The sequence below is a fragment of the Scleropages formosus genome, chromosome 7 (genome assembly GCF_900964775.1).
Source record: "Scleropages formosus chromosome 7, fSclFor1.1, whole genome shotgun sequence".
Lineage (NCBI taxonomy): Eukaryota > Metazoa > Chordata > Actinopteri > Osteoglossiformes > Osteoglossidae > Scleropages > Scleropages formosus.
In genome coordinates this window covers 25,776,985-25,848,527 of record NC_041812.1, presented here as the reverse complement: position 1 = coordinate 25,848,527, position 71,543 = coordinate 25,776,985, and the positions used below count along the sequence as shown (strand labels likewise).

Here is a 71,543-nt window from a genome sequence, read left to right as displayed (position 1 = left end):
ACAAAAAACAGATGTACAATAATCCACCCAAGTGACTCAACATCAATAACACAAGAAAAAGTAACACAGTACAACAAATTCCTAGTGTAACATACTGTAATTAAAACAACAAATATGATGCCACACCACAAGGTATGATGGGAAGGGTCCCAGCACCCTGCTGCTACATTACCACCATCTATCACGTGTATTATGGTATGGATACAGAAAGTCCTCAGGAGACTATGGTAGGTGCATAGGATGGTTTGAGGACTTTAAAAGCAGGGCTGTTTGGTGGAGCAGGGAGTAGTGTTGTTTGGCTGGACGAGACCACATTTTGGTCTGTGTAAGTGCACATCCTCCAACCTGACCTGCGCTTGGAACTTCCTTCGACATGCATATGGGCAGGTGCTCCAAAAAGGGGGTGATTCGTTCATCTCCACATTCTGCGCTGGTCACCTCGAGAGTACTATGACCAGTGAACGATTCTCACGAGTCGCACCAAGCTCCCGTTGTCCCATTAACATAGCGCAAATCCCCCAGTCCGAGGCGCGGCAATGGGGACTTTGCAAAAGCATCTGTGGTATTCAGAAAACAAACTTTGCCAGACATTCCCCATGTATTTCTGATCCTTGGCCAAGTGAAAAGAAGCCCAGGCCCCCTGTGGAAAAGCGGAGATCTTCGATCTTTCCTTTCATCTCCGTGGAAGAGCGAGAGAGTGAATTGTGTCCTGCAATGGCCGTGAACTTGCGCAGCTTAAAACTGTGAGGTCCACTTTTTTTTAATAAGGTGTCCTTTGAATGATTCTTTTCTCACTTTTTGATCTGAGTCCTCTTAAGTTTAAATGAAGTACCTCAGCCTTTTGAAAATCCGGGCTTTAAAGTCACTATTCATCTTTGAGATGTAAAGCCTCTCGGAAGATAAATAATTTCAACATGTCCAGTGTGAAAGTCTTAATTTGGACACCCAGTCTGTTGGGTGTCAGCATACACTACTTGGTAAGTTAATAACATGCAAATGGTTTTCAATGATTTCGGGTAATGAGTCTACATTAATGCCCAATTTTCATATTTCCAACAAGCATCTTTGTTCCTTGTGGAATAAGATTAATGAGATCGTCTAGTAGTGCTGGGTTTGAAAGCAAAACCTGATTATATTTAATTATGGCCAATCATGTTTTCAGCAAAGATCATTTGCTGAAATGTTTATATAGTTGACCCCTGCATGCTGTGTTTGGTTGTTCCACATTGTTTCCTTAAACTCAGAGTGGTTGCCAATGTGGCGACCAAAATAAGAATGTAGACTGTTCCTCAAAAACAGCAGGGTAAACGCTCCACTTCCAACGGGCACAAATGCATAATTTAATCAAAGTAGCAAAGTAACTTTCGTGCTTCACTCTGTTTTCAGTGGTTTTGCGCAATCGCTGAATACTGTTCTTCTCGACCGCTAAATACAAGGGCCTCTGTGTTTGTTTACAGGGTGTTCCTGTGGTTTGCTTGTGTCCACACACTTGGGATCTAATGGGATTATAGCTGTCACAACCTAAAGAATCAACACTGACCACTCCATGTAATTGTGCGCTCCACATAAGCCACTTTGGAATGTGCTTTCGGACTTTGATGGATCGCTTTTCACGTCTTCTCATTAGGATCCTTAAGAGTCACTGACCTTCTAAGATAAAGTTTTTAAAGTTTACTCTTTAAGGCCTTGTCCAAACATGATTCTAAGTGTACAGTGCTGAACAGCTGCAGTAGCTGTTGTTGATTAATGTCGTATCTCCTGCGAGTTCTCAGATGCAAGCGCAAAGGTCAATGGTCACCAGAAAGGGAACGAAGAGGGTTCGGAGACCGGACTGATCTAGGAATGACACTTAGGAGGTAAGCGTGGGTTCGAGGTCTGTGGGGTTTTGCTTGAGTTCAAAGCATGATTCAAAATGTTGTGGACGTGGTTTGAAGTGCATGGGTCAAGATCTGGAGGGTCGTGGCTTTCACGTGAAGGACGTAATCTGAAGAGTCATGGTGCGAAGAGCAAGAGTCGAGATCCAAAAGAACAAGCGGCAAAGTGAGCATGAAGACAGATGAGGTTTCTCAAAGAGATCCCGCAATCTCTTTGCGGAAAGGTCTCTCTCTTTTAAACGGTGTTTCTAATGAGGTGTATGTGTATGGCATGTATTTAGGACTGGCTATGATGACCATTCCCTGTGGCGTTTTCCCTGAGGGTGTGACAAGTAATACATTTTTTACTATCTTTTGGCAGTCGTGTCTGGACTGAAAACATGGTACACCTTCTCTATAGAACTAAGAAAAATTGTTTAGGCATGATGGACTTCGTAGATGATATGTGTCAATGGGACTCTGCGAAACGCGAGTCATCTATTAACAGTGATGAATACAGTGCACTTTACAGTGTCTTCATCACTTCATGGGAGAAAAATAGGCTCACTGTAGCAGTCGTGAGTTTTTCTGGCTCACTCAAAGAGTGGGGGAGCATGGAAAGGGGTGAGTACTACAGCTTTTAGCTGAGTGGTGCAAAATGGGCTTTGCACATCCTAAGGTCCATCACTCTGCCTCGGTTCTGGCAAACCCTTCTTTTGGAACTGGAAACTGTTGCTCCTTTCATCTGCTAAAGTACTTGGCACTCGGGAGGAAATATGGATGGAGAAGAATTGGGAGAGGGAAGGGATTAACAAAGGGGGTCCAACAACGACAGAATTCCTGCCCGCTCTTGGTCCAGGACACAGTTCCTCTGCCTCCGTCCTTTCACCCTTGGTTTGGTTCGCGACAAATTCATTGCAATGCCTTGGTACAGCTTCATTTACGCCAAGAATGTATGCCAACAGGCTTCGATGTATTTAAAATTTGGAAGATGTTCAAAGGAAACTATAATTCCTCTGAAATGGGCCTTTTGAAGACTTTATATTGTTCCTTCTCTTCCAGCTAATCTTAGTGCCCCACAGCACGCCAAAGCAATTTTTCTAATGCCAATTAAGCTCAACATTTGCATAAAACAACTGCTTAAGTAGTTTCTCTATAAATTAAAAAAAAAATATTTTGAAGGGAAATTCATTTGCATGTATGGACACACTTTTTCTGTTTTTTTATTTATATGTGCACTGTATCAGCCTTTGTTTTTCTTCATCGTAGGTGAAGCGCAAATTCTTTGCGTAATAACAGACAGATTTTTAAAAAAATAAAATAAGTCTCTAAGGAGCAAAGTCATCTTTCTGCTTTTTGTTCAACAAAGATTATGTTATTAATACAGAACATGCTGGGAACTGTGTTCAATTCTCCACAGAAATGTTGTAATTGCCTTACAGTTTTCTTAGGAATTAATTAATTACAATTAGAAGAGCACTCCAAAGCTCAGTGAAATCATGCCAAATGGTTTCATTATCCACGAATGTGACCCCCAGGAGAAAGTGAAATCCTTTGCAGACTTCTTGCACTTTTGCATGGAAGCTGTACACACTGGCTGGCTCCATAGCAGTGCTGGGAACACTGGTCTTGCCCATGGGAGGCCATGTGGAGGAGGACCTGTCGTGGGTAAGGCACTGCACCTTCCCGGGCTCTGGGCTGGCAGCAATCCTCAGTAACTGGAGAAGTTACCCCCGAAAAATGTTACTGCTACTTAACCAACAACTCATCCTTTTCTTCCAAAATATGGGACATTTTCAGAAATGAATGAAATGTACTATTTCTGTTTAACTGGGAGCGCAGTGGTGTGGCGACGTGGCGGGTTTGGCTGGGTCCTGCTCTGAGTCTGGGGTTTGAGTCCTGCTTGGGGTGCCTTGTGATGGACTGGTGTTCCGTCCAGGGTGTGCCTTGTGCCTTGTGTTGCCGGGTTAGGCTCCGACTTGCCGCAACCCCACTTGGGAGCAATGGCTTCAGTGTGTATTTCTATTTACTTTTATAGCTTTATGTACTGCACGTTGCTGATACTTTTGTTCAAAGCAACACAGATGAACCTGAATATTTTGATGGAGCAATTCAAATTAAGTACTGCTCTCAAGAGCGCTACAGTAGTGACCCGAGCCATCGAAATTATGGCACTTGGTATATATAGGCTGTGTCCTTAACTGTCATCATACCTGCAGTCTGTTTCAGCCCTAACTGAAATAATAATAAAAAAAAAAAAACTACTTGATTATAGATATGGGTAAAAATGTTATAGCACAGGTTAGTGTGTGAGTCACAGAGAGAGTGTGTTCCACTGATATATGGATGAGTGACCCAGTGTACGTAGTGTATCTAGCAGTGTAAGTCACCGCGGTGAATAAAGTGTGTGGGCTGATAACCCTACATGGAGATCATTGGAAGTCGCTTTGGAGAAAAGTGCCTCCTAATTAGATAAATGTAAATGTAGTCAAAGAATGCTAAATATCATAGGTAATTAACTGATGAGGAAAAATGGACGATCGTGACGCTTCTGTAAGTGCTTTATGTAAATACGCACTTACGTGCGCGCAGTGATGTGCAGTAAGCCTAGCTGGACCGAAGGAACGGCTCGACGAGGACCTCATTAGGTGCTGAGATGCCTGTCTCCGCTCTCTGTCAGGCCGCTGACAGCCTCCTCGCCGAGCGCCACCGGAGGAACTGCCTGAGGAGCGGGACGAGAAAAAACACTTAAGGAGGCTGTCGCGCTGTCTGAATGAAAGCTCTAAGAAATATGGGAACAAACAATATCGTTTGTGAGAGTCATAATTTCTTCAAAGGGAAGATAAGGAACTTGTCTGTCCTGAAGTCTAAGAAAAGGGAGGTACGATACAAAGCCATTAGCAGCCAGTCATGCTCACTCAGACTTAGCAAGCATCCTCAGTTTGCCGGGCTGTCTGCAGTCCTGCCAGGCCAGGAACGCTTCATCTTACGTCTGGAACCTCAGCACAGAGCTCTGGTCAGCTCTGGTCAGCTCCGGTGACAAAATCAGGTTGAATGCTGGCATGAAGGATCTGTGAAAAGGAGCTTTGTACCAAAGCAAAGCACCTTGACAGTCTGAGAGAACAGGCGTATTGCGAGGTGGAACAAACGTGGCAGGGTAATCCGGAGGCCAGATTCGCATTCCGAGGCACGCGATGTCTAGCAAGATGAGAAAATCTAATCACGTTCTCAGCTTTCTTTCCTCTTCTGGTTGAAATTTGGTAACGCAGGTGAAGTTTCCTGCCACTCTTTGGAAAGGCAAAAAGGTTTCGTCATAGTTGTTCTGGAAGTAAACGTGACAGGATTGCTGCTGATGCTTTTTGTTTTTTTTTTTTTTTGTCTGCTTTAATTGAAGACTTTATTTGCGCAGTGCTCTCGTTCGTCTTTCAATAACATCTCTGTTTGCTTCCCTCCTAACTCCGGAACAGCTTAACGAACATTTGTAATCGTTTTGTTACAGCGTTATTGTTACGTTCATCACGTTTATTCAAAAATAACAACAAAATAAAGCCCAAATAATTGTTGAACTGAAAGGCTGACGTGAATAAACTAAATAAACAACACAAGCAGTTAACAAAATAAAAGCAAGAAATTGGCAAAATGATGAGGCAGGAATGAACAATACATTTTAGACACATTTAGCTGACACTTTTCTCCAGAGCAACTTACAATTATTTACCAATTTATACAGCTAGGTAATTTTACTGGAGCAATTTAGGGTAAGTACCTTGCTCAAGGGTACTATAGCCAGAGGTGAGATTCAAACCTGCAACCTTTGGGTCTAAAAGCAGTAGTTCTAGCCAATACACCACCAGCTGTCCTGCCACAGTTGATGAGATGAAGGAGACTTTAGACTTCCTTGTGTAGATGTCAACAGGGTCAGTTTACTTCCAGCTTAAAGCCCTTACCCACAAGTATATGTATCTGTAATAAGCGAGTTCATAAGTTCTTGAAAGAACTGTCACTGGATGCCTTAATACAAAGGAACTGTGACAAATGGCTGCTGATGCCCCACATACCGAAAGAGAGATCATTTAGCTTCGCATGTCTGTGACATCTGGGAACAAAGCTTTTTCTACCTACATGAGCTCTGTCTTGGCTCCCATTGTGAGCTCACGACTCAGCCAATAAGGAACGTGGAGATCCGCACAGATCCGAGCAGTGCGCCCTTGGCCGTCGATGGCCGAGCCTGACGTCACGTAGGATGTTTGTGAGGCCAGCGTGAAGTCACCGGGGGCTTAGCATCTGCTCCAAGTTAGGAGCTCACACAGTTCCACGGGGGGAAGAGGAAATGCTGTGAAGCAAAGGCCAGGGAGAAATCTTGGAATAAGTTGACGTCTATGTGCTCATGTGAGTTAAAGCATATGACCAGACGAGGAAAAATAAATGTGAGATGGAATGAAAATTTGGGGAGAAAAATCCCTCGCATTTCTCATGCAAAGATGATACTGAACCCGAGACACTTGCAAGGAGCCTGGAGTAAACCACACAGTGCTGAGGATCAAACCCATTCGGTGGCACAAGGTTGATCTGTGCTTTGCAGTTCGTTCTCTTCATTTGTGCTTGTTTTTTTTTTTAACTTTTTTTAATGAAAACACCATTGTGTGTATTATCTGTTTAAATGGAGCACAACAGATGCAACCATGTGCCATTCAGTTACAAAAGGCAGCTGGCTCTGTGTAAAAGTGATGTGTATGATGTAGGCAAGTGACTCATTCGGTCTTGTTTCTATGCCCAGGTTAAGTGGTTTTCAGCAAGCATTTTTTTCCCAAAAAAAAACAAAACTGTATTGGGAACCAGTGTGGGGTCACTGCTGTCAGATGCTGCAAGTATATGTTCTGACTGCCCTAACATCTAAGATCCTGAACTGTCCTTCTGAAATTCTGGCCTATTATTTTGTTGTTTTTAACTGACGTGGATCTGGTGAGCACAACCAAACCTACCTGCAGGTATATAAAGGCTTGTTGCCCTCATCAGTGACCTATTACTGATGAAGTTAATAGGTGTTGGGATGACTCTTGCACACACAGGTAGTTAACATACCGTGTTTCATAAGCAACAGGAAGGGCTGTCAGTTTCTATGTGCAAGGAGCTGCCTGTTCGCCAGATGGCCAAAGACACCCAGTAGGGGGAAAGCAAGCAGAGAGCCCGCACTCTCCTCCTCAGACCCCTACACCGTAGCCCCCTCCCCTCTTTGACACAGATGGCACGGCCAGCACGCCAGCTGTAAACCGAAACAATGGCAAGCTTTACAGTTTGGCCCAGTGTTCCGATGCTTCCAAAACTGAATTAATTTTGCTTTTCAAATCCTGTTTTCGAGAAACAGATGAAACATAACTTGTTCTGCAGAGGAAAGGTCTTAAAAAAAAAAAAGAGGGCAAAAAAATTGAAGTCCATTTGTGATTTTAATGTTAATCATTCGAGAGAATACTTTGTCTGGGGTGATGTGCAATTCAGGAGTTGTTGCAGTGGGGGTTTTGTCTCTACGTGAAGAAGATAGTGTAATTTTCTGTTGAAATAACTTACCAAGAGTTGCTTTCTGAGACAGGGCTCAAGGGTACAACTTACAGGCAAAGTTCTGAGAAGGATAATTCTATAAAGTTCACACACCTGCACACCTATTCTTATGCTAGCCCTGTACTCCTCAATTTTGACTGTGGAGTTGAGTTACCCCATTCTCTTCTCCCTCTGCCTGTAGCTGTTAATGTAGCAGGTCTGAGGGGAGCTTCATGTGGAATTATTTAATTCTAATCAAGTTCATTTCCCTCATACGGGTTTATTTTCCTAGGAACGAGCAATAACGATTGGCACACTGTTAAGACTTTATTGGCCCACCAAGACACCCACACCACGTGCTCCAAAGCCTGTCATGGGATCCCAGTTCTGTGATTTATTCTACAGGCCGTGCCTTTTCCTGTGGATCATTTTGTGAAGAACTTTAGTGGGGAAAAAAAAAAAAACGATGCTTACGGTGCAGCCAGTGCCAGTGAAGGAAACAAAGAGTCTACGAATCGTGATGCTTCTAGGTCTTAAATAAAAAAAAGAGAAATAAATGTGTTCTTAGAACTTCCAAACCACAATGCTGGTTTTGAAGCTATGAAGCTATTAGACAAGGCAGTCATTTGTAGGGCTAACACTGAGGCTATAGCATCTGGAATCCCTCAAGGCCATACTACATAATGAGGTGAAGCAGGGAAGTATGAAATAGTTTTAAATGCTTGCCATACTACCCTGAACCAATTGTGTGATGTAGTGTCCTTTTGACACTGGAGGTCTGCTGGAATGTCTTCTTTGTTATTGTGTTCCATTGTCCTTTTTTTTCTGAATGGAAAGGTTGGAACCTGGCAGTTTCTGTTGGTGTGTACTATGGGATTTCTGGATCCCAGTGTCAACCTTATCTCATATCGACTGACTATCATCTGAGCCCCACAGTGCACATGAGGACCACCTGCTTGCAGGTGTATGGATGAGTATAGAAACCCAAGGAGATGAGCAGCAGGGGTGCAGACCTTTGGAGGGAGTAGTTGTGCATTGATTTCACCCTTTATGTGATACACAGCAAAACCAGTGGCGTTAAAAGAGCTTCATAATTCATGCACTTCCATGCAGAGTATGCTTAATCCGCTCTTCTCAGGGTTAGTATAAAACTGCCAGCTGTGATTTACATCCATAGTTGATGTGGACTGATGAATGAATCAACTGGTAGTGATGAGACTGAAGTTAAGACTGACAGTGGAATAAAGGTAGAACAGCAATAATAATGCTGAAGCACAGTTTTTTTTTTAAATGCACAAAATGTTCACAATCTAAGGTACTGGGGTTAATGCATTTAGGTTGAAGTGACAGATATGCTGATACTCCTAAGCTTTTCGAAAGAAACTAGAAAAAAATGCTCCTCCTGTAAAAGCACAGCGTCAACATATTTGTTAGAATTCCGTGTTTTTTGCTCGAAGCTAGTTAACTGAAAATCAGTTTGTTTCTTGTTATTTTTTCTAAAACGTCTGGAGCGCCGAGCCGAAAAAGCCAAAACTATTCAGCAAATCAGGCTGACGCCTTGGCCTGTAGGCGCGGGAGCTTAACTAAATAAATAGCACTCATGGTGAGTCCCACCCCCTCCTGTTGCCCCATGCTGGGGCAGGGGCCAGGCTGGTCACCAGCAGATCACCAGGTAAACACTGCAGAGCCCAGCTTGCCCTTTCCACTCAAATCCACCCTTGTCATCCTAGCCAGTGAGATGGTTACCACCACCCTTGGTATCCCTTTTTCATTTCGCCAGGAGTGACTGTAGGGCCAATGGTTTCCTATGCAATGCCTCCTCTAGCTGGGCTGAAATGGGCTGTTTATAACCTCAGCACCTTGATACAGGCTATAAAGCGGGTGTGAAGTGCCTGAACTCCAGGGAGGCAGCGGGGGGCTTGGAGGCTCGCCGAGCTGGGCATGCTGGGGCCCTGGAGGGGGGTGCTGGGAGTGTGTGAGGAAGAGCTGACTGCTCTGATGGTGCAGGCAGGGAGTACGAGGTGCACCCAAGGGATGAGCTTCCTCTCTTTGAAGCTGTTGTCCTGGTGGCTCCTCTCATCTTGAGAAAGGATTACTCTTGCTCCCCTCTTTCCTCCCTCTTCCTCTCTATTTCTCTCGTTCGGACGTCTCTCCCCTCGCACGATACTGCGCTCGCTCTACCGCGCTTCATTCCACACTCTTCCTCCCCCTCCGCAGTGCCCCCTCTTGCCTCCACCCTCACCCCGATCTCATGCTTACCCTTTTGTTATTTTCCCATCCCTTTTTGTGCCATACTGCCATCCCGCCTCCCTGTTTGCTCCCTCCTTCATTCCTTGCTCATGACATGCCAGGTAATTAATGAGAATCATAAACCTATCTTTCCATTAGCCACCCATTAGTGAGCCTGGTAAGCCTGTCATTGCAAACAAAAACACACAGCTCCTTTATTTGATCCTCACATCAAAGGGGGAACCCTACTGTTTTTGGTTGAATGCACTAATTGTGAGTTCATCCTGGAGACGGGCTGCATCCTGGGCTCCTTGGAGAAGTGGCCACGGCTGGTTACAGATAGCAGGGCGGAGGTTTGAAAGCAGGGGTGACCGAGTTGTGTTTGGACAACATGCGCTGGCGTTTTAAGAAAGAGGAAAGAGAATGCTTTGAATTCTTCGGAGCACATTGTTTAATCCGGTTTCATTAAGTTGGATAAAGTTAGCTAGCCACATCGGTGAGCTTAAGGCTCTATCAAGACTATTTTTACTTGCTGCTTCCATCAGATAAAAAGGAATGCTAAAGTGGGACAGCACTGTTTTACTCCTTTACACCACAAGCCAATAAAATAAAGTACAGTATCAGCAGCTAATTAAGACAAGTCTTTAAAATAGAGCACCACCAGGTCTATGCTTTCATTTCTAAGGTATTGCATATATTACAATTTGCATAATCATTTCATGTTGCCTGCTCTTTTGATGTCCTGCTCATTGATATGTTAAAAGAGGTGGAAACTTAATTTTAAATGTATTTTAAATGCTTTATCATCAGGATTTCTGAACTTTCGTGAAGCAAGGTGAGTTTCAAAGTTCTTTCTAAAGACTCAACGAGGACACTTTGGAAACTCCGTTTGGATGGCGTGCTGTATCATTATTTTCGGAATTTGGTAAGGTTGTATTCACACATCGGTTTGTTGCTTAACTGATGTTTTTATCCGATGGAATTTACAGTATTGTGACCGAAGCACTTGAGGATACGTACGTTACTCATGGTTTTTACAGCAGTGAAAAAGGATGGATGAGGATGGAGCTTTGCAGCATTACAAGCCCATGTCTTTAACAGCTGATGCTGTCATTTTGACACTGTTCAGACCCACCGAATTACTCCACACTTTGTTGTGTTGTACGCTTATCTTTAAATGGGTTGAACTGATTTTTTTTTTTTTGCCATCAAGGTTGACAAACAATACCACACAATAGCAAAGTAAACACGCAGTTTTAGGATTTTCAGCAAATTTATTAAAACTAAACAGATTTATTAGAACTGTAATCTTCCATTTGCATGGTATTCAGACCCTTTATTCAGTACTTTCCAAACACCACCTTGAACAGCAATCACAGCTGTAATTTTTCTTGTGTATCTTTTTACCAGCTTTGCACACGAGGGCAGATTCGCTAATTCTTTATCATAGATCATCTCAAGCTCTGTCAAGTTAGATGGGGGTGTCGGTGAGCTGCAGTCTTCAGGTCTCTCCATAGACCTTCTAAGGGGAGGTCAGAGACTTGTTCCAAAGCCATTCCAGTGTTGTCTTGATTGAGCGCTTCAGATTGTTATCTCACTGAAAGCTGAATCTTCAACCTGGTCCAAGATTATGTGTGCTCTGGAGGAGGTTTTCTTTAGGGATCTCTTTGTATCTGGCTCTGTTAATCTTTTCCTCAATCCATAACAGTTTCCTAGTCCCTTCTTTTGTGAAATACTCCAACAGCATGATGCTGCCACCACCATGCTTGACTGCTCAAATGGTGTTAACCAGGTGATGAGCAGTGCCTGATTTTTGTCAGATATGGGGCTTGAGATTGAGGCCAATTTTTGTATCATCAAACCAGATAATCTATTTTTGTCATGTTCTCAGTGTCATGTAAGTGGCATTTGGCAAACTCCAAACTTCTGTCAAGCCACACTATAAAAATCAATAGAGACCCGATTCACAGAGCGCTGAGGAGAAAGTTGTCCTTCTGTCAGGTTCTCCAAAGTGTAAACAGCAACACTGAATCTCTGTTAGTGCTATTGGATTTTTTACATTTACATTTACATTTATTCATTTAGCAGACACTTTTCTCCAAATCGACGTATATCTCATTTTGTCACCTCACTTATAAAAGCCCTTGTTGTGAAGTACGGATGGAAATCCAGCTCTAGGAAGAGACTTGCTGCTTACAAACTTCTTCCATTTCACAATGATGGAGACTGCTATGCACCTTGGAACCTTCAGTGTACTGATATTTTTTATATCCTTCTCCAGATCTACGCATTGACACAACTCCATCTTGGAAGTCTACAGAGAGTTTCTTAAACTTCATTGCTTGGGTTTTTAGTGTGCCCTGCATGGTTAACTTTGGGACCTTATGAGGACAGGGTGTATGCCTTTCTAAGTCATGTTCTGTCAAGTGAATTTGCTGATGGGCTACCTTCAAATTTTCAAGAAAATTCAAAGTTCTAAAGAAACAGGATGTATCTGAGCACAATTTGAAGTGTTATATATAATAAAGGATTTCAGTTTTTATTTTTAATAAATTTGCAAAAAAATTAAAAATGTGTTTTCATTTTGTCATTATGGGGTTCTGTGTGTCAGCTGACGGAAAAAATCTATCTATTTTAAAATAAGTACATGGCTCAACAAATTGTGGAAAAAGTGGAGGGGTCTGAATGCTTTCTGAAGGCACTTTAAGTATTTCATTGGAGAAAGGATTATGTTTATTGGTATTTTTATGCCTGTAAAAAAGCTGAATGTGAAAAAACAATATGCAACACATCAGTTTAGTGATGTGATGTGATCTGATGCTTTTTATCTTTTAAGAAATATTCAGTGCTGCACATGTTTATGTGTTATGTGTTCCACATTTTATAGTTGTCTTGTGAAATGTGTCAAACATGTCTGATTCAAAAGTTTTTGCACTTCTTTTTTAATAAACGTGAATAAATATTTCCGTACTAAGCAAAAAATTAAACTGACCCTTAAAAGGATTTATTCTGATGATTATACTGTATATTTTGATGGTAATGTTTAGTAGAAACAATAAGGTTAAATATATTATGCTTATGATCTGACACATTCTAAGCAATTACAGATAGAAACTAAATTAGTGGCCAAGGAACATGCACACTGCATCCCTATCAGATTAATATCCACCCTCATTTTTTTGCTGTAAAACCCGCTGTTTCATTGTTTTAATTTGTACAGTACATATTGTATAGTCTTGGCAGCTTACGTAGCGTACAGTTTGGAACTTCTCATATGAGGATCTCTTCTGGTCCAGGTCCTACAGTTGCAGAACTTGTATGTCTATGACAATGATGCAAATCCAGTTCCTGAAACCAGTATAGCACCCAGTGGTTTTTGCTGGTCGTCTTTGTTCTCTGTGACTACATTTCGGCCGCAGCCCTACTAACAGTGTACCAAGGGCATAAAGATGGTGAAACCATCACAGCCTCTGAAAGGTTTTTCTGAATGGTGCAGTTGTGGGTTTCCAGCTGGACTGTTGATTAAAACTGAGGAAAGACTTGTTGCCTCTTTGTAGTGTGGACACCGGGCCAGGTGCTCCAGCTCGTCGATCGATAAGCTGACCGTCATGCCCTCTGAACCTGTCCTGCGGTCATTGTGTTGTTCTCGAGGTAAGGAATCACAGTGGCCAGCTTGGCAGCTCATAAAGTACCCTTTTTCATTAGTGCTCTTCTGAACTTAGGACCCTGTCTACTCTGTCATATCAGTGTCAAACAGCAGGTGCACTTCTTTGTATCTCAGCTACCCATGATTAACCCCTTCAGGTCGCACTTGCCTGCACTGGCAATATTCCACTCTGCAGTGTTTGGTGATTCCTCTGGAATTCACAGTTAAAATCAATGCAAGCAATATTAAATATTTGTAATACAAAGGCTGATATTGATTAAGAAGTTAATTCGCTAAACAAATCTTGGCCAGTAGACTGAGCAATATCTCATACCAACAGATATGTCTACACCGATGAGTAAGTAAGGCTGGAGAAAATGTTTTAATGTGAGATTTGTGTTTTTCCTTACATCACCTTACCTGCATCCTCTTGCAGCCATCTGCCCCTTATTGCTCATTGCTCTGTATCATTAAGCAATCTAGCACTGTGTCATGCAATATTGCTGCATGCTTCAAGGCCTCCACTTATGAGAATTTGCTTCCCTCATTCAGGCTCACACGCCTGGCTGCTGGTGCATACACACAAAAGTGTCTTATTGACCTAAGAGGAAAAAGGATGTGTGCTGTAGCCTGGAAGCTTGGCAGCTGCACTTTTCCAAGCCCACCTTTCACACAACCTGAACCGTGTCTGCAATCTGACACGAGTGGGTTTTTATGCCTGGCAGCGCCCATGCTTTTCCATACCAGCACCAGTGATTGTATCTGCCTGTGTGATGCTTCACAGTACCTGTTAATGGGGCATCACACACTCCCATGGAGCACCTTCACAATGGAAACCTGTAGGTTGGGAAACTAGCAACTGCCTCACCAGCAGAAAAAAGCCTTCTCGAAGGATCAGGGCCACTTCTGGAACTGACCCCTCAAAGCAAAGCTTACACTTTGAAGAGGCCTTTGTTCTATCAGCATTAACTATTATCAATTTCAGTCATGGCTGTGCATTAATACAATCTTCCCTCAATTTTTCACAGATGACACTTATAGTTATTTGCTGTCCTGTGAGTTTAATATTCTTATCATCTACTGAAATTACTCTTGTGCTATTGTTTGAAGGACTGGACTTGGAGCCTTGCTCAGAAGTCCTCGCCTAAGACTTGAACCAACTCCATGTCCATATCCATGCTCCCTGCTGTCCTATTGTTGACAACTTTTAACCCAATGGCCACATTCCCAGACTTCTAAGAAGGACACTAAAGATAGATCACGCAGTATGCTGATAAATTAAACGTTACTCCCTCAAAAGAAACAGTGTGAAGGGTTAGGTTTTATTCCAAGACTTGCAAAATACTTTATTTTAAATTCACATTACATATTGTGGACTGAAATCAGTTAAATATACGCATTTTAAAAATAGCCTGCTCTCTTCATACTGATCTGTTTTTTTTTTTTTGTGTCAAACTGTTACATAAGCATAAACATGCCCGCTCTGTAAGCTGATCAGAGGCTACATCACATCAAAAACCAAAAAGGCATCTTACAGGAAGCTCTCCAACACCAAGCAGTCCTGTAAAAAGTTTCACAGGTCAGTGCTGTTTGACCGACTCACTGGCAACTAATGAGGGTCACTAAGTACAGGAACTTTTTATTTGTCGAGCGTAGACATTCCAGGGCACAATAGAATAGTGCCTTCATTGTTCTTCCCGCGCTCCGCCGCTTTCCGGAGGCTGGGAAGCTGCGACGGGCTCCTGCCTTCCTGCGTTTTATACGGTGGGGCTGCGCGAGGGGGGCGGAGGCTGTCGCGAGCGGGACGTGGGAACCGCCCCCCGGGCCCTGGGAGGTAGACGCTCCGGAGGAGGAACCGGTCCCCACTGCTGGTCCTGCAGGACTTTGTGGACGAGCGCGGCGCCGCGCGCGCACTTCTCTCTAACACATCGGCGCGAGCGCGGCTGCGCGCGGACTTCTGGATTATTCGCCTTTTCCAATGGTTTTCAATCCCAAACCGATGCGGAGAGATGGGTAAACTTCACTCCAAACATGGTACGGCTCCTCCGCACCTCAATTGCTCAGTTGTGAAATACATGATGATTGGGGTACTAAATCCGTTTTCTCTGGTTTCTCTCTTCTTTTTTTCCTGAAAAGCTGCTGTTTGTAAGCCGAGGGAGAGCCCCGAAGGTAAGACTAGAGCAGTGATCGCAAGAAAAGTTTTTTTTTTTTTTTTTTTTTTTTTTTTTTTTTTTGCAATGAAAAGAAATTGCGCTCAAAGTTACTCCGTCCAGCCTGATGTGTTTGAGGGAAGATTTAGCCTAAACGCCACGAACATACGGTTGATGTGTCCTGTCTAATGGTGTATTGCCGTTTCAGGCGACAGCTTTGTAGTGAACGCCTGCTTGGCGAGGAGGGGACTCGACGACTGGATCTTTAAACACAAATACGAGCTGAGCGACTCCAAGGTCCAACAGGAGGGCCCGCAGAAAGCCACCTGCGCCCCCCTGTCTACACGAGTAAGAGCGCGCTCGCCTCACGCCCCTCGTTGTGTTTATGTCTTTCTTCTTGTGTTTGTGGTCTTCTGCGCTCATTCATTACAACAGCTTTGTGTTCATCAGTTGTTCCGAAACCGAACCCGTAACGGCACCTTTTCGCGGTCATGACGGATCATCATGTGGGCAAACGCGACTTTTTTTATCCCCTCCCTCGCCGTAGTATAACTATTCGTAGTTCATATACACTAAACAGCAGTGTTCTACTTCGACTCTTGGCCGTAACATTCTTTCTTTTACACTTTTAAAGTATAACAGCTGTGTTTCCCCCCATCTTTTTTAACCCCCCCTCCCTCGCGCGCCAACAACCCCCCCGAGCGCGTGCACCGCGCCTCGCGCCGGCGAAATTGACAACCTGACGTGAAACGTCTTTTCATTTACATAATTTACTCCAGAGAGAAGAAAAAAACTGCATTTTTATCGCCTGCTTGAAAGTGTTCCTTTGCGCGGAAACTAACACGTAACGCCGCTAGAGCTTCTCTAGTAGAGGTAAAATAACGAAAGCAAAAAAATACCTGACGCTTTGGGAACTTTGTCAGAGTGCGATTATCCTGAACCGGACAGTGTATGATAGAAACTTCTTGAATCGTCTCGAATGAAGACGTTATTTGAAGGTCTTTAATTCTCATTTTGCTCAAATATTATGCTCAGAGTTGAGCTTTACAACGGCGCATCACGAAGCATAGAGTTGGGGTCTAACGGAAGGTGCAGCGAGATATTTACACATGATTTTGGTACTTTTTTCCTTTTCTTTTTCATACTCACTTGGCTGCTTTTCGGAAACTGTGTTGGTCACATTTGGGAGAAGTTAAGGAGCATTTTCCTATACATGATGAGCTGCTGCATATCCCCGCTTTCTCTTAATCACTTGGTACATTTTTTAATAAATGTATTGAGCATATAATAAAGCATAAAAGAATTTCCCCAGAGTGTTTTGTTTCCCGAAAAGGAGTGAAACACACTGTTGAAAAGACCTATAAGTGTAATGTTTCCAGACTACTAGTGCTCAACATTTATTTAAAGGTACTTCTGCAAAAAAAAATAGTAGATGCTGCATTAAGTGATGAGAAATAGTGATTTTTTTTCTTTTCTTACCGCAGTCCAATTGCTCGCACTTCAAATCCATCATCATTTCCAAAAACATGCTGTAATGATTCTGCAGAATGATTCTTAAGCAAATAGTTGCAGCCCAAGAATTCAAGTAAGAAGCACTGGCTTTTGAATGCGTTGGTAGACGGATCATCTCGGGTGTTTCGGAGCAACGTGTCACGTTTGACCCGTGTTTGCCGAAGGGAGACTTCTGAATTCATAATCATATCCATTAACTTTTTGTTTTAGGAATGTATAACTCTTGTTGTTGCACAGGAAACATTCTAAATGTGCACCTTTTCAAGTGAATGCAAATTAATACGGTCATGTCTGATTTTAAACTTTCGTGCATTGATCGTATGACTGTGCAAATTGCTTTGTGATGTTAGGATGTTTAGCTGGACTGGTGGTTTATTCTGCCTTCTGCCTCCCTGTGTTGTGATTACTTGCAGCAGCACTTCAGCGGGGTTCATGTAGCCCGTGCACGTGAGGATATGGGCCCCAGGACACTTCTGATCCGGCTGTCTGATAATTAATGCCTGTAACACCACTTTGGTTAGTTTATGACACAAGTCACTGCTTCTGGTTGCCTCTAAAGAAGACTTGTTAAATAAACACTTATAGGACACCGGCTGTGTCTCTGTGCTAAATCTGGCACAGTCTTGCATTAACTGATAGCAGTGAAAGTCAAAATATTGGGAATCATTTTTGATAGACTTATGACAGCGTTGGCTTATATTGAGTCTTACTGGGGTGTATTGTACACATGCATGTTGTATGTTTAAATTTTCCATTGAAATAGCTTGACAACACTATCACGTGGTTCTGCAATTCTGATGTCTTCATGGTCAGCATGGTTGCCTCATACTGTCTTGGCTGTGAAATAAAATGTAGGTTTGCTCACCATTCAGTCTGTGTGAAATTTGCATGTTCATCGCATTCTTATGCCAGGTTACTCTGGGTGCTTCTCTTTCCTCACACAGTCCAAGGACATACTTCAGGTGAATTAGCAACTGTAAATTACTTTTAATGTGTGTATGCATTTGCACCACTTTGATTGTTGGGAGTTCAGTACTTTGTAAATAACATTATAGGTCACCTTAGATAAACATGCCATGTATGCGTATTGGTAAATTACAAACGCATGCCAGTTACATAAATACAACTTAGTAAAATCATTTGTATATCGCTTTGGAGAAAAGCATCTGCTAAATAAATGTAAATATACTATGTGTTGTAAATTTTTCAAGTTGACCTGCTTGAAAAGATGCTGGGAAGTTTCCTTTGGATTGCTGTGGAACATATGGTCTTGTCTGGTGCCTTGCGTCTTTGCTTTCTGTCTTTAAATGTGTTTCGGTACACAGCTTGTTGGAGCCCAGAGCAATTTGGAAGAATCTAACAGAGGAAAAGTCTTAGCTGTGTTTGAGCTTCCTGGAGTGTGATATTTTTTTTCCCTATTATAGACTAAACACTGTGGCAAGAAATATGGATTGAAAAATGACAGAAAACAAACCATAACATGTTAGCGATCAAATGAAATTACATACTAAAACAAATTGCTTAAGTGTGTTTTAGCATTGCTGGAACAGATGGTGATGTGTGTTCATTTGGAATTTTTCTTCTCACGGTTAAGAAGTGAATGCTTTTCCCCAATGTGATATTGTCAAGCATTTTTATTTCAGTTATAAGAGAGTAAGCAGTGAGTTGCACAGGTGAATTTTGTGGTGCTGTATTACATATATTCAAAATAATGTCTCAATGTTAAATTTTTCTGCACAAAGTTTTATTGTTCTGCGGAAGCTCGAATTAGGTTATACTCCATGTAAACCCACCCACACAACTGATGACCGCTGCCTTTGCCTCTGCACTTAATCAGTGGTTTCACTGTTAAGGTAGAGGTTTTCTAATGGTTTACAATACAATATGTCTGCCCAGTGCACACCGCAGACTGTGTCCAGACATTATTAGGGTAGGTGGACCTGTGGCTGGCTTGCTGTGTGAGCTTCCTTTCAGGTGATCCTGGATATATTTGGTATGCCTTGCACACACCCCCAGCCTCTGTCCCCGTTTCCTGGGCAAGCAAGTAAAGTTTTTGCATCACATGGAGGTTACTGGTGTGGAGGTGGGCCATAGGAGGTGTGGAGAACATGTGGTGGGACTGAATTCCCCAGCACCTTCCACCTGTTTGCAATTCATGTCTGTCCTTTCGTATCCAGCGGAGCAGGACCTTTCATCTTGTCCTTTTTGTGTTCCTCTCCTCTTTTTGTACCGTATAGCCTTTTTCCTTTTTGAGTTCTTGTTCTTTATTGTGGAATCTTTCCTCTTTATGTTATGCATAAGTGGGTTAAAGAATTTACGCTGTTACATTCCATTGGAAAGATTTTTGGACTGGCAAATCTGTAAAGTTTTTTTTTTTTTTTTTTTTTTTTTTTCTTTTCTCCTCCCCCCCTCCCCCAGCATCAGTACCTTGCGGTTCCACACATATATCCTACCCACGCCTTTCTGCTTTAGCTTGCCCTCCATCTGTTTCTTACATTTACTATACAGCTGAGCAAGTTGTTGCGATTGAAATAAGACTAAGTTTGAAGGGGGTCACACAGCTGGATGGCGTGAAATCCAATACCTCTCGTGCTTGAACTGAGGAAGCCAGGCTGGATGCTCCGCAGCCTTCTGGTGGGTTGACCCTGTTGCCCTCCCTCCCCACACACTGGGACGGAGCCAGTTGAGCTGCTCCATGAAATGCTGAGAAGGTTCAAAGGCGCTAAACTGAAACCGGGTGAGAAGGAAGGGACTTCCATCACCAGGCCTGGTGTAATGCAGACGCAGCAGCGATCTATTCCACCGTCTCCCATTCCCCTTACAGGGTGGTGGGCTACCACTCCCTCATGCATGCCACGTCAGGCTGAAATGCTGATCTTAAGTTTTTTTGAACCAAGTGAAGCTCTAGAAAGATTTCAAGTGTGCCTTGGTACATCACATGAAAAACACAGCAGGGCTTCATTTCTTCTTCATTTTTTTTTTTTTTTCTTCCTCCATTTTTTTCTTACCCCCACAAAGCACTGGCTGTTTTCAATACACCAAATGTAGCTTTGATGTTGGCACCTCACCCATATTTTAGCTCTTTTTGTGTGTTTTTTGGTAAACTCTGAGGCACATCTCCTTCTTGAAAGAGAATTTCCTATTTTCCGCCCTCCTTCATGTTGTGCTTCGTAGTGCCGCTCTCTTGTCATGCTGTGCTCCCTTCCCTGCACAGAAAGCTCCTGTTGCTCCTTGAAGAGCTTAGGAGAAGTTTGTAGTTGTCTGAGAAATTGGGTTGCCTTCAGGGAGAGTATCTTCCGGTCAAAAGAGGGCTTTTTTTTCCTCCCTCCCTTGCTCCATAGGAGAAGTGAAGCATCTCTAGAGTAAGTGTACTTTGGGACTGAGGCTGGGTGGGAGCTGCTGTAACATGTGTGACAGTGAGTGTTTTGTGACCTGATCGCCAACTTGGGAGGGTGACACAGGGGAAGAATTTCCTTCTCAGACTTCAAAAGTAAAGTGTGTGTTAAACCTCTTTGCTTTGTGCAGCACAAAGCCTGGAACGCCCATCCTTTGCGTTGTTTAATAATCCAGTGATTTAAAGAAGAATACATTGTGCCAAGCAGTACAGGCACTTGCTGTTCTGCTAAGCTATCAGCGATACAGCATTGTCAGGGAGCTGCTGAGTGTGCTGTAGTATGCCTGTGTATGTGTGTGTGTTTGTAAAAGTAGTGATGAGGCGTGAGAGGCATGGGAGCTGGTAGGCGAGCAGCATGGCGCCATGCGCCTTGCTGGGGCTGTGCGGATGTGCTCTGGAGATCAAAGCCTTCTCAGAGAATGTGCACAGAATCCCCAAGGATTAGCAGCTGAGATTTCTGCTTCATTTTCCAAAATATCTGCCCTCTGCTGAGCAATCAATAACCGAGAACACCTCTACATCTCAGTGTCCAGCTTTTTTTTTGAAGGCTATTCTTGAGTTTGTCTGTTTTTATTTTAATTTTTTTTTTTTTTAAAAAGCACACTAAATATGTTAACTAGAAGTACTGCAGGAAAATTATAACATGGAAGCAGTTCCGTTAGAGCTGGATTCTGTGTTTTAGTACCGGGGTTGACATTTCGGTTAAATGCCTCGCTTCTGAGTATAGGCATTTTTTTAAACCTGGAAATGATGCTCATTGTGAGACATGAGCTTACTGTAAGCTTAGGTGAAAATGCAGTCTTTCCTCAGGAAGCCTTTCCTCTTTGAGCTCTGTACATGTGTGTGAATGTCTAGGCTTTTTCAGACCCTCCGGTTTCTCTATTGCTCTACTGACAATGGAGAGAAGAGTAACAGGCCATCTCTACCAGAGTGTTCTCTGTTTGGCTATGACTTCCCCTGGACACTTGTAATTTTCCTGTTTTCAGGGTCAAGTTTGCTTTACCACCACACACACACACACATTTTCAGAACCGCTTGTCCCTTACGGGGTCACGGGGAACCGGAGCCTACCCGGCAACACAGGGCGTAAGGCCAGAGGGGGAAGGGGACACACCCAGGACGGGACGCCAGCCCGTCACAAGGCACCCCAAGCGGGACTCGAACCCCAGACCCAGCATGCTAAGAAAAATTTCTGGTTAAAATACTGACATATGCAATTTAAGCTGCCCACGATACAGGTGGTGGTGTCTTTACTCCAGTTTCTTCTTAGAGGTTGTTTCAACTCGGGTATCAATGAGTTACCCAAGTTGCCCATATTGGAGGAGTGCTGTACAATGTGGACATTTCTGTTTCAGCTTTTATAGCTGTAAAGCGGCAGCAAAAGGTGATGTGCTGTTGTTGCATTGAGACTGATGTTGGAAAGTGATTGCAAACAATTGGTTGGGACACTTGTGCTTCCCTTTGACTTTTGGTTTCTCACTTCCCTGTGGAACCCATTTAGAGTGCAGGACAGTGATTTGAGAAGGGAATATTTTGGGTCAGGAAAACCCAAACATGGGGGCCATGCTGATGAAAGGAAGTTTCTTGTCTTCTCCTATGTTTACGGTCCACAGCCTCAGGCGTCAAGAGGGAATTTTGTGATAGGTGATATGGGTGAGGGGGTGCGGTGGCGCAGTGGGTTGGACCACAGTCCTGCTGTCCGGTGGGTCTGGGGTTCAAGTCCCGCTTGGGGTGCCTTGCGACGGACTGGCGTCCCGTCCTGGGTGTGTCCCCTCCCCCTCCGGCCTTACGCCCCTGTGTTCCCGGGTAGGCTCCGGTTCCCCGTGACCCCGTATGGGACAAGCGGTTCTGAAAATGTGTGTGTGTGTGTGTGTGTGATATGGGTGAGTATTGGGAGGTCCACTGAACACCAAGCCCATTAGTGTCGTCTTGCCTCTTATGTATAGTGACTTCAGTGCAGCGGACAGATTTTTATATCTGCTTCAGAGCTGTACTGTGTGTGATGGCTATCTGTCATTTATGTAAAAGTTAATTCTCTTTTGAAAAAAGTTTGTTTGGGACAAATTCTACTTTAAAATAGTCATTGTTTTTAATATAACATTTCTGGTGTTATGGGTTCAATTTATCTGATCATCACAGTACGTGCCAGATGTAGGTATCTATATAGAACTCGTGAGGTGGTTGAGGAGGGCTTGAACAAAGGCTTTGTGGCAATGAGCAAGACTCACAGAGGAAGGCCTGACATTGAACAAGGACCAAAAGGAAGGACATTGGAGGAATGTGGGTGTTTTCCCATTTGTATTTTGTACTCTGAGATGGGTAGATCACATTATCAGTGCAAATATGGCAGTTTACAGATCATAGGAAGTCCTTCTACTGTTTAAATGTACATTTTGTGGGGTGACTTCCAGTATTGTAAGCAGAGTTTTAAGGGTTACGTACTACATTAACATAACTACATTGTGCTTTAATATGGAAATGCTATTGAAGATTAAGTTGTGATCAAAAGCCACACTTTATTACTTAAAATGCTTACGGCACCTAGTTTGACTATCCTCCACCATGGGCATGTTAAAGATGATGAATGAAATCATTTCCCCCCCCCCCCCCCCCCCCACTTGTGTTCTCTCTCAACAGCAGTAATCTGTTTCATATATCATTTCACAATTAGTTTTTATTTTCTGTTTCTCACCAGTAATAATGGTTAAGTTTTGGAAAAGCTAAGCTTTTCTTTTGTTACTGATTTAGTTTCATCCTTTGATCTATTTGGCTTGTTTGTCTTTATGGCAGCATTATAGGGTCATTGCCAAAAGCAATGGTTTTGGTCACAATTACATTTTCCAACATTTCAAATTCTGTTGAAAACCAGTTCACCAATTTTTTGGCTCTTGTTTGACAAGGCATTAGGTATGTTCCCTCTTGTTACTCCACTTATCTGTTCATAACCCTGATTTATGTAGGCTCTCCAAAACCTTCCCTCTGGACAAACACATATTTGACTATTTTTTGCCAGGTGTCTTCTGTCAAGGACTGTAGACTGATGCACTGCAAGTACGTATGCACCTTTTGGGAAATGGTACTGAATAGTGTCTTAAGTATTTTGTTTGTTTTATTAGTTTTTTTTACTGAATAAAGTTCTTGGTTACCACTTATTTGCAATAAATCTGATACTGAATCAAATGTAATCATACTTTTAATTTAGCATACACGTTTGTTTGTTCAAGACACTTTATAAAGTGTAGGTTACAGTGAGGATATTACAGCTGTGTATGCTTTTTTTTAATGTCATCATAGTAAGTCACACGTATGGCAAGCAGTAATCCCTAGAGTTAATTATTCTTTAGTGGCTTAGCAGACGAGAAACAGCATTTAGAGTACTTATTTTTCTTAGTCACGTCTACACTTGTAACTAGCTAGCAGCACACAGAAGAGAGAGGTATGGGACTTTGTGGATGCTGATGGGAATAAATAGTGGCTTTGAAGTCCATTACAGTCACTGCTAACATTGGTTGGCTGTAAACAGACCCGAGGGAGAGTGGTGCAAAAAATAGACATGACTTCACAGCTTCATAGGGGATGGGCATGAAAGAAAGACATCCCTATACGCCTGCTGTTCCTTCACGCAGGCTTTTTCTCCATATCTTATGTCACTGATCATTTTACTTTTTTATTTAAAAAAAAAAGTAGTATTGGGGTACCCCTAACCCCCAGCGGATGGTAGAACTGGGAGCATTTGAAGTACATGGTTAAAGTCCACATCCTATTACAAGACTGCTTTCTGTGGCTTTCCGACTCGGGGGTGGGAAGATTTTAATTTTTATTTTTTCAGGGAAGTGAAGGCTGGAGGCATACGCTAGAGGAGGCTGCAAGTCCTCAAAGGTGGACGTGTTTTTAATTTTTGCGCCGTTGCAGAAAATTGTGCCTCTGGCTGCGAAGGAATTCTGCGGGCTTTAGAAAAGCCTGTAGAGTTGACCTTGGCTGCACACAAAGCAGACTGCTCGGCAGATTTGCTGGGGTTTGCCCAATGAACAGCTGAGCCTTCCTTGGTAAAGATGCCCGCTCAGAAATTGCAGCTCTCTTTTTCTGGTAGTTCAACCAGTGTGACACATCCAGATCTGTGCAGCGATGTCCCGCCAGCCACTGCAGCAGGTCTCGCAAGGCTGAATTAGTGAATCCTGTGAAGGGTGTTCGGAGGAACTCCAGAATTAGCTGTCATTATTAGAATTAGCTTTTTTTTTTTCCTTTCCAAGTGAGCACTGTGTTGTGATAAGGGGAAATAAGACTTCATTTGGTGGCTCAAGTACAAATCAATAGTATTGTAGAGAGAAAGAGTGTGGAAAAGCTAAATTTAGTATGCCTAGAGTGTGCCACCTAAAGAAGCAGTAATGATAATTTCAGAGCGGGTGGTGTAATTTGATGCTTGCTTTGAGCCAGCTCATGATACAGTCCTTATGGAGGTTGTTAACACCAGGGTGCAGCCTTAACGTTAGAAACAGGATGGCTGGAAGTTAAAATCCAGCTGTGATGACCTAGCCTTTGGAACTGAACAAGGCATCGAGGTGGAGCTGGAAGGTTGTCCAGGGCACAGAGGAAGGTGCTGCGAGAGTGGGGTAGGTATAAGGAAATGTATGATGGGGAATCTAGGACAGGGTGATACAGGTAGTTCATGGACCGTTCCCTTCATTGGGTGGAGGGGCAGCTGTGGACCAAGGCGCTTTATGCTCAATGAACCTGTGCCGACCTTAGGCTCTTCTCTCCATCCCAGGGCACTCAAGCTAATTAGGCGGAGATCCCAGACATCAGCCTGCTTCGGCACGCCCTGGGGAGTGCGGGTAGGCAGTTTGAAAGCTGTCTTTTTAGTCATAATTGGGAGTTTGTCATAAAAGATGCTGTAAAAGGGCTCTGTTGAGCTGGGGGGCTGGAAATTAAGTATGAAAGTCTCTCATTACATCTCTAGCTAATGAACCCTCAGAGAAGAGGCATGCCACAGTGGATGGTCCCCCTCCTCCTCTATACAAGCCATTTTATTTGTAATGAACTTCACTCACATTTAAAAGGGGCAGTAACTCTGTGATGCATTACTTTTGGCAGACGGCACGACCTATAAATCTGGTTTAACTGACATCCAGCTCCAGTGCTCTCCAATCTCCATGTCCTGTGGGAGAACAAGCTCCAAAACTAGATTTATTGACTGCCTGGGCCTGTGCCAGAGATGTTCATGGGGATTTCATATTAATGTTTAACCTTTCACCAGCCGAAGCTGCTTGACAGACCACCATGGTGCTCCTCAGGGTGTTTACAGTGCAGCAGAACATGGAAAGTTCTTATCAGCCTTTTGGAAGACTATGTATTTCAAATTTTGATTGCCCTGGTGCTTACATGCATTGAGGGTTAATAAATTAATAAATGCTTTAATCAATGGAAAGATAATAAGGTTTAAGAGATGTAATGTTTTTCTCAAATCGTCACCTAACGTATGTTTCCATCTTGTGCTTCAGAGATTAGGTTGAATCAACAGTTCCCTGTTTTGTAACAGACACACACATTTAGCTGATGCTTTTCTCCAAAGCAACTTGCAGCGTTGAGGTATTTACAGTTATTTACCGATTTATACAGCTGGGTAATTTTACTGGAGCATCATTGGGTAGACACCTTGCTCAAGGGTACTACAGCCAGAGGTGGGGATCGAACCTGTGGGTCCAAAGGGAGCAGCTTTAACCAGTATACTACCAGCTGTCCCCCTGTTACTTTAGTCATATTATTCTTGTTCATCTTTCAAAGTGAATGATGCATAGTTTTTCAGTAAGTAATTCAAGCCAAAAATTTGCAGTTTTTGCTTTGGATCACTTACTGATCGAGAACTCCAGGATTACAAGCGCCGATTGAAACAATTCGCACATGCTAACTTGTCCGAAAAAAACGCGATCCCGTATGACAGTTCTCTCTTTTTAGCCTCATGATTCAAGGGTGTTTTATTTGTTTGTTTGTTTAAATCAATGAGTTTCTATTAAATTTGGACTGTATATTTATCAGTAAAATTGCAGAAATTGTGGATGTTAATTGCAGAGGTGATGTTATCCAAAATAGCTGTTTTCCCTTTTCAGATTCAATGTGTTGTATTGTGGAAAAGGATAGAGTGATTCTGTGCCATCTGGTGTGTCTGCCAGCTTTCTAGTGCACAAATTTAATATGGAAGAAAACATCATTACCTCAGCAAACCACTTAAAATGACATGGGTACTTCTTACTTAGCTTAATTCAAGATGTTTTGAGATGTCCTGAGTCAAGTTACTGCAGTAATTAGTGATGATGGATACCAAGTGTAACAGAAAATCTTGTATAACTTAATTGATAAAATCGATGGGGTTCAGTTCTTACGGTTGACACAACTCCGCTGCATAAAGACGACTTTGATACAGGCCGTGATTTTGTTACTAGTTTACTGACTAGGATGAAGTATAATTTTTTTGGGTCATACGTATTTCGTTTTCTGAGGTTCAGGTGCGCTTGGTTACATTCTTTTAAGCTGCGCAGGGTGAGAAGCCAGTGTTTTAGCCGTGCATTGGCTGCTCGACCTGGGAGCAGGGTTTGTTCTCGTTGGTCTCCTCTGATCTCGGTGCTTCCTGCTGGGCTTGCGGATATCTCCCGATCTTATGATTACTCTCTGTGCGCATTAAGAGGACAGTGCTGAAGGACAGGGGTCAATGGCTGGCATGGATTCAGGCTCAGTTAGCCTCTGGAGCTTGTGTGTAGACATTCTGCTAGCTCATTATTAGCTGGAACATGTCAGCAATGGGCACAGTAGTCAGGAGGTTCTGATGTAGTCCTCTAGTATTATTACACTATCTTACATTACCTTGCAGATGTGTATATATACTTTTTTTTTTTGTTCAATTCAATGCTCAATGTAGCTGTACCAGTGCTCACCGTAGTCAAACACAATGTCCTTATGAAGAACCATCTCTGCTCTTGAGGGTTGTCAGTATTGGTATAATGTTTTATCTGCCTCTTTTGTTGAATTTAGGACCTCAAGGGTAAGGGGACTTGGTGTTGAATTGACCTGAGCATAATCCTGACACTGAGCTCCCGCCGAGTGAGCGAAAATTACCTATATGTTTTCGCTCTACTCAGAAGATGTCATTGAAAATGTTCAGCTGTTGAAATCCAGGTGGGAAGGGTCACAGTCTCCTCTCGAGCTCTGGCCTGCTGTGAACAAAAGTGCCAGAATTCCTCAGCAGCAATAGTGAGAAGCTAATGTGCAGACCTCACCCCACTCTACCCCTTTTTTTCCAGAAACGTGTTTGTGTTTATTTTGGCAGACGTTTTAAAGGAGCTGTTTGCTTCGGTAATCCTCCTGTGAAGATGATCCAGGTGGTGGAAAGAGCAAGGAATTCAAGAGATGTGCTTGTGTCGAGTCTATTGTAATTGATTATTCATTTATTTAACTGTGTTTTTTACGTACTCGCTGTGCGCGCGTTTCTCCATGGCCTTTCAGTGAATTTTCCTTAAATGTTAGATTTGCAACTGTTTTCAGGTATTCGAGAAAAGTACAAGCTCACCCCTTATTTTATTTTAGCCGTTCTTTTTGATGGAGTGCCAGTAATGTCCTGGCTGAAATGTGGAGGCTTTTCTCCAGTGAGCCCTGGCGCGAGATCAGTGGGGGCTGTCGTCGGCCTGGCGGGAAGGCACAGTGCAGGCTTTGAGCCTGACGGAACACACGAGGATAGGCAGAGCCCCCCGCACATGCAAGTGCACACACGCACACCACCACTCGACTGCTGTGGGACAGACATTCTCCGGTGTCATCAGGCCTTGCCTCCAGCACTGCCTCAGCCATAGTTCCACTCACATATCAACATGGCTGGCTGATAGCTGATCGACTGCCTAGATGACTCCCCTCTAGTGGCTTTCCAACTTTGGCTCAGTTCTTGGAACACCATAGCAGACAGCCTGAACTGGGGCTCCATTCGCTGGCTCGTATTCTCCCTGACCCAGTCGTAAATGCAGCCCGACTTGAACTGAAAATCAACTCTCTGTCCCGCTTGAAATCACTGCAAGCTGCTTTTGTAAGTAAGGGAGTAAATTTTTCATATACAGGTGGTCCCCGATTTTACGATTTTTTTCAACTTGTGTTTTTTTTTTTACTTTTTGACTTTACGATGGTGAACTGGTGATAGACATAGAAACCATACTTCAAATTTTGTTTTTTCCCTTCCCCTCTCCCCACTCCTGAGCAAGCGATATGCAGTGCGATGCTCTCTTGCAATGTTGGGCAGCAGCAGTGATCTGCATCTCCCAGTCTGCCACGCAGTTGTTTTGTGCATCCATGTCACAGAAACACCAATCTGTGTCTCCTGCTACTGGTGGGAAGAAGAAGAGGAAGACAATTACTGTTAAGGAGAAACTCAAGATAATTGCCCAGCAGGAAGGCGGCAAGCCTGTAATGACCATTCCACGTATGCTAGGCTACGATGTTCCGTAGGTTAGGTGTATTAAATGCATTTTCAACATACGGTATTTTCGAATTACGATGGGTTTCGTGGAACGTAACCCATCGTAAATCGGGGACCACCTGTATTTCTAATCATTCCAAACCAACTACTGCATGCATATGTCCAGGAAATATGTTGTGATTCTCCTCACTACATTCCTTGGAACTAGGTCACTTTTGCTTTGAAGGGGTTAACAGAATAAAAATGTATACAAGAGGGGCAGTGGGAGGTCATTGAGCCCTATGGAGATTGCGAACATCCTGCCGTAATGTATACATTTTCACTAGATTTCCAAAAAAGCCATCGTCATGTTATTTTTTGTGCCCCCCCATAATGAACTATTCTGTTCATTATGTAATAAAACCTCTAGCCAAAGGCTCATTCCTTTCCTCAAGGAGCAAGATGGAGAGGGCTTCAGTTCATATTTGAAAGGTTACGTGTTAGTCATTGATCTTTACGTTTACGCTAGCTGTGTTATTTCACCCTAATGGTATTACAAGGAAAATTAAACAGGTTTTCCTTTGTGAGGAGTTGTGAAACTCTTTGAGAAAACAAAGGCTTAAAAGTCTGCATCAATTATTAAAATGGAAGAATGCTCTTTGCTGCCACTAAATTAAATGCATTTATAAGCTCTAGGTTTTCCACTCAGCTTTAAAAATTGCAGGCATTTAAGTGTTGCAGAATAATGTTCATATTTATGGTAGGAATAGAAAAATGAATTGCTCTGCAGAGAGTAGCGTGAATATTTAACTTGACACAGCCTTTCACTATGAATGGTTGACAATGTTCAGTCTTTGCCAGTGTCTTTTGCAATAGATAGGATTTTGACTGTGCCACATGGTTGACCCTTGAACTGTGAGCCACAGGGTCACCATCTCACGCTGCCCCTTTGCCCTGCCCTGTGACAACAATGGACACAACCTGTGTGTATCTTTCTCCCCACTGGTCGTGGGATGATTCAGTAGTGAGCCTCTAAGAATGGTACCAACAAGCTCGAATGGGGTGATATGTGGTTTGGCAGGAGGTGTATGCTAGCTGAACGTGAGGGTTTTTCACCCTGCTCAGCTGTACCAGCCTCCCTCTCAGAGCAGGGTATTACATAACACACTTTTGCATGGTCAGTTTATCAAATGATTCCACCCAGGAGTAAAATACTTTGTGTTGAAGACACCTTAGTCGACAAAAGCAAACATATGGTGTTTGACTTTCACCAAGGAGGTATCAAAAGGAATACCATCACTTTTTTGACCCTTTTTTAAGTCACATGACAGAAACTACTACTCATCCAGCTGTCATTAATCACAGCAGACAACAACGAAATAGGACATTCCCATTTCATCCAGTTCTCATGTTCCTTACTAACCCCTCCTTAATTTGGTGTCATTTATCAAAAACAGAAATGTTTGCCACATTTTGGGCTGGCAATAGGAGAGGCAGAAAATAAGGGTTCTAAGACTAAGCTGTCCTCTGTTTCAAATTGCAAGACTTCGACATATTTAGGAGACAACACCCCCATTTGATCCGCCTTTTGTGATTTCTGTGCAGAAAGTATACTTTAATGAGGTTGTATTGTACCCATTTCATTGTAGTTTGGAATTCTTACCCATTAGATCTGTATCACTTTTGCATACATTTTTCTCTGGCCACATGGTACTGTAACGTGTGGCAGTTATACTTTGATTTGGTAGCTGAGCCGATGGGCTCTGGCAGTACAGAAAAGTGGCAGGCTGCGATATGCCTCGTGTTTACATTTACTTATTTAGCAGATGCTTTTCTCTAAAGCAATTTCCAATGAACTCTATGTAGTGTTATGAGCCCACACACCTTATTCACCAAGGTGACTTACACTGCTTGATAAACTACTTACACTGGGTCACTCATCCATACATCAGTGGAACACACACACACACTCTCTCTGTCACTCACACACTATGGGGAACCTGAACAGCATGTCTTTGGAGCGTTGGAGGAAACCAGAGCACCCGAAGACTTACACTGCTAGATACACTACTTACACTGGGTCACTCATCCATCCATCAGTGGAACGCACTCTCTGTCACTCACACACTATGGGGAACCTGAAGAGCATCTCTTTGGATTGTGGGAGGAAACCAGAGCACCTGAAGACTTACACTGCTAGATACACTACTTGCACTGGGTCACTCATCCATACATCAGTGGAACACACTGTCACTCACACACTATGGGTGAACCAGAATAGCATGTCTTTGGACTGTGGGAGGAAGCAAGACAAAACCCACACAGACACAGGGAGAACATGCAAACTCCACACAGACTGAGCAGGGACTCAAACCCATGTTCTCCTGCACTACCCAGCTACCGTGAGACAGCGGCACTACTGGCTGTGCTACCGTATCACCCCAGTAAACATCTCTGGCAAGTCGTGTTCTGATCTACAGCACACTTGGACATTTTCTATATTTGACAACTGTCTACTATATAATCTTCTAACTTTACTTCCTTCTATGTGGAATAATTTCACAAAACAAAGGCTGGACTGGGGCTGTAATACCGACCTCCTGTTTTGTCTTGTGTACCAGCAAGAAGTATGTAGTACATGGAAGTATCTTGACTACTCCATGATTTATTAGCTTCACTGAAAATCTGAAACCCATTGACACAATCTTCGCAGATAGCTCAGCATGCCCAGATGAGTACCCATGACAGAGTTGAGCAAGCTGCGCCGTCTTTCCAACATCCGTAGTATCTGGTGTACTTTTATTATGGCTTCACAGCTCTCTTCTTGGCACAATCTGCATTACTAGAGTTCAGGCAGAGTTCGCACAGCAGACCGATAAGGTGTTGGTGTGGAGTAACCTGCCTCATGTTTTAGCGCTATATTTGAACTTGCTCTCCCCGGGCAGGGCCACCCACTGAGACAAAGACCTGGGTCAGACAGGCCGGAACGGTGCTAATCTTATAAGGACCGACCCTGACTCCTGCAGATTAAAGACGTTCTGCTGGCAGGGCTCAGGAGTTTCTGTCATGCGGTGGAATGTGATCTATGTCTTTACATGGCACTAGTCTACAGGCAGAGGGACTGGTGTATTCAATTACTGCTTGGATTTGTATGTCTTTGTTTGCCAGCATTACAGTTAGGCTGGAACCTTTTTTCTCCTCCATGTTCCGGAGTAGAAAGTCCAGAGAAGTTTAACCCTGTGAATGTGTTCATTCAAGCTCATGGTTATTAATCGACTCCTACTATTTATACAGGGGAAAAAAAAATCAGTTTGTCGTCTTTTCAACAGACTGACTAACACACTTTGTGTCCTGTAAATATGTAATTAAAAAAAGACACATGGGCATGGAATAACCTTTGGACTTGCTCATCTTCTAACTTTGATCCTTTGGCCAATCCTGGACCTGGGTAGAAAAAAGTAGCACCTCGCTGATTTACGATATTCTTTTGGAAAGTGTCGACTGATGCATATTTGTGCTGTGTACACATAATTTTCTGCAGGACGCATAATTAACAGGTATGTAAATTGGATGGTGCTTTTTAGGGCATACATTAGTGAGAATGCCCTCTTGTAAAAATCCCTTTCATGTGGAGTGGCAATGTTATAATAGTGTAATGAGACTGAGGGCAGTCATGGCCCCTCATGGCGTTCCGGTGGAGCTCTGGGAAACGGGGCGGTGAAAAAGCCGGTAGCTGCTGCAAAAGAACACAATACGTTATAAAGCTGAGAAAAGCTGTTCTGCATGGGGGAAAACTCGTGGTAGAAAGAGTAGGGTGAAGGACTGGGTGTTGAGCAGGCTGTTGAAATGTCAGGCTGAGCAGAACTGCAATGGTTTTCCAGTTCATATTCAGCATGTTTAGCAGCGCTGCAGCGGACATTCGCTCAGCTCCTTTCTCCGCAGCATTCCTCTTTCCGCAAAATGAGTCGACGTGCCCTTTAGTTAGCGTCTTCGCAGGACCCGGGCTGCCAACAAGGGTTCGTATTTGCAGTTAGCAGCAAATTGAAAGACGAGCTTAATCTGGTTCTGGGAATAACAGTGATGACAAGCGTCTTGTTGAAAAAGGCTCTTTCTCCTGCACGCCCCAGTATTGAAAACAAATAGTGTACTGCACTCTCCTGTTTGCCGCCTGCGTACGGATAACCGTAGTTCAACCATTGTTTTCACGTTTGCGATGCTATCAGTATCTTCCTTTGAAAGCTGTTCTTCACTCCACTTGGAGTCTCTTCTGATGTTCTGTCTCTCCACAGGATGCCTTGGATGAGGGGTGTGGAGAAGGGATCAGCGAGGAACATTATCGTTTGGAAGGTAGGTCCTTCACAGTTCTCCTCAAGTCCAGAAAATATGCCGTCTCTCTGCTGGAGTGATGATTGCGCTAGAAACATCTGACCCTACTGCCTTTCTTGCCTGTTACTGTCTCTCTCCACTGTGGCCTTGTAATGTGATCTGGCTCTTTAATCCAAGGGCTGTGCAGACGGCTGAGTGGAAATGCTGTCTGCGGCGAAGTGCGCTTGCATCAGGCCCTGCTTTTTCATTTGAAGTCACAGCAGGAAGAGAACTCCAGGGGCCCCAATTGCTGTGTTGTGGGTGCTGGAGTCATTGTGTGCTAGCGTGCTAGCTGGGCCGTGGGATAGCCTGGAGGCTGACTCCTGCCACCATCTTGATTCTGTAGAGAATCCTAAATGTCAGGCATACTGAAGCGCAGATATTCTTCCCATCTCTGTCACTGAACACTGGACACCTGGCAGTCTCTCGGCGACACCTTGAGAAATGAGCTCTTGCCTCGCCTTGCGCTTTAAAGCCTCAGTTGAAATTACATGATGGCGTTTGAAGGGGTGGTAACGGAGAAGATCATGGCTGTCATACGGTCTCCCCATGGAGAGTTATAAATGGCCTTGGTGCTGCTGAGAGGAACTGCACCTCCATAGATTGCTGCATATTGCACCTGCTTCATTCCTGACATACAATTTTACTTATGCGAGAACGTTGCGGGAGGGGGTTTACTCGTCACGCTTTCCACTCTGCCTTTGGTAGATCTCTGGTTCCGGGCCAATAATAGTCAGAGATCTGTTCATGGGGATATATATATATTACTTCTCTAAGGTGTTCTGGTTGCAGCATGAAGTTGTTAGTATCTTGATTTGAGATGCTATGTCTGGAGCTGTAACAGACCACTTATCAGAAGTGACGGCAGAGATTCATTCAATCATCATGATACTTATGTATATATCTACATATCATATTTACTTTTTATGACTTTCACCACGTCTCTGTGCAGTGAGAAGCCACTTCTCTGACTTGTAATGTGCTGTAGATCAGGGGACCCTTTTTTAAGCGCATTCTTGGTTTGTTGTTCACAAAAACACCTCTCAGCTGGAAAGGTGGAAAGACAGTGTGTCTGAGGATCTGTACACAGGTAGAGGCACCTCAAGTTTCAGACCTGAAAGGTAGAGAGAGCAAAGGAGAGAGACGGTAACTTACTGTGTTGGGGGCGGGGAGGCGTTGAGTAAGATAGGCTGTTCCATACATAAAATGCATCAGTGAGGAAGTTGGAGTAAAAGCGCGGAGATACTGTCTTACGCATAAACAAACGGAAAACAGAAATCTGGCTTTAAGAAGGCCTTCCAAAGGGTTCATAGGAAAGCATGGTGGCAAAACAAAACAAAAAGAGAATCCAAGATAAAGGTTTTGGTAATTCCTCCTGGTATTTGGAAGAGAGCTGAAGTGAAATGAAAATATGACCTGCTGTTGATCCCTTTCTGTTTCGCGGTTGCGCGTTCGCCATCTCAAGTTGTCGCACAGTCCGTTGACTACAGGAATTTATTTTTTTCCCCCTTCTAGTTTTTCTTTACGTTTGCTGTCCGGTTGGCGGTCCGAAGTCGTCCACACACTTCAAGGCTGCCCTTAGTTTTCAGATGGTCAGTTTGTTAAACCATATTTGGCTTTGTTGTTGCTGGTAAAATAATGGTCTCTGAAAATAGTTGCAGCATGGGACATTAAGCACGAACAGTCCTGTTTTCATGCCTCAGAAGATCAAGAGAAGGGACTGAGGGTATTTGCCTTGACTTGGTGGAGCTTTCCAAGATTTTTTTTTTTTTCTCCTCTTTTTCTCAGAGTTTCTTTGAGCGAAAGGACAGGATCTTTGATCTACAGAGAGCGGAGGGGGGGAAAGCGGGGCCGTTTCGCTTGGCCTTTTGGCTAACGCAACAAACAAGTTTTAAAATGCAACTTTGCTAATTAATTAACAATTCTGTTTTAAAGTCCTCAGATCCTTATCCAAAAGGCCCTGGCGAGCCTGAGAATAGAGCTTCAAAGTGCAGCAGGGAGGAACGAGGGATGGAGGGAATTCAACGTGGCACCCGTACCTGTGACTGGGATCCAGCCACGCTGCTCCGTAGCGCTGCTCTACATTCAGTCAGCGCCGCAGATGTACTCTAAATCTCAGTCAAAGGTCCAAACAGAGCAGAACAATATTCTACATATTTCCTTGCTTTTTTCTGTTGAGTATTATGCAGGAGCTGTAGCCACATTTGATTTGTAGGATGAGAAGCATAGGAATAGATTGGGAAACTAGACAATTCAACTGGTTTTGACACTAGTTGATGTAAGACTCAGACTTTTAAAGTGATAGCAGCTTCCTTGCAGGGGTGCACACGTCTCTGTGGAACGGGGATCCACTACATCATGGCATCCTGCCCATGGCATTGGGGAAACTGGTTCATCTTTATCAGTGGAGCTTCACCTTTTAGGTGTTCTGCTCCTTGTCTAGGTCATAGCGTGTCTTTGACAGATTGTACACAGGTTGTACTTTTAGGCTTTGGTCAGCTGTATCTAGTTTTCCATTTCTCCATGGTCCATCTCAAGCATTTGCCTCCTCTCCCTGCCCTTAAAGTTGCACTGCCCCCAGAGAAGATGGATGGCTGCTGTGCCGAGGAGAAGAATCGGGAGAAGCAGAGCCCCGTGCCCGGAGGGGCCAAGAAACAGCTTAAGTTTGAAGTGAGTATGTAGGTGAGGGTGCGGGGATTCTCTGTTTGTCTGTGCCAAATGCCTTTGGAGGTTATGCGAGGATGCCCTACTTGGGCTGTTTCACTCTCAGTGGCTTCTCAGGTGAATCTCTGCAGCACAGATTGCACTACAGCAGGGGCTCAAAGCCATTCTGTGGAGGCTGCTGTGTGTGCTGGTTTTCATTTCCACCCATTTTCATGGAATAAGTGGTCCAGTTAGTTGGATATAATATACCGTATATCCTTTTGCAAATCGCTAGTGTGGCATCCAGTATTTATTAGGTATGGGGAACCAGTGCTATAATCAGCTGTTCTTTGTGTAAATGAAAAATGTCAGCTTGAGCTAGTGGTTGCTGATAGTGTAGTGGTTAGAGCTGCTCAAAGAATCAAGGTTCAGGTCCCACTTTCTGCTGTACTACCCTTAAGCAAGTTACTTAGCCAGAATTGCCCCATTAAAAAAATGACTCAGCTGTTCAAATTAGTCAATAACTGTAAGTATCTTAACATTGTAAGTTGTTTTGGAGAAAAGAAACAGCTGAATTAATAAATGTAATTGAAGAGAGCATCATTTGTAAGAAGAAATTTGTATACACATGAACATCTATGGAACAAATCAGGGACTCATGCGCTGCAGTGTGTCACATGTTTTGCATGTAAACACTTCCAGTTTGCATATGCACAGTGATGTATACAGACATGGAAATGACTCTTTGAAGCTTTCATATTTTTGTATTTTGTTTATTTTCACACCTGAGCACACAGCACTGTAATATTCCACTGTAAAGCTGTTCTCTTTCTCCAGGAACTGGAGTGTGCTGTGTCCCTGGAAGATGATAACCGACAGGAATGGACGTTCACTCTGTATGACTTTGACAACAGCGGAAAGGTCACCAGAGAGGTACGAGTCATCATTCAGGTTGTGCATCCTTTGCCCTAACGTGTGCGGTTTCCTGTGCGCTGAGCCAGACTTGCGAAAGCTGATCAGATGTGTTCTGTTAAACTCGCCCGTTTTGCTGCGAAGACACAAAAACCAGAGTTCAGCGCTACTCCCTGGGAAGCTCACTTGCTGAGCTGTAAGTGCTGAATTCCGGATTTTAAACGTCTGAAGCTGCAATCAGAAATGCCTATTTTTCTGAGAAGGAGTTGAAATGTGGTGATGAATCTGAAGCCGTCCTCTGTGTTGTTGGATCTCCAGTTTTCCGGCATTGCCTCTGGCCCCGCGGCACATGAGATGGTGGGTGGCGATGTGCAAGGAGGGGGGAAACGCCTCTCTTCTCGTGCTGCTTTTTTTTTTTTTTTTTTTTTTATTCGCTCACGGAGAGAGAAGAAAGGAAACCCAAAACGACAGAAGACTGTTTTCATACTAGTGTTTGAAAGCATATCTCAGTGTGGTCCCCAAAGACCACCTGATAGTCCTTTATGTTGGAGATGGTGAAGCATGGGAATAGGGAAGAAGTTTGGAGCTAAGATGCATCTTTTGAAACAGGCTGAACTAATCGGGGCAAAACGGCTTAGCTCCAGACTCGTCTTGTGGGCCTGCTGCTCTGCAGTGACAGTCAAGGGACTGCTTGTAACAGAACTGTAATTACTTTCAGAGGGGAAAAAGCTAATGAGACTGGAGACATGTATAATTAAACCTAATGCTTTTTTGATCCGGGGAGTTAAAAACGCTACACTTCCCTAAAAAGGCTTTTAAGCCCTGAATTTCACCCATTTCGGTTTTTTTTAATTCATGGGTGTGTTTGCTGACCCTACCGTGGGGCAAAGGATGCATAGGCTGTTTCCGCTCAAAGTCTGACTCCCCATCTCCACTTCTGAACCGTGCTCAGAATAAAACAAAGTTGCAGACAAAATCTGTTCTTTTTGTTTATTCACCATGTCTTATAATTGTTAGCAGTGTATTTCTTATTTGATAATTCGGTTTTCTTCAGACGTTATTTTTTCAAAGACTTTCCAAGATTTTCACACACCGGTTCAATGCAGCTACATGTTTAACAAGGAGCTCGTCCAAGAGTCCGGCGCAAGTGTCTCCTCCGACATCCGACTACGCGGATGCGAGTGACCGCATCCGAACGTGCCGTCTCTTGCAGGACATCACCAGCCTGCTGCACACCATCTACGAGGTGGTGGACGCCTCTGTGAACCACTCGCCCAGCACCAGTAAAACACTGCGTGTCAAGCTGTCCGTGGCCCCAGACTCGAGCCAGGAATGGAGGAGCCCTGTGCAACTAGCTACGGGTGAGACCCCCGCCGTTGCCGGAACCCGTCTTGCACGCGTGTTCTTGTGTGCGGGCTGCAAGCTCATCAAATTCTTCCTACATTTTTAACGATTGTTGTAGTGACAGGCGAGAGGACCCCCTGTCGTCTTCAAATGCTAAGAAAAAAAATCATAAGAGGTGAACATATTCCTTTTGATAACTATGGAGCAAGTTTCTAAGGGCCTGCATCAGACAGTTGGGTGGAAAAAAGTGCATTTAACTTACTCAACTTTCTCCTAACTTTATACTTGGTAAACAAGTGAAAAAGTAACTTCGGAACTAGCACTTGTTTATTTACTTCCTGTTATTATGGGTATTTTTATCGCTTACATGTCAAAGTAGAGGTAGTCTTTGAAAACACCTTGCAGTCATGTTACTTTTAAACTGCAGGCACCATGTTTCTATTAATAAAAACAAAAAAGTGACTTAAGCTCCGGAAAGTAATGAAGAAGAAACGCTTTGTTTATTCTTTTTCTTCCCTTGAATTTGTGTTCAAAGCGTTCGTCTTTGAAGCATGGCTTCTTTCTGTAGATGTCATGCGTGGCTACGTTTGTGTGCGCCGTGTTCTGATTCTGCTGTCTTCATGCAGACAATACCCACACCAGGCAGAAGACTGACAAGTGTATCGAAGACCCTAAAAGCTCTGACAAGAAGTTGCGTGCTTCTCTCAGGTACGCTCCCCGCATACCCTGTGTGTGGGTCTGAAGTTTTTTTCCCATTTATTCTCAGATGTAAAAAAAAAAAAAAAAAAAAAAGAAAAGAAGAGAGAGAGTGAGAGATCTGAACTACAGGCAGCACTAGAGAAATTTCCAGATTTGTGCAAATATTAACACAAAGTGTACGCGAAGGGGAAAAAATGGCCTGGCGAACACCTTTACCCAGTAACTTTTCCAAGCCACTAGCCCCAGTAAATGAAGTACTGACTTGAACGTTTAGAGGCGGATGGTAAAATGTGTGGACGCTCTGTTGAGGGTGGCCAAGTTAAACATTTTCCACAATTTGACATTTTTAACTAAAAGAGCACCTTTAATGCTCGTGTTTTTCTGTTAAACACTGAGCCACATCAAAATATTGTTGTTGATCCCGCCCCCCGTGTTCCATGCGGGCAGAATTCACGGTACGGTGGGTTGGACCGTCGTACGCAAAGAGTGCTGCGGGTTTCACGGCAAAACTCTATATTGAACCGTACACGTGCACACCAAAGGCTGTTGTATTAGACAGAGTAGCAGAGCGAGAGCTCTGTCCCAAAAATAAAACAAATAAAAATAAAGTAAAACAAATTGCTAGAAAACACTGTGAACCATTGTAAGCTGTTGAAGTGGGGTGTGTTTGATAGTAGGCCAAGCGTGTGTGTGCGCGCGCGTGTGTGTGTGTGTGTGTGTGTGTGTGTGTGTGTGTGTGTGTGGCCTGTTGACCTGAAGGGCGGCACCCATCCTGTAGGGTTGCCCCCCAGGGGCTTTTCGCAGGCCTCGCTATTGATAGCTGCCCAGATGCTCTTTGATCTGTTCTCTGCATATGAGGTTGTCTGCCGCAGCACAATGCCATCATTTATCCACGGCGCTAGGTGTCAAGGCCGTTTTGTCTGTCTCTAACAGCTGTTCAGAGAGGGGTGGAAGGTCTTTTTGTTTATTTAGGAAAAAAATCTTAACTTTGATTGAGCATCTCAGTGAGTCTGTGGGGGGGGGGGGGCTGTGAGTTCAGTGTTACTTGAGGTCAGAGGAATCTCAGTCCAGTGAAAAGCGTCTCTGCTCTACTGTGCTCTGCAGGCGACACTACAGCGATCACCACGGCCAGCAGAGCTGCCAGCGCCACTGCGTGGATGAGAACCTGGAGCGCAGGAACCACTACCTGGACCTGGCAGGCATCGAAAACTACACATCTCGTTTTGGTTCAGGTGGTTCTCCAACCTTTCGTTCGGAAAATAAGAAAATTACTTCTGTACCGCAAATTTTTTTTCTGCTAGGAACATATGACTTTGTGTGTGTGTTTGTGCGCGAGTTCTTGATATCATAATCTGGTATACAAGGCTGAGCGAAATGCCAGTTTTTAAACGATGGTTAATCCCTTTGTATTTCTGCCATTTACACCCATTTGTGAATATCATACATGCGCTTTATTTCATAAATGTAGGTTTAGGCCATGAAATTATTTTGTAGTTTTAGATTAAAAATAGACCTGTTTTAAACATTGGAGCTATGTATAGCTCCAGGATTAATTGTAGGGCATATCACTCAGCACTGGAGTGTTGATACTAATGAGTACTTTTACAGTTACTGTACTGTACTAATACTGGTATGGTATTAAATATATCCAGTGATATCACAGTGCAGGCTGTCTGAATATGAAATTTGTCCTGCTGCAGGCAATGGGGAAGAACCCATGAGAGCAGAACCCCAGGCCCGGCAAACCAATCAGGCCAGATCTCGTTCCCATGAGCCAGAGAACGGACACTCCTACTTGCACCACCGCCGGTCACAGGCCTTGGAGAACCTGGGCCGTGGCCTTTCGGCCCTGGACACCCTTTGCCCCCGTTTGCGGGGCCAGGACCTGGGGAAACACGTCCTGCGCTCTCCCAAGACCCATAGTAGGACCCCAGCCACACAGGCAGCGGTGAGGACGGTGAGGAGCCGAGCCACTCCTCCTGCACTGCTCTGCCAAAACCCCCTTCCTCATCAGCCCTCTGTGGCCCATAGGAGACACAAGCAACGAGCCAAAGGCACACATCAGGTGTACCGGGCCCTTGGCTCCTTGGGGGTCCCAGGGTCAATGCTGGAGAAGGAGCAGGTGCGAGAGCTACCCAGTGTCCTGCTCTACGAGGGCAGTCTAGGTGCTCATGTGGTCCAGAGACATGAGCACCACCACCATCATGAACACCATCATCACTATCACCACTTCTACCAGTCTTGATCCTCACAAAGTCTAACATGTGGGTTTGAAGGTTTGCTGGTCCAAACTTGCCAAAACTTTGTGTAAAGGAAGATGGAGAAGGGCAGCTCTGCTGGAGTGGGGCTGAAGGTCTTGGGCTGAGAACTGAACTCACCTGTCCTAGTGAGAAAGACTGTAGCGCAGTGGGGGTGGACGTGCTGGGACTATCCCTGGGATGCGGGTGGTTTATGTGTCACAAGACCTGCTTGGGATTCTTGGAGTCAGCAGGTTTTCCCCCTATACTGTCACTTCTATCGGTGGGTGCGTAAGAAAATTCAGGGAGACAAGCTTGTCAAGTCTGGAGAGGAGCTTCACTGTTTTGCTCCGCAAGGATTCAACTTTGGTCTCCTCCCTCTGGTTCTCTCTGTCTTGCTGACAGGCTAAACCCTGAAGAACCATGCCCTAGCAGCCCACTGGGCTTTTCCTATGGGGCTGTGAGGAGATGCCAGAAGGGACTGAGCTCAAGACTGACGGAAGATGGGCTCGCTCTGGGTGAATGTGAGGGGTGGCAGTGGTTTCCTTGGAGTCACAGTTGACCGGTTTAAAGGCTCCAGTGCATTTTGCTTTTTCTTTATTTAGAAGGGAAAAAAAAAACCACTGTCATACATTATTAGTCTGTTTTTCCAGATTAGACTGGACACAGAGAATAACTGAAAGACAGACTGAAAAACAGTAACTCAAAACGAAGAATCCCAAAAAGATGCTACCTCATGTATTATGATTATTATAATTGTAATTATTGTTCAGATGTTTTTAGCAATGGAGTATCCCACACTGAAACTGGACACTCCACAGTCATGTAGCTTTGTGTTCAATTGCTATCTTGTTTGTTTAAATATATCTGTCAATTATAGAAGCTTAATGGGTGCTGTGACATTTTATATCTATGATTTTAATGTTCTACATTTGTATTTGTTTGTACTCACTCCTTTAACCTAGTTGTCACAATGAGCTGCTTACGAAGACCACTTCACCACCAGATTAAGTGAAACTGTACATACTATAGTTTTTATAATGCCTGAGTTACACCGTGGGAGCGTTATTCACGAGACTGAGGCAAAAGTTAGATTTTTCTCAGGTACTTTTCAGTTGTCATTGTTTTAAACTGTGGTTTAATAAGTTGGAATGGATGCAGTACATGTATCGTTCAGGAGTTGGCACCTGTGTTGGATCCAGCTGAAGGGAAGACTTTGCGGCAGACTTCTGCAGTCTAATGTAAATGAATGCCCAGGTTGATTGAACTTACGGCGGCACGGTGACACGGCGAGTAGCGCTGCTGTCTCACAGTGCCTTGGTGGTGTGAGAGGATGTGGGTTTGATCCCCACTCGGTCTGTGTGGAGTTTGCATGTTCTCCCCGTGTCTGTGTGGGTTTTCTCTGGGTACTCTGGTTTCTTCCCACAGTCCAAAGACATGCTGTTCAGGTTCCCCCATAGTGTGTGAGTGACAGAGAGAGTGTGTTCCACTGATGTGTGGATGAGTGACCCAGTGTAAGTAGTGTATCTAGCAGTGTAAGTCACCTTGGTGAAAAAGGTGTGTGGGCTGATAACGCTACGTAGAGTTCATTGGAAGTCACTTTGGAGAAAAGCGTCCGCTAAGTTTGTATTAATGCTTGGCATAGTCAGTGGGCTGAGAAGAGGATGTCCAAAAACACACTGGCTGGACATCAGTAAGGCTGACATGAAAATGCCCTTGAAAGAATTAAAAGACGTGGTCAAAAATTGTAAAGTATGGAGAACAATGATCCATAAATTGACTGAAAGCCAGCCTTGACTGAATGGTTAAATCATCATCATCAAGTTTGTAAAACTTTGTACAACATAGGCCTGACCATTCATTATAGATTGACCTGGTGCAAGGGTGTTGTGGATGTCGTGTGTGAGCCATCTAACCTCTCCCAATGTGCAGCTGTCATCGCCACCTTCAGTAGGCGGCCATGTGCTGGGAGAAACCAGAGCCTTGCTGCAGCTAGCAGGACGTTGGCTGCACGTTCTTGCCAGCTGTCTAAGCTTGCTGGTGTTAAAAGACACTGGGTCCTGTGTGCGGCCTCCTGACGACTCATAACTCAATCCTGAAGGGGCCCTTTCAACCAGCCTTGCGTGCTCTTCAGCAGCAGTGAGCACTCCGACATGGACTGTGTGCCGTCATTAATGGTTTTCCCATTAATAGCATTCGATCTTAGCTTTTTTAGCAGGACACTATGATTACGTGGGATTGAATTAGGGTAGAGCTGAGAATAATGCTCTGGCTGTATTGCCATTCGTCATTGCTCAAGCCAGCATGTGAAGAGCCCTGCCCATGCAGCCACGCGGTGAACAGGTGCATAGCGTTCAAGGCCAGGTGTGGAGTCAAGCTGTTTGGATTGAATGGATGTGTAGAAGAATGTTGTCCTCCATAGGATTCCTTTGTATGTGAAACCATCCCTGAGTCCGAGGCTTCCTTCACGCAGCTGCTTGGGCAGTAGCCACTGTAGTTTGTTCCACAGTCTCAAAACCCTTGAATACAAACTTGTTACAAAATACAAATTTGTTGCCATTTATTGTAGCAATCATATCAGCAAATTTTGTGCTTGTCTGTTCTCATGTGTAACGTGATACATTATGTAACTGTCGAGCCTTTTTTTTGTTTTTGCTCGTGTCCTCATATCGCACATGCATCTCTCATTGGGGTATCGAATTCCTTCAATATCGGCTAACGTTATTCCTTCCTTTAGTGAAACGCATCTTTGCATCACAGCAACTGTCAGTGCATCTTGACAGTTAGTCCAGTCTCATCCTGGACTTCCTCCTTTGTAAAGGGACCTTTGGTCTCAGGAAAAAAGCCAAGATGTGTGTTTTTTAATTTTTATGAGATATTTGTATTGTACCTTGGTAAATATCCACTGATTTTTTTTTTTTTTCTTCTTTGTCTCTCAGTAATCCTTAATTTGTATGCCACCACTATGTTATGTTTATCCATAGGTTTTGTATAGCTACTAAAAAGAATCCTAATGTAAATACCATATCTGAAGCACTGAGAAAGGGATTTACAATATTCTTGTAGAAAGTATAAGCTTATTTATATTCATAAAATGACACTTCCTATATATGTATGCAAAACAATTGCCTATGTCTATTGCTATTCCGGATGATTTTGCCGTGCCAGTCACTGCTGGCAGGAATGGGTTGTCTTTCTAGTGCAAATTGTGAATAGGAACATTTTTTTGTGCCCCTGTCTTGTTACAACCTCAGAATAACAGAGCAGTTTAATTAGCCGCCTCATTCTTGTTCGTACCGTTGTTTACTATATGCAGACTGTTTTGATTAAATGCTTTATTTATTTAATAACAAAACTGTGCCAAAAGAAAACCCTCCCATTAAAGTTTTAACTAGTTTCTTAAATTTGCTTTTTATGTTAATTTACCTTCTGCAGTTACAATCTGAGCCCTTCAACCACAGAAAACATATATTGCTCATTTACATATATGTACTACAGTTACGGTGCAGTGTCCGTCATGTTGGCCGTTTTGCCTGGAATATTGTGGTAGGAACCGTCTCTGTGATTCGCCTGTACAGTTCTGAGGAAAAGTTTGTGAACCCTTTGGAATTATTTGGATTTCTACATAAATGACTCCTAAAATGTGGTCTGATTTTCATCTAAGTTTTTTTTTTTTTTTTTAAAGCACATACATTGCCAACACTGCTTCAAGTACATACCAGATACTGCCTGAAAAGTCCAAATGGATGCTGCTGGCTCAGTAACAGATGTGCAAGACTGCTTTAATTTCCGTAGCTCAGTGTCATGTTCTTCTGTGAAGAAGGTGGGAGGTCCTTCAACAGTCTGAAGTCTATGGCTGTAACTTCCTTTGCATCTCATCCCTCCTGACATGCTATTCGCTGACAATAACCTTGCTGTGTCTGCAGTGTGTTTTGATATGTGTAATTATGGCAATGCGCTCTGGATTCTCTGTCAAAGCACACATTTGGAAAAAAAAAAAAGCAATGGAATCTGCAATCATAATTGCACCACGGCGGTGGACGGTTAAAGGATCTGCAGCAGGATGACTTTAATGGCTCATATAGCACAAATACAGAAGCCAAGTAACAGGGTCACCTAAAAAAAGGAAAAAAAATGAGGAAGTACTTTGTCTTGGGTTAGCCGGTAGTGTGGTGGTTAGTGCTGCTACCTTTAGATCCAAAGGTTGTAGGTTTGATCCCCAATTTAGGGTGTAGGACCCTTGAGCAAGGTACTTACCCTAAATTGCTCCCGTACGATTACCCAGCTGTGTAAATAATTGTAATCTCAACAGTGTAAGTCGCTTTGGAGGAAAGTGTCAGCTAAATGAATAAATGCTTCTATGGGGAAATGTACTGCTTTCTCCACATGCAAAGTTCTTTCAAAATTTTGAGTAATCTATGCCTGGGTCATTGACCCTTTGTGCAGCGAGGGGGAAGTGTTGCTTGTTGACCTGTAGGCCCGACGCCTGATGCGCTGCATGTAATATGGTACATTTCCTTTAGGTTTTATCGTTACCAGTACTAAACCTGTTCCTCTTGAATATGTAAAACCAGCAAAGGTGTTTCTCTTACTTTATTTCCGTTTGTGTTTCGGCTGTTTTCCTGCAAACAAAGCCTCACAAGCCCAGGGAACAGGACCCCCGCCCCTTTGCGCCATTTTCTCTTATGCGAGATTCCGTGTTTTTAAACAGGGGGGTGCAAGGGTGGAGATTAACCCTATTATGTTGTTGCCAAAAGCAGAGAAGCAATGATATTGACTTAAATGTGGGAACATGAAACACAGCCATATGTTTTCACTTTACGCTTTGTTTCCTGCAGATAGGCAGCGAGCTTTGAAGTGAAGGATTGGCACACAGTGGGGTGCTAGCTTCTGTAGAGAGGAGATGCTAAATGCTAGGGATGGGAAGGACACGGGGTACTCCATTACTAATATAGTAGCAGGGAGTAAAAGGCAAATCCAATGATATTGTACATTTGTTCCACACTATTTATTGGCTTTGAACATTTTTAATGTGCAGATAAGTGGCTTCGTTTTCTTACAGTATCTTAGAACTTCAAAGGAGATTCGTGGAATAATGCAGATGATTGGAAAACGCCTGTTTCTGCCGACTCAGAGCATGGAAAGAAAGGAAAAAAACGAATTAAAGCTAATTGGTGTGGCTGTCTTTTATGTGTTGAAATAGGGGTAAAAATAAAACGTTAATAACTGTCTCGTTCCTTAAATGGACAGGGGCGAATGGTAAAGATTGTAATCTTGATGGTTTATTAAAGTTTAATGAGAGAACAATGGACAGGGGGTGAGAGTGACGCTGTTGAAAGCTCGTACAGTATTGCGATGCTCGCTCGTGGACGTGCTGCTCAACGATGAGCCGTTCCGCTTTGCTGGGGGTGTCCTGCACCCAAGTGCTTCAGCTATAGAACACGGCAAATGGAAAAAACGTACTTGGTAAGGACAATTTTTAAAATGCTGGTACGCCAGCGTTATGCTTCTCGAGGATACGAAGGAGTGCACACTGTATTTTTTCGTGATGCTTTGTCAGAGCCAAACGGCTCCTTTTAGACCTTTAGGATATGCGAGTCTGCTGTTGATACGATTCCATGGGCCCTGTTTAGCCTTTAGTCATGGAAATGGTTTTAACTGAAGTATAATGAGCCTCAATGCACGCTGGCAAATTTAGTCTCTGGACTGAGAGTATCGATGACTTATTTTTCAGATTAAGCCGCTTTCCTGTCTTATTGAGACATTGGTTGCATTGAATGTTTTAGGCTGAAACGGACTGCTTTAGATGGAAGTCGTATCAAAATCTAAATGGTTGTATAGTAGCTGCCGTAAGTTTGAATACCCTTGTGGGTGGCTGTGCTATTGCTCTGTCCGTCCAGTTCATTTCATACAAGGGTTGCCCAGGTGTGCTTGCTGGTTTACACTGGTACTCTAAATTCCTGAGCCAATGATGCTGCTTGAAATCCATCATCACCCTTCTGTAGACTCATCTGGAACTTCTGCTGCTCAGAGCCAAGGACCTGCACACTGTCTTCAATCTAAATGTGTCATGGTAAGTCAATAAAACACCTTTTTCCTCCCCAAGATATTGCAAATCACACCCCAGCCCCTTTGAATTGACTTCATTCAAATTTCTCATGCATTTTACTTGTAGGGAATCAAAAATAAACCATGCACGTATACAAAATTCGCTCTTAACAAACCAACTCAATAAATGAATTTGTGCAAATTTGAGCACTCATTCAAACCATAAAATGATGATTACGAAGTGATAGAGATTTTTGTTGACGTTCAGGGTTCGGGTGGACAACGTCACGGTGTCATGAGTGGGAGCGACAAACCTGCCCTTTTTTTTTTTTTTTCCAGCCACACTTAAAGAAAAGCTCCCAGATCTGTGCAGTTTCATGACTGAAAATGTACTTTTTAATAAGGGAAAAAAAAGTTTCCAGAACTAGGAAAAAATGGTTGGATTTCTTTTTAGGAAAGAGGTAGAAGAAAGAACAAGCAAAAGTTCCATTGGTTTTTAGTAAATCATTGGCTTCTTTCTTTTTAGTAACATCAAAGGCATCTCCTCCTCTTTGATGTCACAGCATGCTGTTTAAGGTACAGCATGAATGGAGGGATGTCAAGCTGCAAGGTGCCCGTGTAACTTCTGTTGAGCAGCGTAGAGGACTAAAGATGAAAGGCGCACACGGGGTCGAGTAATGAAGGTCCAACAAGTAGGAAGCCAAAGCCAGCGGCCCACACTTTTCCACCATGCTGCAAGTCGAACTGGCCCGTCAATTTGTTTCCAGCATATTTAACTTCGGTCGGCAATTTTGCGAACACTGATCATTTCGATTGGTGCCTCAGATCGCCACACCAGTCATTTCGACACATGGCTAAACTTTGGTCCTTGAAAGACAATGAAATGGGAATTTAGACCTTTCTTGCTCATTCAACCACAGTTCTGTATGAACGATTTCTTGTCACTTCCCGGTACTCAGTAGACTGTAGCATTGCCTATACATTTAGAGCCAGAGGTCTGTTTGTACGTCAGTACTATTAACCATTACGTCACAGTTAAAGCTCAACGCACACATCCCATGATTTATTCACAAGCTATATCCTATAAAAATGTCAGAGTGAATTCTTAATTTATTATACTTTTAAGACATTAATCCATTTTGCTGCGCTCCCGAGTGTATCCTGGAAACGCAGGGTATAAGTTAGGGTATACCATGGGACTTCACTCTGTTGCAGGACTCCTGTTTTATTTTCTTTTATTAACTTCAAACAAGACGGGTCTGGGGTTCAAGTCCTGCTTGGGGTGCCTTGCGATGGACTGGCGTCCCGTCCTGGGTGTGTCCCCTCCCCCTTCGACCTTGCGCCCTCTCTTGCCAGGTTAGGCTCCGGTTCGCCGTGACCCCGCTTGGGACAAGTGGTCTCAGACTGTGTGTGTAGATACCCTATTTGCCAGGCAGTTTCTGTAAAAGTATTATATAGAGCTAAAATAACTAATAATGACTTAGAATTAACATTAGTTTAAAATGATGTTGTCTCCACAAATTCCTCTTGATATACTGTATATCTTATTTAATGTTGACTAATAACGTGCAACATTTGTCATCTTGTTATTGATCACCAGCCCTCGCAAAATTGGACACAAGTTGCACACGTTGGAGGTGAGATGAACCAATCTGGTCTGACACTCATAACGTTAAATATAATTCAATAATTGCACATGCATATTAGGCTTTGCATATTTTAAATAACCACTGAGTTAAGTCCTGCACATATAACACCCTAAATTTCAGAAATATATATCTTATTGATATGAATCCTGATTTTGTACTTGGACAAAATAATATAACATTGCTCAATAATGTAATTCAAAAAAAGGCATTTGAAAGGAAATCGTGTTATGTAACAATGCAAAATAAAGTTAATTCATTCTCTGCAAACAAGACCACATCATTGCTGTGATACTGTGAACATTCACTTGTGGCAGATATTGATATACATTGGTAGTTAAAACTATTATGCAAAAACACTCCATAAAGAATTTGAAAAGACTTCCCTGTACTTCCATCATTTTCTTGACATGCTTCTTTGTTTTATTCATTTATTGGCTTATGTTCAGAATTATTGCCACTCAACACTTATTTCTCTTTTATGCAAGGTTTAGTAAAACAGTTACATCAACCGACCCGAATGGAACTGTCCCATAACTGTAATGTTCTAACTGTAAAAAATGATAATGGTGCATAACTAACATTTTTATTCTAATCTTGTGTTACGATGTGGAAAAGCTACCTGCTCTTTTGCTGTACCCTATGTGAGTTTTCATCTTTTTAATTACATTTCAAATGGACTATGGGTTTATATGTATTTAAATCCAGCCTGGTTTCAAGGAAAATGGAAAAAAAAAAAAAATGCTTGTTTAGGTTGTGCAAAGGGGCCCAGGCTCTGAGTATGGAGTTCAGCATCATGTACGGAGACCGTGGGCAGGAATGCATAGGCTCTGCCCGTTTTCCCTCTCTGGATACACTCCATTCTCATCCTGCACTGGGTTGCTCTGGTCACAGAGACCTCACAGCAGGAAAAAAAAGACGAGAAGCAGTAAGAATACTTGACATTTTCCTCATGGCGCAATGTGCAGGAATGAACTCGGTGATCACTGAGTTTCAGACGGCCTGGTTTCTATCAACAGCTGTCGGAGTATCTGGCTGTAGCTCCGACATGCTCTTGCATATTTGTGATCGGGCCTGTATTTGTTCCCCTGCACACACTAAAAAGCAGTGTGACTGTGCAAAAGGCCTGGTTTTCCTGCACAGATGTTTTCTTTTGGATGCTTTTAAAGAAGGAAAAGCTACAAGGAGGAGGACCAGGGGAGGGATGAAGCAGATCAGTCACAGTGACAATGGTAAGGAAGAAAAACGCCACTTGCTGTTGTGCTCTGTGCCTCTATTTCTTTTCCATTGTGGTAATGATCTTTTACACTTTTATCTGGAACTACATAGCATATGGCCGTGTCTGATTGTAGCCCCCTCCTGGTATTAATCTTTGTCTGTTGGACGGGGTTTCTAATGAGGACAGCAGTGGGCTGTGCAGACTTCGGGATGGCGCTGCGAGATAGTGGTGCCGAGATAACTGGCTTTTAGATATGTGTCCCAGAGAGTGGTTCTGATGGGACTTTATGTCCTAAGAAATGTCCCTGCTGCTGCAGCTGTCCTGTGGTGTGCCTAACAGGAGCTGAACGGAACAGCGTATGCTTGTCCTCTACTAATTCCACGGGACCTTCTGCCAGTCTGCTGTACACCTCTATGTGTGCAGTACACCTATACATGACCCGGTCCACTGATTTGTTTCCAAGCCCTTTCACCTTTCTGTGACAAATCGCCACTCAGCTGAGCTTCAGTCCCAGCTGTGAGACCAAAAAATGCCTTTTACACGTGTGCTCGGTCGCTGTGTGAGAATAAAGTAATTTTATATGTAGTTGGAAAAGGTTCTGCTGAGAACATCTGGTGCTGAGATTTAGTCGTGCAACAAATAGTTGTGCCATTTGGGGAAAGCTTTGGGCGTATAATTAAAGAAATAACCCAAAAAACACAGGTAGTGTATGTGGTCCACTCAAACTTGTGATTCATCGAGCAATCTTCACTGACTGTGAGTGGGTACATTTTTCCTTTTCACTGCGTAATGTGCCTTTTTCACCTCATAATGCAACATTAGTGAACATCAATGTTAGCGACATGCCTACAAATGCATCAGTGGAACTGCTCCCAGCCATCTACAAGACTTGATTACCCACTACACCCCATCCAGACCGTTACGCTGTTCCACATCTACCCGTTTGGTGGTCCCACGCACAAAAGGTAAAGCACGGAGTTTTTTGGTTCTGGCTCTGTTGTGGTGGAACGACCTCCCCCTCTCACTCAGAACTGCTGAATCTCTGTCCACATTTAAAAAGGTCTGAAAATCACCTCTTCCAGACTCACTTCTCCCATTATCTCTTAAGTTCATGTAAGGTATAAATGTTCATGCGCCATAACTTTGAGATCATGCCCGGATGAACCTTTACGCAGCTACTCCTGTAATGTATGTAAATGTTTATATATCTCAAAAAAAAAAAAAATTATTGCTAGGAAGATGATTTGGAATCATGGATATTTAGATAAAGTTTTATGCAGCTACTCATGTGATGAACATTGCTTCATATGTTGGAAAGAAACTAACAGTACTTTATCACACGTCTGCATCTATCTTCCTGCTACTGTAATGTACACATTGTACTTTCTATGAGATGTAAGTCACTTTTGAGAAAAGTGTCTGCTAAATGAATAAATGTAAATGTAGCTTTTTTGACACCAGAAAACTCATGAGACTCCTAGCAAACCTGAACTGATGACTTCAGCAATGATTAGACTGATATATAAAATTATGCAGTTGGAGTTGTGGTTATAGCGAGGGTGAGAGTGCTTTTGAAAGGTTCATGAATCATAAATTTACCTCATTTGAATGAACAGTGATTTTGAGTCATGTTTTAAAATGATGACACAAGAGAGGGGGGTGCATGGTTAGAGTGACTTGGTGGCTTTAAGGGGTTGGATCTATTGGAATGAGATCTGTTTCCTTATTGTACCTTGAAGAGCATGTTGAGGTTGTAAAGGTTATAAAGCTTGTACTTGATGTAAAATAAACCATGTTCAGACACCTGTTTTGGAGGGCACTGGGCTTGCAGTGCATGGGGTGTTTTTTGAAAGCCAGTCTCTCTATCCCTGCCACAGGGGTTTACGTGAAGACCCAACTTCAGACATTCCACAGGAGCCGATGCATTGTCCTCTGATTTTATTCTTCACCCACAAGCGGCAGTGAGCAGCCTGTGGTGGGAAGGCCTGCCAGCGGCCTGTCAGTGAGCACACTGGGAGTCCAAAGTGTGCGCTGCGTTTCAACACGATGGCTCTGCTGCAGAGCCAGGTAACTGTTTGTTAGCCTGTCAAAATCCATGACGGAGAACACGAGGATATGTAATGTCTCCTCACTGTGATGTGCCGGAGAATTTCAGCTCATGCCTAGAGGGCCGGATTGATTCATGAAATCTATTTTAAGGAAGGTTTTGTTACTAGTTTCTTACTGGTTTACCTATTGAGTGGTGCGGTTCGTTGCGCTCAAAACCCTGTTTGTTTTCTGGTCTCACGCACTTAATACATAAAGAAACCGTTTCCCAGTGGAGTGGAGAGGTAATGATCCTATGTAGAAATGTGAAAAATACATGCCAAACTCAAAGACAGAATGGAAGATTGAGCTTGGGTGTTGAAATTAAATCTATCAGACATCTTTCCATCTAAAACATCTCCATGTCTTGGCTAAGCCCTTTCCTCAGCATTCATGTGCGTTACATAAGAGACATGTTTATGATATATTGGGCATATGAACAGTTATGAAATCATCATCGTAAGAAAAACTGCTTATTATATCCAGTAAATGAATGGCACACATTACTCGGGAAAGAAGAAAAATATACATATATATATATACACACACACACAGTCTGAAACTGCTTGTCCCAAGCAGGGTCGCAGTGAACCAGAGCCTAACCCGGCAACACAGGGCGCAGGGCTGGATGGGGAGGGGACACACCCAGCACGGGACGCCAGTCCGCCGCAGGGCACCCGAAGTGGGACTCGAACCCAAGACCCACCGCTGAGCAGGACCCAGTCAAACCTGCTGCACCGCTGTGCTGCCACCCCCCCCCGAAAAATATACACCTAAACACAATAATACCAACAGTAAACACCATGGGTGAAAAATGAAGAACAAGGAACCAAAAATTATAGGAAATGTTTCAAAAAAGAAGACAAAGACATCTCTTGACCAAGCCCACTAAGTGATGTCAACATTTCTTCATTTGAGTTGATTAGGCCACATCCCATGAAACTGAGAGCACCTTCCCACCCGCCTTGTGTCCCATTATGCTATAATGCCTGGAAATGGGGGATTTCTCATATTTATTTCTAAAGGAACACAGATGTTCAGTTATCCTTGTTTTTTAAGTGCCTTTTAGTTTTCCCCCCACGTAGCAAAGGTTACATACGCAATTGAAAAGGTAACCTATATATGCTTAAAGACAAGGGAGTTTCCTCTTAATGCTGTAAGACTGAACTCAAAGTGGGTGGTATGGCAGCGCTGACATGTCACACATCTCCTATCAAGACCAATTGGTGCCAGCTGGTCACAGTCGGATGGTTAAAAATAAGCATTTACTTCATATATGTAACTTCCTGGCAGAGCAATGGTTGAAACTGCTGCTGCTGGACTAAGAGGTCGCAGGTTTGAATAAATAATTAAAGCTATTTGCAGTTTTAAGTTGCTTTGGAGAAAAGCATCAGCTGAAGGAATAAATGCGTTGCAAAGTTTGAGAGTGATCTTCCATCCTCATTCGTAATATGCGATGGAGAGGGGAATGTACTTGGTGTCCAGTCTGCTTGTAGATGGGGAAAGCTTGTAGTGTTGTGGTTGGAGCTGTTGCCTTTGGATCCAAAGGTTGCAGGTTTGACCCCCACCTCCAGCTGTAGTACCCTTGAGTAAGGTACTTACCCTAAATTGCTCCAGTAAAGTTATCCAGCGGGGTAAATAATTGTAAGTAGCTTTGGAGAAAAGTGTCTGTTACATGAGAAGATGTTCTCAGTGGTTTCCTCCAAAGTCTGGCGCATCGGCAGTGCTAGTTTTTTCACACTTGACCTCGGTTTCAAATCCTGAAAACAGGGGCTAAAGTTTAAAGCCATTAAATCTTAAATGAGACGTAATGCACCCAGCCCTGTTTTAAAGAGTTGCGCACTGAGTCTACGAGGTCTGGACGGTTAACAACTATACGCTGGGGCAATCGGGGTCAATCGTACCTTCTGTAGACTTGTCACCCAAGAAACAACCACACATTTTTTGAGAGTTCAATAACATTCATGTAATATATATATTTGTAGAGAGTCCTGTAAGAGGAAGCACACAATCAAAGCAAATTGCTGTCTGCATGACTGTCTCAGGAACCTTTATTTAAAGGACAATATTACCGAATTCTCCATGGATGCGGGGATAAACAGAGGGTGTCCGGGACCGTGCATCTTTGTGCATATCTTTATCGAACACATTTAGCTGAACAAAAAGGATTTGGAGATGCCAAACTTCAAACGGCCGTCGCCCCCGGCCCTGCGCTCCGCATGGGCTCAGATACTATCAGTCAGGAGCTCCCGTACCGAATGAAGGGACCAGAATCACAAGGCACTACGTAAAACTGATCGCTGTCTTCGGCCATGATATTGGGCAGTCCTGCCTGCAGAGGTCTGTTCGAAATCCCAGTCAAAAGCTCTAATTTGGCTTCCTGTTGCGGTGTTCATTCAGCACTTGCCGTACTCGGCTCATCTGAGACTGATGTCTCAACGCAGAACAGCTGCGGCATATTTTAGATCACAAACTGAAGGTATCAGTGCGATCGCTTCACAGTGCGGCAGAAGAAAAAGAAAAAATATTTTGATGGGTCTGCCATACAAAAAAAGTTGAAGTCGGTACCGTAGTGGAAATTTCCGGAAACAAAGAAGTGTGAAGTAGCAATAAACAGCAGCCGCTGGACAAACCTAATCTCTGATATTATGTTGATTATGTCTTCATCAACAAGAGACGCGCCGTTGTGCGTGGCGTCACTTTGCTGGGCGACGGAGCGTCTCCCATTTCCGAACAAACTGACAAACATCCTTTTCTCCACTCCCCGACATCTTCCTTGACATCTTCTTCATCACAGCTTTCGAAAGCTGCCTTTTTATTAGCGGTAAAAAAAAAAAACAATAATCTAATCACAGAACACAGACTGGTATTAAAAAAATACACAGTCCAAAAAAAGCCTTCAGATAACATTTTATTTTTCACATCAAAGGGAGTAGGAAGAGGAAATGGCAAACAGAATGACCTGCATTTCCAGTGATGTGCTTTTGATGAGTTCTTTCAAGATTGCATCAGAAACGCAGCGTGCAGGATACATACCCCTAAAGGCCAACCAATTATTTTTGCCTGTTTTTCTCCCACTTTCTCACTTTTGTGTGATGTGTCTGATTTCCACTGCTTTTTAACTCGGTTTGTTCTCTGCTGGACTGACTGCTCATTTAAATTGGGAGAAAGACTGCATTATGAAGAATATTCCATAGGCTCAAATCTATAATAGATGCACTGACCAAGTAACTGCCGTCGCGGAGCGGATAATCACTCCGAGTTGGAAAGAACAGTTGATTTCGCTAAGGAAGACGCACACTGACGTGCGCAAACTCGATTTGTGGTCTTTCCTGAGGGCTGATGAACCAACGATTCCATTAGCGCTGAAAAACATGCCTCCTGTAAAGCTGATGTTTAAAACACAATAACCCCCTCAAGTGGTGGTTTCAGGACCCTGCAAACAAACACCTGCCACGATCCATGTGTTCTCAGGTTATTCTTCTACTACATTTACATTTACTCAGTTATCTGATGCTTTTCTCCAAAGCAACTTACAGCAAAAGGTGCCTACAAGTATTTACCCATCTATACAGATAGGAAATTTTGGGTAAGTACCTTGCTCAAGGGTACTGAAGCTGCAGGTGGGATTCGAACCGACCTGCTACGGTGTTGGTCACCCTTCAGCCAGCCCTCTGTGGTACCCTCTTTCTGTATAGCATGTGTCCTGTGCAGTAACTTCTTAAATGGGTCGCATTTCTGGGCAATGTGGTCACCTGGGGGCACCCCACTGGTACACATCACGTACACATCACCTGAAACCGCTGGTCCCATGCAGGGTCGTGGGGAGCCGGAGCCTAACCCGGCAGCACAGCGCGTAGGGCTGGAGGGGGAGGGGACACACCCAGGATGGGACACCAGTCCATCGCAAGGCGCCCCAAGCGGGACCCAAACCCCAGACTCAACGGAGAACAGGACCCAGTCAAACCCACTGTGCCACTGTGCCTCCACACCCCCCCACCCTCCTGGTATACCTTCAAAATATTGTCTACACTATAGTACAGTATAGGTAGCGTAGGGCTGCGAATCCCTGCAGTGCCTCACCAGCCATTAGCGGTGATGTGGCTCAGCCTGGGTTCTCTCTGACCTGTAGCCCCGGGGTTTCCGGTCAAAGCAGTCTGTAAGGTGAACGGAAATGGGTGGCTCACAGCATCAGGGGTATAGCTAGGAGTTCTCGGCTCCCTGAAAATGGTTTTAACTAAAATAAATTACTGCTGGAATTTGTGGGCTCTTTATACATGAGGGCCCTCAGCATTGTCACCGCCATTCACCTTACTTGCAACGGCCCTGCACAGCGTACATGTCATGTGTGTCTGTGCTCACGTCTCCCAAGCTGGCATGGGTGTCACACTTCAGGGAGCAGACAAGGAGCAAAAAGTCACATTAGAAATGTTAACATTTTTTGAAACGCTGCAAAAATTTGTGTGCAGTTGTCCCTTATGTAAACATGCATGCTTACGTATGTTATTACTTTCTCACACCTTGGTGGCATGATTGAAAATAGGACTAAAAATACACAGCTTCTAGGTTATTGGTGCACATTTCAATGTCCCTTTATTGATGTGTATTCAGATCTCCCTTTAAAAACATGTTCCTGCAAACTGTCCAGATCCTCCATGCACATGTGATGACAGTGCAGTATGCTGACCCTAAGTGAACTCCTGCACAACGAGCTCCTTGAGGGACAGCTGGGACACCAGGCCCCTCTGTGCATCCTTCACCTTGGTCAGCTCCTCCTGCAGCTGTGCGATGGGCTGGTCCACCTGGTAACCAACATCCACCAGCATGGCCAACAGTGGGCAGCGGTATTTGTGGAGGCCATATCGACGCACCAGGGGTAGCGCTCGCTGACCGATGGCAAAGGCTTCTGCAAGCTCGTCCAGGTCACGTTGGCAGACCATCACAGCACACAGTGTGGGCACCATCAGGCCAGGGCAATGCTGTGTCAACTTCTCTTGTAGCTCCAGCACTCGCTGCAGGATCTCCAGCGCTCGGCTGTACTGGCCACCCCGCAAGCAACCATGGGCTGTCCGTAGCTCGGGCTTTGTGAAGAAGTCAAGGAAAGGCGGTGCCCGACGGATGCAGCGGAAGGCGTACAGCTGAGCCAGGTAGTCCTTAAAGGCGATACGACGCTCAGCAATGTTCTCCTCTGCAAAGTTGCCCATCAGTCTCTTCCTTGGGAACGTCACCTCCTCCAGCTCCTCGCTGAACTCCTGTAGAAGCTCGTGGTGAAGGCGCTCAAAGTCACTATAGCGCCTTTCGATAGATGCCTGCTTGGAGTCGTAGCTGCCTGACTTGATCACCACAATCTCATACAGCTGTATCGGGAGAGAGCACAACGCCCCAATATTTCATTCTAACATAATGCTTTGAATGAAACGCCTTTGAAATACAGCTTTCCTGTGTATTAATCTGTAGTGTTATTTATAATTATCTACACACAACAGATACGGAACAAACCAGAGGAAAAACGATTAAATCCCATGACAGCTACTCACCACATATTTGGACAGGGCTTGTTCCACAGTACGTGTGGAGGGGATCTCAAACAACAGTTTGACAGGTTTCCTACCAGACTTCACCTCCTTCCAGTACTGCTGTAGCTCTCTAGTGGTCATACAGGAGCTACTTCCTGAACTTTGTTCTGCATCAAACACATTACAGGACAAGTGCTGTATTTAGAGACAAAATGCTATGAGACAACCTTGTGGGAAAGACATTATATGAATTGAGTTGCACTCCACTGAATTGCATTTTGTTTGCTGCCACTTGGATTGCTCTGGTACTGGCTGACTGACCTAAAGAGTCCCCTTGGCCCTGTCGTGGGGAGCCGAAAGGCTCAGGCATTGGTTTTCTTACTGTGGTGTCACAATGTGGCTGGGATCGCTGGCCGAGTACTGTGGACCCAACGCCTTCTTGAACATGACATTCCACAGAGGCTACATTCTCAGCCATCTGACAAAGCAAACAGCAAATTTAGCACATAAACTTTAAAGATGTCAGTTATATCAATCAAGGGCAACTGAGAGAAAACAAAACTTATTAAAGAAGTTGTATAAGCAAATACTGTGTACAGTATATTAACATGCTACCAGAGCAGTTCATGGTAAATATCATTATATCCAATATTGTTAACAAATCCTGTAATGAAGCACATATGAACATGGTATTTACCTCAAATTGCTTCAGTAACATTACCCCCCTTCATCCATCTGTCCAATAGGTCAAACATGAAAGGGCACAAAGTATTATGTTTATTAATTTAGATGACCCTTTTTTCCAAAGCAACTTACAATTATTTATCCATCTATACAGCTGGGTAATTTTATTGGAGTAATTTTAGCATAGGTACCTTGCTCAAAAGGGGGTGCAGTGGTGCAGCAGGTTTGGCCAGGGCTTACTCTCCAGTCAGTCTGGGGTTTGAGTCCTACTTGGGGTGCCTTGTGACAGACTGGTGTCCCATCCTGGGTGTGTCCCCTTCCCTGCCAGCCTTACACCCTGTGTTGCTGGGTTAGGTTCTGGCTCATTGCAACCCTGCTTGAGACAAGTGGTTTCAGCCAGATACCTTGCTCAAGGGTACCACAGCCAGAGGTGAGATTCAAACCTGCAACCTTTGGGTCCAAAAGCAGCAGCTCTAACCACTACACTACCAACTCTCCCTCTCCTTGTGATCTGGAGCCTGTCCTGGAAGCACAGGGTGTGAGATACCCTGCTTCACATGCTATGAGAAATCATTTTTAAGTAGCTTAACTAATATCAACGAATATGGGCAGCATGGTGGCACAGTAAGTGGTCACTGTTGTCTCACAGTGCCTGGGTGGTGCGAGAGGATACGGGTTTGACCCTTGCTCAGCCTGTGTGCAGTTTGCATGGGTTTCCTCTGGGTGCTCCGGTATCCTCCCACACTCCAAAGACATGCTCTCAAGTGAATTGGTGACTCTAAAGTGTAGGTAGAGTGTAGGGCACCTGGTAGTATAGTGGTTAGGGCTTCTACCTTTGGATCTAAAGGTTACAGGTTTGATCCCTACCTCTGCCTATAATACCTTTGAGCAAGGTATGTACCCTAAATTGCTCCTGTAAAATTGTGTAGAGCTAAGAGAGCACATTTAGGATGGGATGCCAGTCTGTCACAAGACACTCTAAGCAGGACTTAAACCTCAGACCTGTTGCATACTGGGCACTAGCTGAACCTACTGCACTCTTACACCTTGTTCTTTCCTGCTGAATAAATGGGTAAGTCACTTTGGAGTAAAGTGTCAGCTAAATAAATAAATGTAAATTGCCCATAGTATGCATGAGGGAGGTAGAGAGTGTTTCACTGGTGTTTAGATGTGGAAGTTGCATATAGTTGTATTTTCCATTGTAAGTCACCTTGGGTGAGAAGCTGTGGGCTAAATATTACTACATAATGTTCACGGGAAGTCGCTTTGTAGAAAAACATCTAAATGAATAATTATATTGCAAGCCAAGGAATCGGCTAGACAAGGAACAACATCACTGGTGCGAAATAAAAACTCGTTGGGCAAAGAGGAAGAGTATTTTATGTTCCCTATAAACCTGATTAAATGTTTGTGTTATTTGCTGGGCTACACATAAGTGCGGAAAGTTCCATTTTCTCTTTACATTTTCCTATATTTTATGTTTTACAGCCTAAGTGAAATACACCACTTCCTCTTAACTACTGAAAGACGTTGAAACACGACATTCAAGGGAAATTACAAAAGGGGAAGTGAGCAACTTGAGAGTGATGATATTTACATTTCAGAGCTGAACATACACTCTGAATACTGTACCTCATTTCAATATTTGTACGTGTTACTCACCACAAAGGTTAACTCTCTGGTTGCAGCAGCCGATGCCTGATGGACAGTCTTGGATGGAGGTTCTGATCTGGTGAAACTCTTGGAGACTTGCCTGCCTGCTTACTTGCCTGTGATCTAACAGGATGCTGCTCCACTGGTTTGTACCATTGGCAGTGTGGTTATTCTCACCACTCCAGACCATTCACTGCCCTGGTCAGGTGAGGCTCCATTCCTTCTGACTGTGGGACGAACAATACGCAGCTGGCCAGATGGCAGAGTCCTGGGCAAGAAACAAGTCGAAAATGAGAAATACCGCATGCGGAGGACTGCACATGCACTCTGACTTGAGGGCGGGACGGAGGGAGGGAACCAGACTGGGCGAAGAGGAAGTGAAACGACTGCAGAAAGACAACATAATCATTATTGTGTTTATTAACACTGTTTGAAAACTAAATTTCATCTTTTATAATTATTTATGTTTTATTGTACATGGGGAAGGGTGTGAGTCCGACCAAGAATCAACCAAAAAATCTACATCAGAATGAGCTGGGGAATAGAAGGTCTTCGCAAGATCATTCCAGTTTTTGTTCCCGCACTGCTCAACAATGAAGAGAATATCCTCCACCGGTAACATACGTCCACATCATTACTAGTCATATATTCAAAGACTCATTTGCATCAATTTACATTTAAATTGAAAACCCGTTCCTACTCCGTGGGAGCGTTTCCAACTCCACAGTCTGTTGGACCACTCGCAGTGTCCCATTCTTTGGAAACTCGGAATGAATTATTACCATGGGAAGCACCAGCTAGAATCACACTTTACTTTGGACGCTGGACAGCTGCTTCATTCTCTTTCTCGTCAGGTGTCGAATTTAGTTATATATTTGAGAGCCATTCAAACATGAGACACATGTTATTTGAAATAATGTTTAGTGCTGTATGCTCATAGCTGTAACATCTGACTGTCTATGAGCTCTATGATCATGTCATGTGCTCTACTGGAGAATCCTGTCAGAAAAGGCGGAAGAGCTCAGTGATCACATTCCTATGAGGGCAAGAGAACATGAAAAAAACAATAACATTTAAAATTTGCACCAAGCCCACATTTAGTAAAGTCTTGCGTTACACCTTTCAGTTCTAGCAGGAATGAAAAAATGTTAAAATCTAAAGTGCCTTTGAAACAGTCTCCTTGAGAATCTCTTCGTGATTTTGCGTTTTCTTAATTGCTTAAAGGAAATGGGTGTTGCAGTGATGATTTCCGGAAGCTGAAAGTTACGCAGTTCTTAGCTCTGCTGGCTTTCTGGTTGGAGGTTCCAAATGTGGCAAGAAACGTGGATGGATTCACGGCACTTATTTGTTTCTAGCCAAGGCGTTTTAAATGTAGCTGTGCAAGTGATTAATTTGAGTTATTTGGAAGGTGTCTATCAGTAAAAACCAGAGTCCGGGAGAGTTTTACCCATCCTTGTACCTATGGTGGTCAGCAGCAGACACATCGTACTTTGTGAGGCTTTGTGTGGTGGAAAGCTGTCTAGCTCAGTGTAGAGGTTAGGGTGAATTTTGAAGAAAGTGACTTTTACAGGAGTGTTGTGTTTAAAAGAATCAAACATTTCAGGGGGGGTCTGGGTGAGGTGTTGATATACATGGCATTTGTCCAGTTACACAGCTCCAGTGACATGGCCGTCTACTACATTTACATTTACTTGATGCTTTTCTCCAAAGCGACTTCCAATGAACTTTATGTAGTGTTATGAACCCACACACCTTATTCACCAAGGTGACTTACACTGCTAGATACACTACTTACACTGAGTCACTCACAAGGTGTAGGCTGATGGCAGTGTCATGTGGAGCCGTGAGGCCTGGAAGGAAGGTCAAAGCCAATCCATCGCACCACTGTTACAACTTCTGCAAAAGCTGCTTTGCATGTGTGTCTCCACGCTAGATTACATGGCAGGAAAGTCCAGCTACCCCAGAACAGACTGAAAAGTCGTTGTCTTCCACTTTGAAATAACCTTTGTCGTTCCTCGTCAGAAAAGTCCCTCCGTCAAAAACAAGCACAAAGAGGTAATGATAAAAGCTACATCCATATCAGTTAAAATATTATGATTCCAATGCTGCTGTTTAGCAGCAGTTGCTTTGTTCCACGAAAAACAGAACGGTCTTTGAAACTCCCAGCAATGAACATCCGCAATTTATTACAGGAGTTTGTCGTTCTACCTGTAATAGTGAAAACTGACAAATGTTCTCCGCCTTTGTGCTGTGATAATGATTAAGAGCTGTGATTGATGATTGCTGTTTCTACTGTACACAACCTAACTGCCATATTTCGACAAGACTGCCATAACGATTCTATCTTCCTGAATTTTCGTAGTAGTTTGAAAAGTAGATATGATGATCATATGATTATCTGATTATCTATAATTATCAGATGATCTATCTCCAGCTATATATTATTATCTGATTATCTCATCTTATTATTATATGACTGGGCTGACTAAATATGTACCTGGGAACTGCAGCATTGTATCCTATGAATGAAATCATTTAAGAGCCAGAAAATGTTCACATCATGTATGTCAAATGCACAAACTCATAAAGTACTACTGGACGGCAACCTTAATGTGTATTGAATAAATGGTCTTAATTGTTATTACGTAAATTTAATATTTGGTCTAATGATTATTTATAATGTTTATTGGGAATGTTATCGACTTGTGTGCTCATACAGATCAGTTATGACACATTATTTGGAAAGTCAGTAGAGAAGAAGCAAAACCAATGGGAGTGAAATAGACTGAGCAGTTGTAGGGGACTGTGACCATCCTTAGAAATAACAGTACAGCATATGAACATCTGAGCTTGTGATGTGGCAGATGCTTGGATCGGCAATAAAAAGATGTCTTTGGCTTTTCCACAATGATCCAGATGGGGATAGAACTGGTGATGCTGACGGGAAGCTGCTTATTTTTTTTTTCCAGCACCCCAACGCTGCTTTTCCACACCGCTTTATAGTGGGGATGTTTTACTTTTCTCTTTATTTTTGTCAGAACCAAAGTGAAAGGTTTTCGTACAACAGACTATATCAAATGGCTTCTGAGAAATACATTTCATGCAAGCAAAGGATGTTCTGCTGAACACCATTAACACTAATGCGGCATCATACGGCGGAAAGTAACTAACTGCACTTAGGAATCACGCGTCTGCAGCCAAGTGTCCCTTCCTGCTAATGTAATGAACACATTGTATTTTCTGCGAGATGTACGTCGCTTCGGAGGAGAGCGCCTGCTGAATGAAGAAACGTAAATGTAAACTAAATGACTTTGCGTGGTTTTCGCGCAGGACGGCGTCTACGGCTCCGGGCCCAATCTGCAGAATTAGGCCACAGGCAAGCGGCACAAGCCAAGAACAAACACCTGAGACACGCTGCCGTCGCTGCCTACTGCAAGCGGTGCCAGTGAAACATGGTTTCATGGAAAATTACTACATTTTAATAGTGCTGCTGCACCCCCCCCATATTCCTCCCCACTGCCATTCAATGTACATTTAAAATGTAAAGGTAACTACTCTATTAAATACTTAAGCTTCGAACAGTGTTTGAAAACATGAAAGGATGTTTTCTATAAAAGAAAACTGTTCGCCATCCCCACTGTTTAAGGGCCACGTTGTTGTTTAAACGCGAAAGTGTGAAAAGCGGGCGACGAAAAGTAACTCCGCTGCGTTATGGCCGAGCTCACTGCTTTCTGTCTTGTGTCTGAAAATGAACAGGAGCTGCGCTCCAGAATGTGCTTAGTTACATCTGAAAGGGATGCCGAGAGCATAATTTGAATATTTAAAATGGTACTGAAAGCTGCGACGCTTCGAGCTGAAGTTTGTTTTGTTTAGCCGTTGGTCGTTCGTCAGACAAATCGCTCACTTTCGTCAGGCTATCGCCGCTTTCTCGCGGAAGCGGGCACTGGCGGAGCTCGGCGGACAGCTGGACTGTTACTGCCATCTAGTGGCCGTGTGGCGTCTCTACATGTCCAGCGACATCAAGAGTTGAGCCGAGTTGAGCTCAGCCGGTCGCGACTGCGTGCTTGTAGGAGAGCAGCCGGGCTTTCATACACTCTCAACTCTGAGCGCGTGGTTCCCTTCTCTCTCTCTCTCTCTGTGTGTGTCAGAATTTCGCCTCCCCCCTCTCTCTGTCTATCCTTCGCTCTCTCTTTGTCTCCTCCCCCTCTCACACTCTTCCCTTTCTCGCTCTCTCTCTCCCCCCCTTTCTCTCTCTCTTTCTCTGTCTCTTTCTCTCCCTTTCTCTCGCTCTCTGTCTTCCCCCTCTCTTTCTGCTCTCTCTCTTTCACTCTCTCTGTTCCCCCTCCCTCTTTCTCACTCTTTCTCCCTTCTCTCTCTCTCCCTCACTCTCTCAGTCTCTCTCCCCTTTTCTCTCTCCCTCTTTCTCTCTCATTTTCTCTCGCTTCACTATATCCCTTTCTCTTTCTCTCTCTCTCTCTCTCTTTCACCCTCTCTCCCTTTTCGCTCTCTCTCTCTCTCTTTCACCCTCTCTCCCTCTTTCTCTCTCTTTCTCCCTTTTTTCTCTTTCACTCTCTCTCTTTTGCTCTCTCCCTCTCTTTCACCCTCTCTTCCTTTCTCTCTCTCCTTCTTTCGCTCTCTCTCTTTCACTCTCTCTCCCTTTCTCTTTCTCTCTCTTTCTCCTTCTCTCTTTCACTCTCTCTCTTTCACTCTCTCTCTTTCTCTCTCTTCCTCTCTTTCTTCTCTCTCTTTCACTCTTTCTCTCTCTCTCTCGCTCTCTTTCTCCTTCTCTCTTTCACTCTCTCTCTTTCTCTCTCTCTCTTTCACTCTTTCTTCCCTTTCTCTCTCTCTCCCCCTTTCTCTCTTTCACTCGCTCTCTCTCTCCCTCTCCCTCTCCCTCTCTCTTCCCCCTCTCCTGTCGATCTGTTGCTCAGCTTGCTTTGCTGACACTGCATCACTTCTTTTAAAGACATGAAACTCGTGTCTTCCTCGCTGTTTTTACATGTAGCCATAAAACCATGTTTCGGTTTTTCATGTTGTGTTTTCATGACTTCAGTGTCACTAATTCATGGCAACAGCCAGAATTTGCATGGATTGTCTCCTGTAACCCCTTGGCCTTGCAAATGATTAATGTTCCGCTCAATGTGGGTTGCTGGTAGCAGAGTGATTAACACTGCTACCTCTGGACCCAAATGTTACAGGGTTGAATCCCACCCCCAGCCTGTAGTCGCTGCCCTTAAGTAACATAAACTGGACCTTACGCTGCTACAGTAAAGTTGTCCAGCTGGGTAAATAATTGTATATAGCTTAACAGTCCTTTGGGACAGTTTGTAGTGTAGTGATTAGAGCTGCTGTCTGTGCTCCCAAAGGTTGTAGGTTCAAATCCCACCTGTAGTACCCTTGAGGAAGGTCCTTACCCCAAATTGCTGTAGTAAACATTACCCAGCTGTACAAACTGATATGTAACTGTAGGTAGATTAATGTTGTAAGTATCAGCTAAATGAATAAATGTCATCTGCCCATAACCACAAATTTTTAAGAGCGAAATGAGATGCACGCCCCCTCCTTGATAACTGAATGTTAGATCTGCGGCATTGTAATAGAGGAAGCTGTGAAGCAGATACAAAGTTTTATTCATACTGTAGAGGAACAAAAACGAGAGTATACTGAACCTTAATGAGGAATTTCAGCTTGAACTGTGACGGAAAACACCATGCCGCATAAAAAGCTGGTAGTATAAGTGGTTAGAGCTGCTGCCTTTGACCCCCAAAGATCACAGGCTCGATCTCCACCTCCGGCTGTAGTACCCTTGAACAAGGTACTTACCCTAAACTGCTCCAGTAAAATTACCCAGCTGTATAAATAGGTAAGTAACTTACTTTAAGTTGCTTTGGTGGGAAAAAAATGTCAGCTGAATGTAAAGTAGCCTGAATAGGCCAACAGTGAACTCTCTAGTACACATTTTTATAGTGTTATGTGATAGTACTGCCATGTTCCAAGAGGACACGGAGCGATTAAAACCACAAATGGGCATCCATCACTTAATTTGCAAAGTTTTTTTTTTTTGGTACTCATTGTGGGTAATTTCATAATTTAGTAATTATATTCAGTTGTAAGGATGGTCCCAAAAACGACTAATCTTTCCCAACAGCATTGCTTTGGGCAAATTTTTAAACCTATTGCTCTCTTAACACATTGCAGCAGTGTCTCCTTTACCAAGATAATACACAGTAATCTGCGAGATAGTACACTAGTCAGAAGTGTTTCTCCTCTTTAAAAACAATCTGTCCTGCCATCTGCCCGACCACTCTCCTGTGCTTCTGCCTAAAGGAATTTAACTCTGTATTCAATGTCAAAGCCTCCGCTGAAGCTCTCAGAGCCTTTCTTATGCTGGAGAACCTCTTAGGCTAGAGCGGTACACGCACAGACACTAAGTATTTTTATTTTGCGGAATATACGCCAGGCACAATTATGAGTATCAAGTACATAAATATTCAAACAATTGTATTTATCATTGATTCTTGTTTTCCTGTATTTTACACAACTGTTGTCCTGCTGTAAGAAGTATAAAGAGCTGAAGGCTTTAGGGATGAAGGATCGACCTCCTGATGAAGGAGAACTTTGAGCACAGCTGCTTCAACCAGGTCTTTATGGAAAAGGAGCAGTTCTTCATCATCACCCATCTGAGACCTGGGGAGATGAACGCATGTTCATTGCTTCTTCAAGTGTAAGCAGCAACTCAGAGCCGAGACCATGACATCTTTCTTCCTAATATCACAGTATATTACTTATTTACCTCTTTCCAAAGGTCACTTGCATAGCATGATCACACTCTACAGCAGCTGGATATATTTAGATTCTTTTTTCTGTTCTTTTTAACGCTGATCATTGTATGCCTAACTCTGTCTTCTATAGTTACATTTACATATATTTATTTAACAGACACATTTCTCCAAAGTGACTTCCAATGAACTCTATGTAGTGTTATGAGCCCACATACCTTATTCACCGCGGTGACTTACACTGCTAGATACACTCCTTACAAGGGGTCACTCATCCATACATCAGTGGAACACACTCTCTCTGTCACTCACACACTATGGGTGAACCTGAACAGCATGTCTTTGCAGTGTGGGAGGAAACCAGAGCACCTGGAGGGAACCTACGCAGACACGGGGAGAACATGCAAACTCCACGCAGACTGAGCAGGGATCAAACCCATGTCCTTTCACACCACCCAAGTACTGTGAGACAGCAGCGCTACTCGCTGTAGCGCGGTGCCACCCATTAGTTAAGTGGTGTTGTGAGTTTTACAGTCTCATCACTATGTCAGCTCTTCAGGGATGTCCTATATGTGGGAGCCAGAGCCTCCAGATGCCACTACAACACCCAGTATAGGCAAAAGAGAATTACTGAGCAGGACAAGACCACTTCATATCTTTAACAAAGGTGTATAAATAAAATTTCTTCTGTCAGCATCCATCAGTTTAAATTCCTACTGTGATGTGCAGACATTTCAGGTGTAGTCTTGGAGATGGTATGACTGTGCAATATTATGCTCCTGGGTTTGAATCTCTGCAGCAGTAACCTTGATTGAAGTACTGGATGGCCTGAAATGGTCCAGTAAAATACCACGCTATAGATTAATGGGTAACTCATTGTAAATGTACTCATCTAACATTGTACATTGCCTAGGACAAAGGCCTCAGCCAAATAAGTAGCGTAGGAAGCTTTTGCCAGGTGTAATTCCAGGAGCGCTCACTTGATGGAGACTTACCATAACAAATGTGGCGCCTCCCACGACTTGACAAGTTCATTCAGTCCACCCACTTGAACAACTTACAACAACCAGCACTGGCAGCATCCCTCGGCTTTTCGCTCAGCTTGTCCCGGAGGGGCAGTCGTTACCCCCTACTGAGTTAGCGTTTCACCCTGGCTACAAAGCGGGGATGTGTTCAGAGGACTCTCCTCCGATCAGGGCCTGTGAAACAAACAGCAAAAATGCTCGATAAACGCTATCAGGACAATCTTAGCGGGACTGCTTGTTAAAAGTTCCGTAAACAGTCTTAATAGCAGGTATCATTATTACAAATGGGCTTATTCTTAGAAAAAATTTAACTGTGGAGCCTGCGGTACAAAAAGTTGTACATACCATGTGTTATTTACTATGAAAAACCCAAAACATACCCCATTGTCCTGATACTGGCTAAAGCCTGTGGAAAATGGAAATGATTTGTTTGAATTATGCATGAGGTGTGGCAAGTCTAAGTGTAAAGATCTTTAATCGAGATGCTTCTCCCCGCATCTACCCTTTACACTAAACTGCTCTGCTGTTCTCTTCAGTGCTGGATCTGGGAACAAGGTGGCAAAATGTCAGACTTTGCCTGTTTTTTTTATGTCAATTTCCTTTGAAACTGAGATGGAAAAAGTAACAGTGGAACCGTACTGATGGAATGCGGTGAAGAGATGACCCTTCCACAAGTAATGGGGACAGCTGGTAGCATAGTGGTTGGAGTTACTGCCTTTGGATCCAAAGGTCGCAGGTTTGAATTTCGTCTCTGGCTGTAGTACCCTTGAACGAGGTACTTACCCTAAACTGATCCCGTGAAATTATGCAGCTGCATAAATGGGTAAAAATAATTGTAAGTCGCTTTGGAGAAAAGCATCAGCTAAATCGATAAATGTGAATAACAGTGTGGGAACAACCTTTCCTTGTCTGAATTAAATTTGGGCATTTCTAGTGGTTAGGTTTTTTTTTTTGTACTTTTCTGAATGTTAACGGGCGTTTTTGCCTTCTTCCCCAAACCAGTGCAACCCCACCACCCCAGTGAGTTGTAGATTCTATGACTGCCAGACTCGCCTTTGTCAAAGCAACAGCTGGCACCTGACGCCTTCACATAGGTTTATGCCCCAGCATATGCCAGCCGCTCCTCACATGATAATTTATCTGGTTCTCGTTGTACATGAGCAGATGGCTTGAAGCATCGTTGTTCTCGCTGCGGAGCTCGGGCTCCGGGACGATCGCTAAATGAAATCAAAGTACATGGACCTCTCAGGGTATTTACAGTAACAAGGGCGCCCCAGTGCTGCCTTTTGGCCACTTCACCCTCATGGACACTTTTTTCAGGGCAGGGATCCCGGAAGGAATTGGGAACCACGATAGATCAAGTGCAGTAAAACACCGCACCTGAAAATACTCCTTGTTCTTGCTTAGACGATCCCTGATAGATTTTAGGATTAGAACGACCACCTCGAGTTTACCGAAATGTAGGCAACTGGCAGGACTCGGATGGAAAATAAGAAGCGGGTGACACTGTGAAAAGCAGTTAGTTGAAAACATAGGGTGAAACCACACTACCATGTGATAAAAGACCTGTGCCGATGCAGTGCAGCAAGATTTCCCGCATGTATAATATAATTGGGGTCGCAGTGCTTAGGTGAAATCACCCTGATGCTGGTGTAAATGAACAATTTCCCACAGTTAGTGGGTTGCTGAAGTTTCCGTTTCCCGCTATGCAATTTCAAATGGTGGCTATGCGCTGGTGAATCTCTTAACCTCTCTGCGGGAATCTGAAGATTGTCCCCTACGCTGACGGTGCACCCGAATCTGAAATTACGGCAGCTTCATGTAAACAGCCTCCAGCGAGATTGCTTGTTATTCTTTCCGTATTCTTCAGAAAGTGCGCACGCATGTATTGAATTGTAAAGCGCTGCTTTCAATGGGAAAGAGACGGATTAAAAGAGGCAAAGACGCGTGTTTCAACACAGGGAGGCAGACTTCCGATCGTTAAAAATGAAAAAGCATGTGAACAAAAGGTAATCATGCCTAACGGAATACATCACTTTAGTGTTTTAATTATAACAGTTTCCAGCAGGTTTCAAGCACTATTGACAGGGCAGTTCATCTCATCACATTTGGCCATTTCTAACATGCATTATTTTGTCATTTGCTCAATAAGCAGCCCAGTGTTATCTATGGGCCAACTTAGGCCTGATGCCACAGCCATTTCACCAATACTGCCACCGTAGCTAGATTCACAGGAAAGCGTGAGCAGAAACACGTCTACATAAAGGCATGTGGTCCACAGTAAGTCTTTCTTTGGCAAATTTTTCTGTTTTATAGATCATACACCTGCTACATGCCCACTAACAGCTCCCTGTTCAAGCAGCTCATGCAGAAACACAAATTGATGTTCAGAACCACACACACACACACAGTGACTGAAACCGCTTGTCCCGAGTGGGGATGCAGCAAGCTGGAGCCTAACCCAGCAACACAGGGCACAAGGCCAGAGGGGGGAGGGGTCACATCCAGGATGGGACACCACTCCATCGCAAGGCACCCAAGCAGGATTGGAACCCCAAACCCACCAAAGAGTAGGCACAGGCCAAACCTGCTGCACCACCGCATCCCCTTCTTGGAACTAAACATCACCATGTAAATTTACTACCTCGCTCACTTTTTTGGATTGCCAATCATTGCCTTTATTTAGATCACGAAAAGACAACCAGTCAGTTTCAATAACTGCTTCTCGTGAGTGGCGTCGTGGTGAGCCGGAGCCTATCCCGGAGACACTGGGCACAAGGCCGATGGGATGGGGGGGGTACGCTCTCAGCAGGACGCCAGGCCATCGCAGGGCCACAGGTAGGTACCCAGGCACACAGCCGGGTGAAGGTACTGGAGCAATTGCGGGGCAGGCACCTTGCTCAAGGACACTACAGCCGGAGGTGGGGATCAAACCAGCAACCTTCGGAGCCAAAAGGCAGCCGCTCCAGCTACGACACCACCAGCTGCCCCCTTTTATAAAAAGCTTTCATTAAAAATTGTGCTAACACAAGACTACAGGAGGGATTCTCGGGCATTCTTTGAGTGCGTCAGGCCCCACCTGTAACAACGTCCCGGGGACAGGGAGCTGTACGGGGACGCGAAGCCTGGAGAGGCCAGCAAACAGACGCATAAACACTGCTTGTAAGCAAACAATGACACCTAACAGGCATTCCATCAGCCCATTGTTTGATATGACAGCCTGCTGCCGCGAATGTATTTATTAGTTAGCGATACGTACGTTGCGGGGCGGCGGATAATGCGGGTTTTGTTTCGGCGCACAGTGCACATGCTGCCCTGGTGCCAGCTGTCAGCCCTGATACTGCCTCATTGTGACTGCTGGCCCACCAGCAGAATTGCTAATTAGATTCACCATGTGAAATGTGCACAATGCTATAAATAATGAGGGAAAAGGCAGGAGACAAGTGTGCAGTGCTGAAGTGCAACTGTAACAATTAATAACTGCTGTAATTAACACGCACCCTCCTGCCCCTCAGATTATGATTTCACCTGCCTAGCTGGTGTCTTTACCGCGTCACATCATCAAGGATGAACACAGAGCACCGATATGGATTGTTATTAATAAACTGCTCCTCCTGTGAAAAGACGGCTATTAATTACACAAATTAGTGGGTCCCAGGTAATCAAGTTAAACCCGCACAATTTAAAATAATTGATCTAATTTTTACTGACCATTCTGCCCCGGCCTGGTCGGACGCCTGGACAGAAGAAAAATGGCCTCATTAGGAAAAGTTTAATCCTAATCATAGCTCAGGAATCGCTCGGCTTTAAGGTCATATCTGAATGTCAGAACCATTTGAAATTGACTGCAGTTAAATTGAATCGATGTAATGTTTAAGAAAACAATATTGCTAATGGATGAGGTCTCGCCGGCCCAAAATAAACATGTTTATCAGAAT

At 43.7% G+C, this 71,543-nt stretch overlaps 2 protein-coding genes across 4 annotated transcripts; one reads left to right on the top strand and one right to left on the bottom strand.

Annotated features, from left to right (window-relative positions):
* The first annotated feature begins 15,145 nt into the window (after positions 1-15,145).
* On the top strand, positions 15,146-42,297 carry LOC108926212 (protein naked cuticle homolog 1-like). The gene is made up of 10 exons (XM_018738801.2): positions 15,146-15,297; positions 15,400-15,432; positions 15,622-15,761; positions 33,040-33,097; positions 35,682-35,785; positions 36,596-36,691; positions 37,884-38,031; positions 38,641-38,722; positions 39,818-39,945; positions 40,414-42,297. The coding sequence occupies exons 1-10, from the start codon at positions 15,273-15,275 to the stop codon at positions 40,956-40,958; spliced, it is 1,359 nt and encodes a 452-aa protein (XP_018594317.1). The 5' UTR covers positions 15,146-15,272; the 3' UTR covers positions 40,959-42,297.
* Positions 42,298-56,529: 14,232 nt separating this feature from the next.
* snx20 (sorting nexin 20) lies at positions 56,530-60,076 on the bottom strand. Of its 3 annotated transcripts, XM_018738893.1 has the most exons (5): positions 59,811-60,076; positions 58,162-58,199; positions 57,786-57,942; positions 57,486-57,631; positions 56,530-57,305 (listed from the first exon to the last, which is right to left on the bottom strand). In XM_018738893.1, exons 2-5 carry the CDS (start codon positions 58,180-58,182, stop codon positions 56,637-56,639), a joined length of 993 nt encoding a protein of 330 aa, XP_018594409.1. In that variant the 5' UTR covers positions 58,183-58,199; positions 59,811-60,076; the 3' UTR covers positions 56,530-56,636. The 3 variants fall into 3 exon arrangements, with proteins under 3 accessions (XP_018594409.1, XP_018594410.1, XP_018594411.1); XM_018738894.1 differs by lacking the exon at positions 58,162-58,199; XM_018738895.1 differs by lacking the exons at positions 58,162-58,199; positions 59,811-60,076 and having other exon boundaries at positions 57,847-57,919.
* Between the last annotated feature and the right edge of the window lie 11,467 nt (positions 60,077-71,543).

Excerpts from the sequence above, each read along its gene's own strand:
- LOC108926212 (XM_018738801.2), top strand. The coding sequence starts at position 15,273 with ATGGGTAAACTTCACTCCAAACATG. Across the intron at positions 15,298-15,399 it reads TAAACTTCACTCCAAACATG|CTGCTGTTTGTAAGCCGAGG; the intron begins GTACGGCTCCTC and ends TTTCCTGAAAAG. Across the intron at positions 35,786-36,595 it reads AGAAACAGCTTAAGTTTGAA|GAACTGGAGTGTGCTGTGTC; the intron begins GTGAGTATGTAG and ends CTCTTTCTCCAG.
- snx20 (XM_018738893.1), bottom strand. The coding sequence starts at position 58,182 with ATGTTACTGAAGCAATTTGAG. Across the intron at positions 57,632-57,785 it reads GGGCCAAGGGGACTCTTTAG|AACAAAGTTCAGGAAGTAGC; the intron begins GTCAGTCAGCCA and ends TGTTTGATGCAG. Across the intron at positions 57,306-57,485 it reads AAGCCCTGTCCAAATATGTG|CTGTATGAGATTGTGGTGAT; the intron begins GTGAGTAGCTGT and ends CTCCCGATACAG.